Source organism: Anas platyrhynchos, chromosome 4 (genome assembly GCF_047663525.1).
Source record: "Anas platyrhynchos isolate ZD024472 breed Pekin duck chromosome 4, IASCAAS_PekinDuck_T2T, whole genome shotgun sequence".
Taxonomy (NCBI): Eukaryota; Metazoa; Chordata; class Aves; order Anseriformes; family Anatidae; genus Anas; species Anas platyrhynchos.
In genome coordinates, this window is record NC_092590.1 from 60,190,582 (window position 1) to 60,255,119 (window position 64,538).

The 64,538-nt window shown below is 36.9% G+C and overlaps 1 long non-coding RNA gene across 2 annotated transcripts; it reads right to left on the reverse strand.

Annotated features, from left to right (window-relative positions):
- Positions 1-32,558: 32,558 nt before the first annotated feature.
- Positions 32,559-45,525, reverse strand: LOC106017026 (uncharacterized). Of its 2 annotated transcripts, none has more exons than XR_011809219.1 (3): positions 45,429-45,525; positions 35,044-35,150; positions 32,559-32,860 (listed from the first exon to the last, which is right to left on the reverse strand). It is a non-coding gene; the product is annotated as an uncharacterized lncRNA (long non-coding RNA). The 2 variants fall into 2 exon arrangements; XR_003497065.3 differs by lacking the exon at positions 32,559-32,860 and adding an exon at positions 33,321-34,217.
- Positions 45,526-64,538: the final 19,013 nt, after the last annotated feature.

Genomic DNA, 64,538 nt, shown 5'->3' on the forward strand with positions numbered 1-64,538 from the left:
ACAGTTTTCCTCAGAAATTTCTGATTCAAAAACTTAATTTTATTTTTAATCATGTAGACAACATTCAAACCAGACCATTAATTCCAGAGAGCAATTTAACATGTGTGCTTCAACATCTTACCTATGGATCTTAAAAATGCTAAAGTGTGGTGCCTAAATGGTATATTTAATATGCTTTTACTAAATTGTGCTGTCACATGCAGTCAGAACAAGTATGCTGCTAACAGTGGACCAAATTCACCCCTAGCAACACTCCACAGAAGCCAATGGAGTCACACCAAGGATAAAAGTGGCCAGCAATCCTTCACATTTACTATTTTATTTCATTAATCTGCATTAAAAAAAAAAAAAAAAAAAAGGAAAAGATTAATACACACTACTTTTGCTACTACTAAAGCAAGTAAGCAAGTCAGCTAAAATTACTTTTACAACAGTTCATTTACCAGGCAGGCAGACCTAGTACTGTAGCTGGATATTCACAAAGACTTTTCCATTAAAAAAAAAGAAAAGACAAAAAAAAAAACTTTTTTTAAAATTTGATTTAAGGTAATTATCTTATTTTTTGAGGGTGCTTGCATATGTAATTAAGTTCCATTAAACCTGCAGAGATTTAAGCTGTGTTTAAAATTAAGCACATGTTTAAGTACTTCCCTGAATAAGTCCTAAAAACTGACAAACCATGTATGCCATATTAGTAAACAACCTAGGTATTTCTCTAATATAATTCTAAGACTTCATGTCTGACTCACATCGGAAAGCATCTTTTCAAATAGCATATTCATATTACTACAGAAGTAAAAAGACAAAATAAAATTATTACATTAACAGTTTATTTTCTTTGGCAGGTCTAGTTTTTGTTGTTGATGATGATGGTGATGTTGTTTATTTGTTTTATAGTGTTTTCAGGATGAATTTTACAGAATAGCAATGTCTGAAATTCATTTTTAATGTTCCATTTCTTTCTAGTCCCTTAGAAATATTTTTAATCTTGTGGCCCAAAATATTGCAGGAGTTTTTCTTGATCTTTTGTACCTCAGACCAACTGATATGCCTTCTTGGCTTTATGTTTAAACCACTTAAGAGAAACTTCATACTCAAGTTTCCTATTTGTTGACAATTATATTCCTATTTGTAGACAATTATAAAGTAGGCTATGCTTAAAATTATATTAACTTTTTTTTTGCATAAATATTCTCTGCTTAAAAAAATACATCAATACAACTTTTACCCAATTTCCAGAAATCTGCAGTTTTGACCATCAAATAAAAATACTCATGAATACGAATAAATACTTAACCCAAAGTAAGAGCTGTCAATAACATTAAAAATAACAAGAAATGACGGAAAGAGGCAGTCATGTGCTGCCTCTGCAAGTACATGCTCAATGCCCAACTGAATAGTTCTGGTGTGTTACATAAGCACACAATTTTTATTATTATTAATATTACCAATCTAATTTAAACATATGACATATATTCTCATTGAATTTGAAATAAAGCAAAGAGCAGAGCTCAGAAATGGCTCATGCAGGTTTGGCATAGAGCTGTGAATTTTAAAAAGGAAGCTTTGCCATACATGACCTCCCTGAAACTGCACAGAGATGGTTACAAGTGAACCTGAAGATCATATGTCCCAGTGTTCTTAGAAGATGAATCCATTTTCTCTTCACATCTTGGGGGGATGTCAGTCTTATCTATTCCTATTCTCCTGAAGAAGATACTAAAGGACAATACAAGGGTCTCAGATGACATCAGACTTCATTTTGAGCAACTTCTGCAAGTTACAGAGAATCTGCAGAATTCATACAGTGGTGGTTTCAAGCACCCAATATCACTGTTACAATTTGTCCTGTCCAGGTAGAGTACAACGGAGTTTGGGGAGATACACTTGAGCTTAATTCATACCATTTTCTTGACAATATGAAGCTACTATGAGAAGCAACCTTCCTGCTTATTATTTAAATGTGCATATAAGAAAGCCCAACAAAGTTGTTAAATGGCTTAACTACACCCTACAGAAATGAAAATTCCAAATTCCAAATTTCCAAATGAAAATTGAAGAAGCCCACAGTAGTAAGGCTAACTGAGCCAACTAAAATGAGATATATTCATATAAATCACAAGACCAGATTTGGAACATTATAGACCTATGTATGCATATGTGCATATGTGTGTGTACAACAATATTACAATGAGGTGAGCTCTCTGACGAGTTACATTGCATTCTGCTAATGTTGTGAGTTTGCATAGTACCTTGTGTGTGTGTGTGTTTTAATTGAATTCCTCTATTTGTACATGAACAGTATTTAAAAAAAAAAAAAAAAAAACAACTTTGAGGAATGCACTGTTTGATACTGGATCGTTTTGTTCAGTGCCACTTTATATTAATTTACCTTGAAGAAGAACTTGTTAGAAGTAGCTTGTAGTTGCTTAAGCTTTAAATGTCAAGCAGGTGTGGGGAGGGGGAGTGATGTTTAGTTAATGTAAAAGACAGTTTCCTAAGTAGAATTAAAGAGCATAATTTGTCAGATAGACTATTTAAGTAACATGGAGTGTCCTTTTCAGCTCATAGTCTATTAAGGAAAAAAAAATTCAATTACCAATTGCATTTCTGAAGAGTACGACAAGCCTCTAAATATATTTTGTAAGAGACTGAAAACTCTTATGTTCTGACCTGCATTGCACCTCCACAGAGTAAGAAAAAGAGATTTTTTTTGTTCATATTCTTCACTGAATTTGATTTTCTAAAGTTAGATGCTTGATTGCATTTTCTGAGAGTAAATAATTTGTAATTCAATGTAAAGAAGGGACATACCTGTCTGCTGTATAAAAATTCTGTCGCCCCAGTACATCTTTTTTCTTTCTTTTCTCTTAATTAGAACCGTAAAACAAACCACAAAGTTTAAATATGAAAAACAATAATGATACTGAAGACTCGTTACAGAATCATTTTTAGCCCTAGGACCTGAAAATGCTTTAGAATAAGAGGCACTTCTATCCAATCTATAGCTGGACTAAGAATAAAAGCCTGTCTCCCCAGTCTTTTTTGTGCTGCTTCTTTCCTTTTCCTTGTCATTATTTCTTCCCAATTGATGGAGGAAAAGGAATAAGTTCAGAATATTGAGTCAAAAACTAAAAGTAAAATAAATTCAGGATTTCATTTTCCATTTCAGTACCCCTTTGCAGAGTGGAAAATCAGCCTCACATACTTCTTTCCAAGATTTCATAGGTGGAAATGTGCCTAAGACATGCAGCATACATTTAACAAGTTTGATTTATCCAAAATGCATCTGAGTCACTGCACATACTCCTTTTCCATTGATCTGTCCATATAACCTCAGGCATAGATAAAGGTTGCGTGAATGACTTCAGGCTGTTCAGATATCCCAAAACAAAAGCTTACAGTTTTCAAATTCTATCCAGATAAGATTTTTAAATGGGAAAAAGGATCAAATACGGATAAATTTAGATATATGGAACTGTATGAAATGTGGCCATTTTAACTTCTAGTTCAACAATCTTCATATGCATGGCTGTAATTACTAAACCTCAGAAATCATGTCTTTATTGTGCTAATGATCTTCACTAGTATTCTCTCAGCTTCAAATGGACTCGAAGGAAGTACACACACTCCAACTTCAGCATTATAAATATGGCTTAAAAAAAAACAAAAACTAAGAGCATCTTTAATTAAATGTTAGTTAAAACTAAGATATAGACGCACAAAGGCAAGAAAACTCACTTTTTGTTTGGAGTAATACTCATAGGTCTAACACTTCCCAGAATTTACTGGGGCCATTTATAGAATCCTCCCCTTTCCATGCCTAGCCCAGGCACATTCAAACTCCATTTATATATCTCCTTCTTCAGCTTCTTTATCTCCATCTTGGATTCTCTTTATGGGAAGAAAAATAAAAATAAATAAATGTAAGGCCTGGTGGGGAAACTTCTCTTCTTGACTGTTTCATAGAAAGTCGGGCACCTTCCCTCTTTTGCATCTATTTAGAAACCTCTAGATGGATGCTCTTCTTCTAGAGGACTGAAAAGAGTATTTTTCCCTCCTGCACCATATAAAGTGTGACAGAAAACCTTCGCCTAGTTTTCAGTGGGTAGGAGAAATGACTGGAGTGTATCTCATTAATCTTGAGCTCAGATCCCCGGATGAATGCAACAAGCTGTGCCTGTGTTCTCATCTGCATGAGCTGGGAACCTTTTACTTCACTGGGTTTAACAACAACATAATTTAGGAAAAAACTGCCCACTGATTTCATTCTAAAATGCTCTCTGGAAGAAAACACATAGTTCTGTACTTGATTGCTTTGGTAAAAAGAAGCCAAAATGGCTTATTCAGAACATATTTGTTAAAGGCAGTAGGCTCAGGCAACCCTTAAAATAAGAAAAAGACCGAGACACAGTTCAGCTGTGAAGGAGGTCTTTGAAGTTAACTGTGTCAAGTTTTTGCCTGTTAAAACTACCAGTCTGTTAAGAAAACATACTAAAAATGATGTACCTAACTTTAACAAAAATTTCCAGTAAAGGTTTTTTATCAAAAGTGTGGTATGGAATATTTTAGTTACCTGAAACTTTGCAAACTCTGCAGAGCTTAATTTGGCATCGCATTTTTTTTCACATAGCTCTGCTACTAGCATAGCACTGTATACATATTCTCTTTCTAAGCTCAAGATATAAAATTTATTTTAATGGAATAGTCTTTTTTGATGACTTTCTAGAAAATGTAGCCCTTACAGCTCTGGTAATAAGGAATGCCTGCCAGCAAAATCCCTGAAACGATCATCACCAACGCATCTTAAGAGAGCACAACTACATTGGTAATTCTCTCATCAATTTTGGTAAATGTTCACTTTAGAACATAATGCATTTTGTAATTATGCAGTCAGAAGTATGGGTGTATTGATTTGTGCAAGGAACTGAATTGCAGTTCTTTGCCAATTTCTAGCTTCATCATTGCTGAAGCTGCTTCTGACTTTCTTGTATCTCTTAGTGTTTGTATATATGTCAATTTTAAACCTTCCAGACATTTTTAGAATTTTAAAAAATATTGAGTTTTGTCCAGAAAAAAAAAAAACATACTACTATCAGCTTCAGGATATATATGTGATTAATTTTTCTCTCATAGGTCAATCTTCAGCTGAAAATTTTTATCATTTCAGAGAGAAATATTCCTCACCTCAAAAAATTATTTTGTTTTTTTTTTTTTTTTGTGGTGCTTGGATTGTAGATTGGAGCCTCATTTTCTCCCAACTTGTTCCCCCCGGAAATCTGGTGAGGTTGGAGAATAAACAAAAATCAAAAAGATTGTAAAAATAATAATAATAATAATAATTTACTCCAGCTAGAAGTCAGAAACATTCCTTTAAGGAAAAGTCTTAAGAAAGCTAAGTGTAGGAACTGCTTTCTTACCATATATTAAAACAAAGATATAGCTTTATTTAAACTGTTTGTATATTAGTAAACCTAGACAATGAGTATTTGGTAGCATTTTCTCTTTATAGCCTACCTATAGCTATATACTCACACAAAAAGAAATTAAAAAATATATACATTAAAAAAAAAAAAAATTGCTACCTTTTTATCCAAAACATCTGTATTCAGAATCCTGTAATCCCATGGCTGTAAACACATTGACCACCTCAATTCCCCTTTTAAAATCTTATTTACTGCCAGTTTACTGTTTAGGAGTTAAACATTTTACAGCTTTAGTCTTCTGTGATTTTTGCTTCTACTCAGGAGTCCTCAGGATTATAGATCTGTAGTCTTTGTGGGAAAAATTGCAATATTCATAAGAAAATGAAATTAATAAAGCTCAGTTTATATATGCAGTTGAAATCTCTTCTGACATTGTAGTTAATTACTGTCCAGCTTCCTGATGTTCATGACTCTTATTCATAAATGCATTCATAAGCATGTGTATGAAATTCAGTCTTCTCACTTACAGCCAAAGTGGCAGTTGTAGGCTTTCTTTTTCTGTCTTCTGTTCAGTCACATTCAAGTGAAGTTTTACTGTGACTTTCAGACACAAGTCCAGACTTTACCACCTCTATTCTAGCTGTGCCTCATCTGCTACACACAAACATTTTATATCTTCTGTTTTTCTGCAACATGCAGACAGCTTAGGGTGATGACTAGAAGGACAATGAGGTGCTCGAGCAAGTCCAGAGGAGGGCAATGAAGCTGGTGAGAGGTCTGGAGAACAAGTCTTACAAGGAGTGGCTGAGGGAGCTGGGCTTGTTCAGCCTGGAGAAAAGGAGACTCAGGGGCAACCTTATTGCACTCTACAGGTACCTTAAAGGAGGCTGTGGCAAGGTGGAGGTTGGTCTGTTCTTCCACATGCCTGGTGACAGGACGAGGGGGAATGGGCTAAAGTTGCACCAGGGGAGTTTTAGGTTGGATATTAGGAAGAACTTCTTTACTGAGAGGGTTGTGAGGCACTGGAATGGGCTGCCCAGTTGAGTCACCATCCCTGGAGGTTTTTAAAAGATGTTAAGACATAGAGCTTAGTGATATAGTTTAGTGGGGGACTTGTTAGTGTTAGGTCAGAGGTTGGACTAGGTGATCTTGGAGGTCTCTTTCAACCTAGATGATTCTGTGATTCTGTGAGCACTGTAAGCAGGAAACATGGAAAAGTACAAGACTCCTGGGAGAGTTTTAGGTGTCATACATGGAGCATATCATCCACTCTCGGTCCATGATTCAAACAGAATCAAGCAAATTGTTATGCAATCTGAACCTCTTTCCTCTCATATAACAAATTTCTTCTCCTTTATAAGCTCCCTTACACACTCTGTTTTTCTCTATTACTCTGGAGTTAAAAGTGACTGGCTTCCCAGTAAAACCTATTAAATTCCCTGGTTCCACAATGGAAACATTATTTCCGTAAGCCCTATATCTGTGAGTGTATTTTCCGCTTCCCTCATTAAGACCTGTTTTCAGATGCATGAAGTTTAAAACTCAAATAACTAAAACAAACAAATAAGCAAATAAAAAGACAAAAATTTATTGTAGAGAGAGATTAACTCTGAGCAAACTGGAAAGGCTGCTCATTAGTGAGATTATTAGGCTGCTTTCCATTTCCTGTTCTGTCTCAGACTTCCTATGTTACTGTAAGCAATATTGTCCTCCCTTATGTGGATGGCATTCACTACAACGTCAAGTTATGAAGATAAGTGAATTTATGGTTTTTAAGATGCTCAGTTGTTATGATGATAGGAGCCACCTAAAATCAATGTTTTCAGGGAATTCATTTTAAACTGTTATTTAAATCCAAATAAATACTTGAAAAAATATTTACTCTTTATCATTTTATACTTCTAAAAGTATTAGAAAAGACAAATATTTTCCAATGCTTGCAACAGTTATCATCTTTTCCTTTCACTTCCATTTTGCTTTTAGCCCTCTTTGTCTTTTCAGTCTCCCTATCTGCTTCTTTCTGAAACTTTCAGACTGGCTTTACCACACTGCTCAACTGCCCTATTCAATAGCACCTGTTGCCCTTTGTTTACAAATTTCTACCTCCATCAGATCACTGAAAGAAGGTTCTAGGGAAAAATAAAGATTTTTTTAACTCAAACCGTTTTATTTTAAAGACCAACTTGACAATAGGTCATTGTTCCCTGGTAAGAGGTAATTCAGAAGCAAGGTCCTCTTACACTGTCTTTACTACCAGAGACTGTGCCCTTGTATTCCACCAGTTTCAGTTCATTCAGCAGCTACCCTTTGTATAACATGATGGTCATCTACCTGAATTTATTTCATTACTTCTTGTTTGTTTTCACTAATTTAGCAAATTATATAGAGGTATTTTTGTATAATTGTATTTCTGCAATGCCACTAAGTTTTATATTCATTACTATCATAAATATGAATCTTCATTGAATTTTCTCATTTTTCAGCAAGAATGAAGTCTGATTTAAACTTTTCTTCTGTATAGATCCTTACAATCTGAGCTTGTTTTTTATATTACTCTGTGTTCTCTAAGGCAATTTTTACAGTTGCTCTGTACAGGTATTTCACACTACATTCAAGGTGAGATCTAACCAAAATTTTAGATAGAAATAGTATATCCATCATTGCTTTTATCTTCCTAATGACACAAAATGAGGAACTTGTCTGTGTTCATCACTGCAAATGTACTACACTAAGTACTTTATAGATTTTTAACACAATAACTGTTTTTTTGTGGGTTTTTTTTGTTTGTTTGTTTGTTTGTTTTGTTTTGTTTGGGCCAGAATTCTGTAATATCTTTCCTTTTTGTGGAAAAGATACACATTCACAATCAACACACCCATCCAAATTCTTCAGCATTGTTTCTAATCAAGTTCCAGGCTTAATAGAGGGATTTTGTTTGCTTGTTTGCTTTTTTCTAAATGTTACTATAGAACAATAGTTCATCTCCCAATTATAAAACTTAAAAGTCTACATCATGTTCTTCCATTATATGGGAAAAGTAAACAGCACAGAGGTATGATCCAATTCTATGTTCTGGAAAGAAAAGGGTCTAACATGTATCAGAAGTTCTGTTTCTGGAAGGATAAGGATGGGATATAATTACCAGCTATCAATTTCCTGTTATAATCAGTCCACACAGAGCAGCTATATTCAGGCCAGTTTTTTCCAGATCTGCTTTGGAAACCCTTCACTTCATACTGCCTTTTCACTAAGTAATTATTTCAAAACCTACACATCTAGGAAGGTATCTACTTATGCTACACTACTCATGTTTTTCTTTGCATATTAGAATACATCAGGGAAGTGATTTATATTGGCAAGCTCTGATTTTGACCTTACTAGTTAAGGTTTAGTTCTTCAATAAGAAACACATTTTGTTTTTTCAGCCCACTTGAAATCTGCCAAGTATCTTCTCTCATATCATAATCAGACATAGTTATCCTCTGTTACACAGGCAAAGGTGTGATATTCTCTTTTCTTCCAGGGCAATCCAGGAAGGGGGAAGGCCACAGCCACAAGTCCATTCACAAAAGAGATTCAAACATTTCCAGAAGGCTGAGGTCAGTCTCTATGTAAAGCTCATTTCAGAGCAAGTGTGGGTGCCAGGATAACCTAGGTAGAGAAGAAGCTGCATAGAAAAACTGATGTTACAACAAAGAATGTAATTCAGGGGTGTTCTAATCTTATAACTATATTGATTAGACTTAGGCAATTTAAAAGCATATGCAGGCACAAAGGAAGAAGAAGCAGGTGATGCGACAGACAAAACTTCAAGATTTGAAAAATAAGGTTCAACACTGTGTGTTAGACTTGTCAGAGATCTGTACAAATTTAACAAAAAGTTTCAATGCAGGCCAAACAGAAAAAAGAATATGTAGACACAGAAGCATCAATAATAATAAATTTGATTAAAAGACTCTCTAGAAATAATACAAGGATCTAGACTCCTCTGCAACAGTTAATGAAACCTGACAAATCTTATTCAGCTGTAGAATTGCTTATTAGTAGTAGATGTTACGTAAATGTAATGAGTCCTTTAGTAATGCATGGGGTAACATGGTGCATTTGTGCTTTAGCATCTCACAGGAAGAATAGCAATTGGTTTCATCGAGAGGACTCCCTCTTCTATCTGCTTTAGTCTGCATCTATAGGGTGAAGCAAAAGCGTACCCGTAGTTAGCAATGTGTTTCCTCAATTGGCAGCCCAGGCTGGTGACTGGTGAAAATCAAAATGGTTATAAAAGCAGCTATGATTTAACCATTACAGACTGGTAGATTCTGCCATTCACTGGGCCCTGGAAATGTAGGATATTTCACCTACAAACATTTTAGCACTTGCAAAAGAGAGAGTAATTTGCTATTTATAAGAATGAGGATCACAATTACTAAGAAGCATACCCTGTACTTCCTGCTAGCTATTCTAAGATTAACTTCTCCTTGCTATCTGCAAGGGTAACCAGTATCTTTCATAAAGGGTGATTTTTGAATGAGTTATTCTTTTTCTTTATTTTTTCCATTTACCCTTTTTTGACAGAATTGCAATGAATTTATTTCAAATGTAGCATTTGTCTCAAAAATACAATGATGCAAAATAATATATTTTAAAATATCTTCATGTAAGAGAAATTCTGAAGTTAGTACTTTTCCACAAGTATGGCAAGTATACAATTCCTATTGTCTGTTTAAGCTGCATAGAGACCCATATGAATTCCCCAGCAAACTATATTTATATCTCAGAATTATAGTAGGTTATGAGAATAAAATATGTAAACACTAAGGTGCAGGAAAATAATGTGTTTCTTGATCCAGAGAAAGTATATTGTGCTTTACGAAGATGGTTATTTCAAACAGCAGTCGGCCTGTATGCACTATCTGGAGATGGATTTTATTTCAGTACATGACATTACAAATCCCAAGCCCAACCTTGTCATTATAATTTGTCATAGAATTATGTCTGGGTCCTATCTCCCTAAAGATTCCATCTTTCTTTTACTGCCTCTGGCTGTCATCTGGAAGAAAGTTCTCGATCATAATGCAAAAGACTTTCCAAACCCAGAAGTTAATGACCACAGTGATAACTGTCATTTATGCATTCTACTCCCCTAAACCTCTGAAACATCAGTGACATTTGCAAATTCAGAAAGGCATATGCCTAAGAATGTGCTAACGGTAGCTTACTGGCAGTAGCACGATAATGGATTATGAACATTAAGAATAAGTCTTTTCCAGACTTCTCAGGTGTTTTTGTGGCTGAATTTAAATAGCTTTCTTCAAAATTAATTTGGTGATTATACCTACTCTTAAAACAAGAATCTAAGTTACAGAAGACCATGGCAACTTTGTTCATAGTCTCTTCAGAAAACTTAAAGGTGGTGTAAATAGGGAGACTGACAGATACTCTCCTTCTAGGCTGGTTTTAAATAATAATTAGGGCAAGACTGTAGTGAAACCAAACTAGATGTGAAGATATGGATTGTTCTGACTGCTCCATTTTCTGACATCTCCCTTTCTGTATGATGTTCTAAGAGACAAAACGTTCCTATATGATGTGAGACCTTTCAGGTTGAATGCATAATTTATCTATGCATTTCCTATTTCAGTACCTATTGTTTTGAAGAAGCCTCTTGTTCAAATATTTTCTAAAAATCTTTCTTAAATAATCGGCTGCATTTCAGGGTTAACCCTCAAAGTACTCTGCCATTCATATTCTACACAGCGAATCAATGACTGCTGCTCATTTGCGATTCCTGCCAAATTGCTATACTGCTCAGACTGAGACTAGCTCAAGACCCTAATTTGGTGACAGCTGCTGGATATGCTATTCTGTAAACTGAATAGCCGAAAAATATTCTATCAGCTAACAGCACACAGTCTTCTGAGATCTTATTTGAATATAGGTGGTGATAGCTCATTTTCTTGTAACCCATGTGCACTTCACAATATGCTGAGTTTGTGCTACTGAAATCATTATAGGTACATACATTGCTTTAAATTAAGTTCATATAATTCCTGCAGGATCAGGCTCAAAGTTCAAAATAAAGCAGTCAAATGCAGGTGCAAGTTCTTTTGTAACCGGTTCACAACAGATCAGCTTAAACAGTAGATGTTTTTGTTCAGACTAAACAATGATAATTTAGGAAACCAAATTTGGCATACATTGGAGACAGTGAGTTAGAATGCATCATAATATAGGCAATAAAACTACATATATCACAATAGCAACAAAATCATGCTTTTCATCTATCAATCTTTGGATCAGAATTCATTAAGTTTCTTGCCTCCACTACTTTGATTGGAAGTCTCCTCCACACTTCACTACCTTACAGCATGTATCCCTTTCTCCTTAAAGCATTTTTTTTCTTTTTTATTAAAAAAAAAAAGCTAAGTAGCTTCTATAATTCTTTGTTGTTAAAAACATGGAGTATTTACAAGGAACATGCACTAGCTCTTAGCCCTTGCTCTATAGTCTAAAGAAACCTATTTTAGTCTCACACTGTAAAGAAGTAAGTATTTTCTATTGATTTTTATATCCTTCTCTTCCCTTCTCCAAATCCTTTCAGAAAACATGTGATCTATACACAATGGTGCTTGTTATACAAACCCAGTATAGGGTGCTTAATAGATCGGCCATACCGGTATTTTGTGCCCAAACCTGCACTAGTAGATGAAGTCAACTCCTTTCAGAGACTGAAATCTGGATATCTTACAAAAGTTTTGTACACGATCAGTGAGATCAATCATACCTAATGAATGAGTAACATCTGATTGTATTGTCAGGTCTGGCAGCAGTAAGGTGTGGTGGTTTTACTCAGGTGGGCAGCCGAGCTCCACCACAACCACTCTCTCACTCCCCCTCTCCTCAAAGAGGAAGGGGGAGAAAATACAACACAGAGAACTCAAGGTTTGAGATGAGAAAAGTTTAATTAAAGGGAAAGGGAATGGGGAGGAAAAAAGAAACAAAAGAAACAATCAGTCCGCGTGGAAGCACAGAGAGAGAGAAAAATTATTCTCTACTTCCTATCAATGAGCAGTGTTCGGCCACGTCCTGGGAAGCAGGGCCTCAAATGCGTAGTGGTTTTTCAGGAGGAACAGCCCCCTCCCCCACGAGAGCCCCCCCCCCCCTTTTATTGCTGAGTGTGACATCAGGTGTTATGGAATATCCCTTTGGTTGGTTTAGGTCAGCTGCCCTGGTGCTGTCCCCTCCCCATCACTTGCCCACCCCCAGCCTGCTGGCTCTTGGGGGCTTGGAAGGAGTCCTGATGCTGTGCCAGCACTACGCAACAATAGACACAACACTGGAGTGATATCAGTGCTGTTCCAGCTACGAGTGCAAAGTACAGCACTGTGTGGGCTGCTGCAGGGAAAAGGTGACTCCAGCTCAGATAGACCCAACACATAAGGGAACACTAATGTCACCGTTACACCACGAGTTAAACTTTAGAAAGTTTAGAAAACCTGCAGTATCCTGTCTCCTGAATAGAGGTGTTACTTGTAACCTTCCCATCATACTGTCCCATGTGGGCCTAAAGTGTAAACCAAGTCACAGAAATGACCCAGGCAGAGAAAAAAAAAAAAAAAAATCCAGTCCTCCGCACCCTAGAGGAATAAATAAATAAATAGATAAAGTGGGGGTGGAGAAGGGGATGACTGAAGGAAACAAATTATGATATAGGGAATAGCAACAAGTAGCCAGGAGATGGAAAGGTACACCTTTATATATATATTAAGTCAGTTATATATATTATATATATTATATATAAATTATGTCAGTTATATATATATAACTGACAATAATATTGACTATTTTTTGTTAATCCTCAATGCCTTTTGCATTGCTGCAAGTATGTTACAATTGATTTTCAGCTGGATTCTTAACAATTATCTAGGGTAAGGGGAATTAATTGTTTTCTGATTTTTTTTATACAAGGCAAGTTCTGAAACAGTAACATTAAACTTGAAGGTAAGTGTGAAGCTGAGAGCAATTTCTCTTCCTGTAATTGAATTAAGTTGACTCATGAGGGGAAGGGTTAGTACTTAAGCAGGTATATGGCACCCTGTGAAGTGGCAGGTGAGTACCAGCAAGACTGAGAATTAGATATTGTCCTACAAATGTGTTTTGCAGGAACAAAAGGAAACTTAACTGCAAAAGCCGCCTTTAAAGACTAAAGAAGTAGAGTAGTTGAAATATATTGGCTCTAGGCTACTCCTTTCATGTACATTTAAATTATCTATGGACTCAAGTAGAGTCTCTGGAGGGGGCTGGCAGGTTTCACAGCCAGTGCTCAAGCCCTGTTTCAACATTGTCAACAAGAACAAGAGCAAGTCTGTACGTAGGGTTTTCAACCATCTATAATAAACAGTGCCATTATTCCCTACAGCAGGAATCGAGCCATCCTGCCCCCACCTGACTCCCTCTCTGTAGTTAAAAGAGGGCGGCAGCAAGACATGAAGCTCACCTAAGTGCTGTGAGCTGCCATCTGGAGATGATTTTTTCTCTCCACCATCTTCACTAACCTCCTGGTTTAGGCACTTGGGACTATCCCAGAGAAAGTCCCACCCATGCCTCAAAGAATAGTACTTTGAGAACTTTCCCCGTGTTCAAGTTCAATTTTGTGCCAAGATTATTAATGAAAATTTTACAGGAGATCAGCTGCAAGACTGATCCAGGAGGAATTTCATTAATAATATTCCCCCTTTAACAAAATCCATTATCACCTCTGATTTAGCTGGTTCCTCGTTTCCTCATAATACTTGTGCAAATCTCTGTCTTCACTAGTTTAACTACTAATTGTCTGAGTAATATTGTAGTATAGACTTCCTTCTTGAAATGTGCCTATTATCCAAACAAAGAAAACAGGTTAACCAGACACACTGCACTTTTGAGAAAACACATATTTCACTGTATCCTGTTTCCTAAGTGGGATATTTCCTTGTCTTACACTGTCTCCAAGTGCTTTCAGGTGTTCTTTTACCCTGGATACTTTACAAAGCCTTGCAGATTACTGAGCACAAACTAACAATTCTGTAGTGATGTGATGCTTTTCTGTCTTTTGTTTCCATTGAAATTTGCTCACATTCAGATTTTGACATCTTGGTTCAGTGTAATACAGTAAAGGAAGCAACAGAGAGGATTATCCACCTTTTTGAGCACATAGGGTACATCTACATGTACAGTGTTAACTAGAGGGTTAACCTTAAGGTTACCCTGCGCTTTCTCTATCAGTTAGGGTCAAGAACCCCAGTCTTCTCTGGTCTGTGGTCAGAAATACTGAGCAAGAAACAGCCTACAAGTATCGTTAATTCACCTTGAAAGCTGTCATAGGTTTGGCTGGGACAGAGTTAATTCTTTTTCATAGAAGCTCACACAATGGCATGGTTTGTATTTTTGATGAAAATAATGATGATAACACCCCGATGTTTTCAGCTGTTGCAGAGCAGTGCTTACACAGAGCCGAGGACTTTTTCTGCTTCTTGTGCTGCCCTGCCTGGCTGCACCAGGAGCCAGGAGGGGGCACAGCCAGGACAGCTGACCCAAAGGGGCCCAAGGGATGTTCCTTACCATATGGCATCATGCTCAGAAATAACAGCTGGGGAAAGGGAGGAAGGGGGGACTTTCGGAGCGATGGCATTTATCTTCCCAAGAAACGTTATGCGTGATGAGCCTTGCTTTGCTGGAAGTGACTGAACACCTGGCTGCCGATGGGAAGTAGCAAATGAATTCCTGGTTTTGCCTTGGTTGTGCACACAGCTTTTGCTTTACCTAGTAAACTGTCTTTATCTCAACCCATGAGGTCTTGCACTTTTACCTTTCTGATTTTCTCCCTCATCCCACGTGGGGAGAGTGAGGAGCAGCTGTGTGGTGCTCAGCTTCCTGCTGGGTTAAATCACAACAGCTCAGTTAAAAGTTGGTAATTACCTGCTCATGTGCCTTTGTTCAACACTAGATTATTACTCTTGAGTTTATAACAGCGTGATACAACAACTTAAAAGGGCATGAACTGAATATTTTGCTTTTAGAGAAAATATTAAGTGGAGAAGAACTATATATTTCCGACAGACTGCAGCATAACAAGAACACTAGAAAGTAAAGTTATAGGCAGAATGGCAGCCTAGCAGTAAAACATATTGCCTACCCATCATAATTTGGAGATCCATAGAACCCAAAGCTCCAGCCTAGTGACCATCCAGTCTGGCCAGACCTGCAGTCCTGCCACACGTGCAGAAATTAAAACACTCAAATTTCTCCCACACCCCCAACCCTGCTCCTTTCTGCTGGCATGTCTCTGCGCTCTGTAGGGCACAATGAGGCAGTCAGCACCATTCCCACCACACACACAAACCCTAAACTGCACCTCTTCCTCACGTCACCTTCACCACTACATGAAAGCAGCTTGAAAAGACCCTGCATCATAGAAAGGTTTCATTTTGCTTAGAGATTATACAATATGGACAGAACAAGCATGAGCAATTGGTACGAAACAAATGAAGGATGAGGGTCAGATAGCTGGGAAGAGACTGCACCTGTGCAGACAGACCTGCAGCTGTAGCTTGCTCAGGGAGAGGAAGACCTGATACAGTCATGAATGTGACCCCTGCACATGCTTCTGTTTTACAAACAGACTGCCAACACATCAGGAATAATTTTATTGAAATACAGACTTTTAAACAGTGTGGAAGTGTAGCCTCAGAGAAAAGGAAATGAAAGGAAAGAAAAAAAGAAAAAAAAAAAGAAAAAAAAAAAAAAAAGAGAAAATATGGCAAAATAAAGTTAGAAAAACAGAATTTGTACAAGTTATCAAAAGGAAAATTGAATATAAACTGCTGTATAGAGACACAATTAGATTCAAATGGGAACCTAAACTTCTGAGTACTTGACTTTGCAACCTTAATCCTGCAAGTTTTGAATGGGTAATTTGCTTGTTTTCTTTTAAGAACACCACAGCCACAGCAAATATATTACACAGAAGGAACCACCAGCAGCAGCAAAAGTTGGGATATCACTTAATTTTACATTTTCACAGAAACTGCCTTCTTTTTGTTAAAGTGCTTGATTGTGTTCAAAAGCTGAAAAATACCTCAAACAACTGAATTCAGCAATAGCCTCCACATTTTATTTACAATTTTTCTAGGAGGAATGGCTGTGAAGGGCCTTTTTCTGACTACTTGAAAATAGCATTTACATAGAGATTAATACACTTGAGACATTCCATGGGACACAAATCTGTTTAATTGGTTTCTCTTGACTGTAATCATTCTACCCGAGTTATTTTTTTCAGCACTTGAAAAATTACAGACAAGAAATCCAGTTTGTAATCATCTTGCTGAACCATGCAGCAGCCTTCTATTAATTTTCTATTGATACATTCTCTGCTCATTGGCTGAAAGTGTAGCCCTCTCTGTGAAGTTATAATATGAGCAAAAAAAGTAAGAATAATTTGTACAAAGCAATGGATTATACAAACGGCTGGCGAGGCACTGTGCAAACTTCCATGCTGGTAACTACCACCAGCTGGCTCAGAAACAGTTGAAAGCTTCTAATCTGCTTCACTTTTACCTCATTTGCTGCTGCATTTTTGCTTGATGGTGAAATCTTGACAAGGTATTGCTGTGGCTTTGTTTCAATTTAGTTTATACACTGATCTAGCTATACCACAGCTTTTTCAGCTACTAAAATATACTTCATACCCCTATATCCCCAGTGATTTTACAGTCTTCATAATGTTCAGATCTTATCAGCCACTGAATTTCATCTTCCCAGATAAGTGAAACTTTCTATTCCTTCCTGTTCTTTACCAGCAAACACTCCTTTTTATCATGATTTTCAAGCCTTCATCTTTAGAGAATTTATACTGAGGTCAGGGAATTTGTCATCTTTCCTTCTACAGAGATGCTCCTGTGCATCCTAAAGAGACTACCAAACAGTTCTCAGAGGACACAACACACTAAACCCCAGCTAGGTGGATTTCTTTGCAAAACTGTTATTTTATGAAGCTTCTTGCATGACATTTATTCAATCAAATTATTATTGACTTCTCTTACTCCATCTCCATCAAGACTAAATATTAAAGCTGTGCAATAAAGTGAAAAATATGAGTTAGAGTATAAGGATCTCGCTTTTCAAAACAAAATAGTTAATCCATCAATAAAATCAATAAATGTTTACGGGTCTTCCTGTCTATGAAAAATATAAATATTTTATTGTAGATATAAAAACGGAAGTTGTAAATTTTGCTCATCTCCACAAAGGCACAATGTATATAATATGTTAACCTTTCTGCTCATAAGCTATGTACTTCCTGACAACAGCAAATATAGCATTGATGTCAAGAAAAGAAATAATTTGCTGCTGAATGCGTGATGATGAGGCCAGTCAAGGAGAAATCAAGTTATAAGCACTTTTGTCTTAGCATGTATCTTAATTAAAGTCAATTTTTTTAAATTTATAACTGAAATATTCATGACTAATAATAGCGTAACTAGAAAGCACTCACTGAAGATGCTTTTTAGCATATAGTACAATGTTTGTACAGCTGCTTAATCCTGTAATTGCCATCAGGTCTTCTTGTTGAATTTTTGCAAAAAGCTCAGGTAAGACACATTTTTTTCAGACTTCTTTCAAGACACAAAACTGAAGGAAAGTATATTCAAGAGGGATGTTTGAAGTAGCATGCAGGAGCCAAATCCTGTTAACAAATAATGAAATGTGTGTTTAAATCCCATAAACCTCACTCCATTTCTTTTAATGTTTATAAACAGTTTACTGAAATAATAGTGCTTTTCTTAGCAATCAATGAAACAGTGAAATATTTCTTTTTTTTTTTAAGGGAAAATACAAAAGGTAATGTTTTTTTCCTAATAAGATTTGTACTTTGTAATGACATAGCACTGCAGATATTGGAGGTTTAAAGCTGAGTAACAATAAGATTTTATTAATGTTTAGTGACAGACAGTATGCATAGCAGAGAGGATGGAAGTGATGGATAGTCATGCTTTTCTACACTGCTTGTTCTGTGACTCCATTATCTCTGCAGAGCACAGAATAAGGCTGTCTGTTAGGCACAGGTAATAAGTCCAAGTGTACCACTAGTCAAAGGGTTGCTATGCTAATTTCATCCTGTACATTCAGTCATGAGAGTAATCAGTGGGTTGTTGCTTTTTTTTTTTTTTTTTTGGGGGGGGGGGCGCTGGTTTTTATTTTTGTTTGTTTGTTTTAAAATTAGATTAGTTCCCTAATTCCCAAATCATCTCACAGATGAACACAGACTTGTGCTGACACAGCACAAAGATGCAGGGTGAGGAGGGGAGGTGCTGCAAGGAGGGAAGAACAGGAGGGGAAATAAAGTCAACCAGCATCAGGACCTAACACTTTGTACCATGAAACTGCAGTTTAAATCAGGAGCAGCTTAATTTCTCTAGAGTGGAAAATAAGCAGCAGCTGTAATTACTGCCTGCAAGTGCAAACACTCGCTCATTCCCCCTGCTTCTGAGAGGCTGAGCTGCTGCTGGCCATTTAAGACAATTCACAGTTCCCTCGCCAGCATAAACACTTATATCCAATAACACCTCTTATTTCTCCTGCCTGTTTAAGAGGGGTGTCTTTTTTAACCTACATTATTACAGTGATCTGGTTTACGTTGCAGAGACAGAACTGAACAAGCTGCAAACCGCAAAGCAGGCATAAAAAATCTTCCTGTTAAACTACAGTCCACCAGCTACTCTAGCTCCCAGTCCAATGCTGGACCAAGCATCCCCAGCATGCTCTACCAGAAAGGGTTCCCTGACAAGCCTATGTATTTTTCCAGCACTTTTTTTTTTTTTTTTTTTTTTTGTGTGTGTGGTCAGAAAATCTTTCCTAATTGTGATTTCAATATTTCTGTTTTCAGAATTAAACAGATTTGGTGTCCTTGTCCATCACACAGTACCTGGTCCATGAGACCAGATCAGCCCCCATTTAGGGGCTGATCTGGCTTCACTCTGAGGGGAGAGGGAAAATCTGCCAGGCAGTCATGAATGAGTCACAAGGACACATCCTTTATCACCTGGTTTTGGTCGTAGGCCTCCTATAACCTACTTCTGTGCACACAAGCAAATTTAGCTCATGTTCTCATCTCTTTTTAGATGGTTTTACTTTTCTGTCCAAGTATCAGCAACACTGATTAAAGCATAGTAAAAATGTGACCCTAAACTATGCAAACTTCACCTATTTTTCTTACAAACACTTCTGAAACTTGTACCAACAATCTACTTGCTATTAAAGTTTTGCATTGGCCAAGTGGAAATTTCCATTCATTCCATATATTTGCTAAAGCACATGATGGGTTTTTAGGTCTGAACAAATACTTTCCATGCTCTAGGACTAGAATGAGGCAGATTTGCTCCATTTGAATTTGAAAGGCTAATTCATTAGCACATTACGCCTACATCAAAACATTCATCCTCAGAGGTGCTAAAGAGTCATCTGTCAGTTTTCTAGAATTTTTAGTTCCATATCATTTTTACCCATATTGCATGAAAATTTTCTTTCACACCAAAAATGATATCTATGTTTTGCTGTATTTGTATAAACCCAGTAAAGCTTTCTCTCTACATCTTAACTGTGTCTTTTCCTAAGTGGCCAAATTGGACCACTCCATCAGCAGATGACTGTGCTGATGCAGAGTAGTTACACTGCCTTTGTACTCTTGTGCAAGTCTCTTTTGACTGACTGGTCAACACAACAGGAACACGAGCATAGGTCACTCAGAACAAGAAGGCACAGATGCAGCAGGGCACAGAGGCAGGTCCCCACCTGCTGCTGGTACTGCAGCATCCTCAGACAAACCTGTTTTCTCTCTGGCAGGCAGCTACATTCTTAGTTCTCCCCTACATTTCCCTCTCCTTTTTCTGCTCTTTATCCTCAGGCTCCTAAGGGAGCAAGAAATATTCCTGAGAATATTTCTGTTCTCATTTAGCCAATTAATTCCCAGGTGAATGTGTCATATGCAGAGGTACACACACATTCACTCAACAGTACATCGGTAGCAGTATTAAAGACTTTTTCAACATCTGAGCATACTCGGAGTCCTAATAAAAATGTTTTTCTGTACTTGTTTGTTTGTTTACTTTACCATCATTATAAGCCCGAATGCGGGCTTATAAACACACTTTGCGAGCCTGAAGGACAAGTGAGCAAGCAGGAAGGAGATGAAAGGTACTTTTTGAACAAGTTACTTCTGGAAGCATCACAAAGTTTGATCTGAGAGGATAGTCAGAGGTGGAGAAGATAAGAGCTGTCCCAGGCAGGTCCTAGGACAGCTTCCTGCAGCTGCTGTGCAGGAGGTGGGTGACCAGCAGGAATGACCAGAAACTCTCCTGGCACCCCTGAGATGCAACTACAGGAAGGGAAGAAGGAGAAAGCAATGGAGAAAAGGAAAGCTACAGTTATATTCAAAGTTATGTTGGAGCTTGAAACTGGTAACTAGAGGTTTTATTTAATGCAATACTAGAGAGACAGCCACTGGAGGGATTTGCAGAAAAGGAATTATGTCTCTGTGTCAATAGAAAGGAAGATTACTTTGGTAGCTTCATTTTATAAGACCTGAAAGGGGAATGAATTGGGTGCCTATTTGTGGTAATAGATTCAGAACTCACATCTAAGACATTAAGTTTAATAAACAAAAAAAATACCTTGCCATACATTCATCATAATTGTAATACATTTAGCTATTGAAAGTATTTGTTGATCCTTCTTCTCCCTCTCACTTGCCCTTATGTCCACAGTTGACAAAAATCTTTTTTTTCCACTTCTTTCTTAAGTGAGAAAATGTAATTGCTATTGAAGGTGCCACCACCAGTACTGCTGTTCTTTAATCATAGACAGACATTCAGCTGAACCCTTACCAATTGAATTTCAGAGTGTTTACATAAAACTTGATGTGGATACAATTCATTTCTGTGTGTTGTAAAGACAATGGTTTTTATTCTGCAAAATGCAGCGCATTTCCACATTTATCACTGTAAGCATAAAATTGCCTAAAGGCAGCGCATCTTTAATTAATTTTTACTGCAGTATGAAAAGAATCCTAAATCATTAATCATTTTCCTTTCACTATATACTGAAAGAAATTTTTCCTTTCCTATCCTATATACATGCATGCATATACACATAAAGAATCTTGTTGAACTTGACTTTTAACACCCTGTTTAAAAACTGAATTCCTTTCTACCTCTTGAGCAAGCTGCTCTACCCTCTGGAGATTAGTCTTCCGGTAAGATTAGGGTCACAAGAGTTGCTAGTGACAGCCCAACAACTTCTCCCAAAGCCTACACCAGTTTCTACAGGCACGGATGCTGGATTGAATGTAACTTATAATGAATATTTTTTAGCTGATTGATTTTAGCTTCCATTAGACTTCCAGAACTGTCTGACAATTGTTTCCTCAGCACTAGCATCCTTCTGTCTTCTATTATTATTTTTTTTTACATGAGGTGAATAAATAGGTTTCCATCAGAATAGGCAGCTCTATTTCTTCCATATATGTTTCTATCCCTACATAAATGTCAGCATATAAAATATTACACTTAGTAATCTCCAGACGAGCAGCTTAAATGAATGTACCTGATCATTCCATCTGCTGCCTAAACAAAGCCTAGCAAATCTATTTATTATACATTCCAAACATTGTATGAATATTAACCAATCTTTCCAATAATCCTCTGCCACTGTCAGTCATTCCTGACCAATCTGAAGGATGAAATAATGAAGAAATAAAGAGAATTAATGATGCCTCCAAATTACTTCCATGACTCAAGATTCTGAAGTCTTTCTTCTGAAAATGGCTAACCTTGCAGGGTTAGGCAAGTAATTACTTGGTGGCCCATACGAGAATCTCAGGATCATATGCAGACAGAACTAGATGCATACCCTGAAATTTCAAAGTGCCCCAAATTTTAGCAGCTGTGCTTCTAAATGAATAAATAAATCAATTAATAACCTGGTCTAGATAAGAATGAGAAATTAAGTAAATTTTCCACACCTAAGCACAATCAGAATCCAGAAATGAGGCATCCCTCTGCTCAGGTTATACAAGAGGTCACATTGAGGGAAGCAAGTTTATGTCAATGCTTTCTGCTGCATTTTAGGGTGAGCAGATTTTATTCAGTGAAGACTTACAGGCAGACCAGCTGAGAAGGCTGGCCCACACAGTGAGCCACTTGATCCACAACTCCTATGAGACAACACGAAGAGATTCAGTTTCACATCAAAGACTGCTGAATATATTGTTCCGATGATTTTTGACAAGTGAAAATAAATCTCCTTAACAGTGGAATATAAATAGTCTTCATTTGTGGGTTGCAGCTAAATGCATAGATGTATTTTAACATTTTTTAATCACTGTTTTTCTGAATTCAGCATTTTCCTTACATTTCAGCCATACGCATGACAAAAAAATTAGTGTGAAGAGATTTTTAATATCCCACTGAATAAGAATTTCTATTTTTGAGTAGCATTAGCACTATTGCTTTAAAATGATCTTCTGAACCGTGAAGACAGATTTTGAAAACCATCTTTTGAATACGCTCACAAGCTTGTCTAACATGTTACCCTCAAGGTTAACATTTCAGAGCCAAGTACCAGAGGAATCCTTTCAGTGGTGACACACAAATTGAGACTACACAACTTTCTGCTGGCATACAGACTGTGGTAGATATTAGCTTTTCTCTCCCTTTGCTGTTAACATTTGCTGTGTGTCAAATCAACAGATTCAGTCAGATAGTTTCTGAAAGTTATTGCTAAGATGAAATGCTACTCTTCTTACTTTCTTAAAAAGACTGTCAATAGTGGATGTGCAATAAACAGATGCACAAAGATAAAAATTCTCTACAAGAGGTTTATATATGTATCATACGTTATTTTTAAGTCATTTTGGACTAAATATACTACATCACATTATCTCCTGCCTACATATAACTTTCTGTGAAGAATACTCTTTGAAAGGTGATGGGAAGGAAGCTCTTAAAGGGGGCATCTGGATGGTCTTGGCTTCTGAAATGGATTTAAAAAAAACAAACACACATTTAAAGCAGATGTTGGCATTTACAATGTCTGTTCTTCAAACAAGCATGTTCCTGTTTTTGTTTGAAAGTTGACAAATGTCTAAAATATTTTATATATATATATATATATAAATTTCTTCATGATGGTAGTATTCTTCCTTATATACATAGTATTTATAGGCTCTATCTATAGTATACATATTCTATATAGGCTCTGATAACAAATAGATAATGTATTGTGTGTTCAGAGTACATTTTTTGGATATTCAAACTATATACAAGAAAATTACTATAAAATAACTGCTTCATAACAAGAAATTACTTGTGTGTGATTAGAATTAGAAAACATGTATGTGATTAGAATTAGGAAAAAGTCATCTTTATTTGGTTGTTAGAGGGCAGATTGTTGTTTGAAATCAAAATAAGAATAACATCACATGGCACCTTGGATCAGATCAGCTCTATGTCAGTTAATACAATCCTTTATGTCCAAACTCCAGATCTTAAAACCTGTACATCACTTAATTAAGTAAAGCATGGAAGGTCTTGAAGATGAAAGTTGCTGGTGCTGTCTGAAATTATAGAACACAGCTTTGAAGTGTAATAGAACAAATAAGAGATCACAAACAGGAAAAAAAAAATTCGTTTAAATTGTGTCATAGAATGGGTCAGCTCAGCAGGAAGTATCATTTGTCTGTGAGACAGTTTAAAGCCTCCTTGCATTACTTATGTTCAAGCTCTGATGATTTAAAAGATTCTTCTCTGCCTTAGATTTCCACAGCACTTTCTTACAAAACTGCCTCACCAACCAAGGAGAAGTATTTTAAAAATGCTAAGCGTGCTTTCATGGTGGAAGCTTAAGAATAACCCAGTTAGGTCTGTTGTAGCAAATGCTACTGGTACAGCAACAGTCTGAGTGCTATTCTCAGCCCAGATATTTTGTTAATATTTTTGCCTCTTACTCAAGAAATTTTGAAAGCATTTTCAGGAGCTCCTGAAATCCCTAACATGGCATGTAGTAGCACTTATTATTTAACATTCAGATTTTGAAATAAACTGTTTTTTAAAGGTGTACAAATAATAAAAAATAATGTAATTATTTCTCTCCGCTCTTGTTTTTTGTTGTTGCTGTTGTTTTGAGAAAACTTTCTGGCCTTTTCATAAGAGAAATACCTGAAGCTTTCATATGAGTTATTATTTACATTACAACAATGTGCAGGCATGAACCCTCCCTTTTCCACACAGAAAACAGAATAAGCATAAACCACGAGACACAGGTTGAATTCAATAAATACCAGAAGAGGCAAACAATATTTTTTGCTCAGTAGATAAAGATTCACTTGATGAAATGTAATTAAATAAGTCTGAAAATTGCTATATTGAATATTGCAATACAGGTAGTTTACTTGCTACTCACAATGTTATTTTCATGATGAGACAGAAATTTAAAGGACTGAAAAGTATTACTTATTACAACTTTGGTGAAAATCATAAGAAAAACAGTCTGACCAAAAATTAAAAAAAAATAAAAAAAATAAAAAAATAAAGCAAGCAAAGATATCTCTTTTGATATCTACAAAGGAATAGGTAGCAAAGGATAAAAGATAAAAGATGGAAATTCCTACTACACTGCTGAATTCTTTCAGAAGGTTGTCATTATTTTTACTGACCTAGGTAAAAAGGGGTTCTCTTTAGAAGCGTCATCTTAAAATATAAAAATAAAATTATGATACAAAAGAGTTAGTTATTTACTTTTAATATGACAGAGAATATACACTTTTAATCTTGGAGATTTTTGCAGGCCGGTTGGATTGTCTCATCACTAACAAAATCTCTTGCATCTTCTGACCCTGCTTCAGCAGTGGTTTTGGATCAGATGGTCTCAAGAGGTCCCTTCCAGCCCCAGCCAGTCTGTGATTCTGTGGCAGCCACTTTATATATCACAAATTCATCTTCTCAATACTGGGTTAGGGTCATTATCTTGAGGGGCTTTATCCACATTTTACAGGTGGGAGATTAAATTTACGATAATCACAGATTTCAACCACTGACATGGAGAGGAAAGAATGCACATCTTTTCTTCCACATAATGTCATATTAAGTCACCTGATGTCCATGTTCTACCAGTAATAAAGAACAGACGTGTTAGTGGGGCTGCTCCAGAAAGGGTCTCACTGGAGATTTTTACCCTGCAGACCAGGCATACCGAAGGGACATCAAGCCTTCTCTACTGACAGGAGGCCTTAGCATGTGTAGTGCCATGGAGAGGGAGTATATAGAATATCATTGAATTTAACCCCTTTACCTTATCTCCCTCGTCTCCTCTGATTTAAACAGGAGCTTAAATGATACAAAAAAAAAAAAAAAAAAAAAAAATATGGAGATATAGTGGAGATACAGGGGAAGGGACTACTGACCTCATTTCAAGGAGAATTACTTTTTCTTCCCAACAGCAATGCTATCTTACTCTGGAATGCTATGTCACCAGGTTACATCTTTCTTGGAGGTAGTACTTCCCAAGTGAAAAAATAGGAAGTCTTGGGAGCCTGCCAGTCTTGCAAATAGACCGAATGACCTGTTTCACTGAAGTAAAATCTCACATTCTCTTTGACTCAAGGCACATCGGATGATTTTGAAATGATCACATAAGAGCAAGATAAGGCTGTTCTGGCAATTATATTGCAGGAAATAAGGAAAGGTACCTGGGCTAATAACAGCAATTTACAAAGTTCAGGAAGGAGGTGCCTGAGGTTTAAAAAGTCCACAGTTCAATTAAATGCTAGAACAAGTGCTGCAAAGAATAGGATTATCAAAGTTGGAAATGATTCTTAGGCCTCAACAGGAAAGAAAAGTATAACCTACAAACTTTATTTCTTGCTTAAACTAGCAACCTATATAATTACTCTATAGATTGACACAAAACAATTGGCTTTCTAAAATCTGCTGTGAGTATACAGCAACCTCAGGCTCAACTTAAAAATAGATGTAAGGAGCCAGCCATGAGGTCAGCAAGTTTTGACTGCCTTTTGCCCCTGCATCCATATCTCTGAAAACAGAAGATGTGCCACTTTAGAAAACACTGCATGCAGCTCTTTGACACTAGGAGCTGCTTTAGTGTTTCCAGTCCAATAGCATCTTTGGGAATAAAGCTTGAGAGGGGCTGTGAGAAAAGATGTTCAAGGCTGTAAGGGTAAATGCAAATGAGACAAACTTGAATTTTTATTTATTTATATATATATATATATATTTGTCTTTATGCGGAGAGGAGATCTTGAGTGACAAAAGTCATATTTATAGTCTGAATACTTTCTTTTTTTTTAATCTGGAATTAGCAATACTGAATATTTAGAGCTTAATAAATTATTCTGAATGCATGCTTATATTTCATTCGCATCACAGCCTCGTGCAAAGTCTGAAGGGCTGCACTAGCTACAAATACAATAAAAGGAATTGCTTAGTGCTGATTATTTATGTCCATATTTTGCTGGATTGGGACCTTGGAAAACAGTCATTTCTCCCTCTTAATTTCTCATGACTTACTACAAGTGATGCTGTACCCCTCTCATGCTTCTACTCATGCAGTCAGAAGTATTTCTTCAGTAAGGAACATTGCCTTGAAGAGCTAGGTTACAATTCTGAATAGGAGGAAATTATCAGTTCACACTCTTTTTAAAACTATTCTGCACCATTAAAAATTGTTTCTGTCTGTTCTTATTTTTCAGCAAGAAGCAGTCCACTACAACGTAGCTTAAACACATGCGGTACAATTGCCTTCAACAAGATACCTTCCCAGTACAGTCACTTCTCTGACAATTCTTTTATCAATCTATAACTGAATTGTATGAGATTAAGAAATATAAAATAGAGTGCATGCCTGCTCCCAGTTTCTGTGAAATGCATATTTTTTCTGATAGACCAATTGAGAGGAATTAAAAGCAGATTTAACATTTCATAAATATGTCATCCAATCTGTCAGAATAAAATCCTAATACTTAAACCATTCTATATGAAAGTCAGCATTAATTACTTACCAAAATGTCAATATCAATTACTTAATGAAATATTCAAAATGGCATCTCACTAAAGATAACATGATCTTTAAGATCTAATTCAGCCAAGTTCTACTTCAAGCCGCATACTGTCACTGATGGGCTACAAAATTTATGCTCTGTTACACATTTTTTCTCCCTCATTGTCACTCTCTCCCTCTTCTCTGATCTTGGTTCCCTTCTTTTTCTCATGAGGTGTCACTTTCTTTTCTGTCCAATGGTGTTTGTATCATTTTTTGCACAGTCTAATACACAACATTTAAATCTTACAGCATTCTAATTCTACCTTAGCCATAACAAGAAAAATTACCTCCTAAGGGAATAACTGGGCTTCCTGTTATACACTCATAGGTGTTTTACTTCAACTACAAGTTGTCAGTGTCATTGTAGAAATATCTAAGCCAAATTGTAAATAATTTTGTCAATGTCCATAAAGATCCCCTAAACAAAGTTTTACCTGGGAGCATGAAATGACACCTCCAGATAACTGAACATATTTTTTAAAATGTCTTGTAACAAGAAATCCATAATCCAGTGATACACTTTTTTTTTTTTATACTGATTTTTTTTTGCCTAAATTAAGGCAAAATATCTTTGTGTGCTTCCCATTATAAGCCACTATAATTATTTACTCATGCCAACTGGCAGAAGAATAACAGTCTTGTTATCAGGAAACATAACATATGGAAGGGAACAGAACCACGTGAGGCATCAAATTTACTCCAGTCCATTATCAAAAAAGCAAACCTGAGCAAGAAGAACCAATGGAAAATTCTGTAAAATAAGAAATGCTATTAGACAGATGGTTTTATGCTAAACCGCATGCGGACCAGTGGTTACTCAAGGGTAGAACGTCATAAAATGAGGCTCGGTGAGTTCCAGACTTGGTCACTGGCTTCTGGGCAGCTACATGCAGACCACAGCTTTCCATTAGACCTCAGCTTCTCCATCTAGGAAATGAGGGTGAAGCTAGCTCTTCTGTAAGATGATTTGGAAGCTATCAAAGAAGGTTCAATATATATTACCTCTGCTTTTATTAAGACAGAAATTGTTCAATTCATCAATTTTTTTTTTTTATGTGATTCATCCTTCATTTAGTTATATGGTATCGTAACATTTATTTGATATACAGAAGCTGATGATTTTCTTGAAATATTACACCCCTGCACAACAAAATGCTTAAATGTCCTTAAATCTAAGCACACATGTGGTCCCTTTAAAGTGAAAGGAACTAGTCTCATGCTAAGATTATGCATCTGCTTAAGTACATTGAGGCATGGTGATAATATAGTTGAATCAAATGTCTTTCATTATTTGTTTAGATATTCTAAAATAAATGAACATAAAAGAATATTAAACAATCACAAGTGGTTTTTTTAAGATAACTGTACGAGTCTGTGATAGCTGAACACTTAACTCTATTACGATGCTTCGTGAATCCCAAACTTTTTCACTAATCCTCAAAACTGCAGTAAGACTTTATTTTACAAGTTGTGTTAAACATGATAAATAACAGGTTTTATAAAAGTCTGATGACTGGAAGTGCTTCTGGTAAATTCTCCAGAAGGGTTTAACTTTAAGGGTTTAACTTTATGGGAGCATGTGCAGTTCACAAGTTGTAATGCTTGTGTGGAGTTCTGAAGCTGTTATAACCATACCCACATACAATTGCATCACAAGTGCAGCTGGACCAGTGCTGCCCCCACTTCAGCTGGATTGTGGTTGTAAAAGTTACAGTTAATCAGTTGCCCTGCTCTGCAACTGAGTTGTAATTGCAGCAGTCATTTTACTCATACAGCAAGCCCTGGGCCAGGACTGGATCCAGCTGGGCTACAGACAGAGGAGGGGAGCCTTGGAGCCTACTGTGCGTTGGTTGTGCTCAGCAGTGCTAATGGGGAAGGAAAGACATCAGTCAGCTGAAGAGAATGTGAGCTTTTCTCCTTGATAATCAACGCCTAAAGCATATGTTCTAGGTGGATGTTGAAGTTAAAGGAAAATCTTTGCATCTTTTTCAGGCAGATCTCAGCATGCCAAAGAAAGCAGCCCTTGAGGGGGTTGAATCCACACATCACAGCATAAGACAGGTGCAGTCAATACACAGAAAAAGGTCACCTTCCTTCAATAGCTTCCACCCCTCTCACAGCAAGTGAGAATCAGCGATGGCCTCTGTCCACTAAATCCTGCATGGTGTTGGAGCGTTAAATCTACAGGCTACCCTTTACTTGCAATGTAATCTAATTCCTTATGATTTGTTGGTGGGACGTAATATAAATACGTTTGCTTATTAGTATGTCACATTTACAGAGCTAGACTGTGCTAGCCATTACTCTTGCAAAGCTTGGAAAACTTTCTGTGGTCACTGACTTGGAAAAACTAAAAAACAATTATGTAAACCATAATAAGTGTAAGGAACAATCTTGAATAGATGGGTATTATTATTTTTAATGAGAACTAGCCATAATCAGTGTTTCTAGATGTATTGACAGATAACAGCTTTTAAATAAGAAAAGCAGAATACACATTATTTAAAATCGTGTATGGAAAAAAAGCATTGTCCACCTATTAGCCAACAGCTTTAAATCTAATTTTGAACAAACTGCAGAGAATGATTAAATGACAAAGTACTTTATTAATGTGTTTTTCTTTTCCATAATGCTACTTTTGTTTGCTGAGCTTGCTGTCTGTAAACAACTTATAATGCTCACTTTTGATTTAAACAGTGCTAACATTTCTGCATTTACTGCAATAATACAGTGTGAGCCATAACACCGTAAAGTAAGACATAAAAGCAATTTGTTCTCTATATGATATTGATTTTTAAATAAATGAGTAGGGTTTGTGCTTATTCCATGCAGAAAGCAAAAACAAAACTAGAATTAATAAAATTACACATACAGCTTTTCCAGACTTTTCTAAAGCTGAGCACTAGTTGTGGAAAAGGTTTGTGGATACATTTTTCAAACCCACAGAATACTATCACATCTTCACTGAAGTGCTCCAGGAAAGAATAATTCACATTCTTCCTAAAACAGTAACATCTGTTCCTCTAAATAAATACTAACATGACAATTTATGGACAAGGCAAAGTTTAAAAAAATGAATGGTTTATTGCATATAGTTTGCCAATATATGAAGCTTCATCATGAAATTCTATTTTCCTTTCAGTGTTATATTTCCAGACTAACTGTAGCAAAAGTCCTAGAAATCACAGCATCTTTATTTTTTCCTCTGAGCTCACAGGCCCAAAGTACCAAGCATTTTGAGTCAAGAAGCAGCTGTTTCCTGATTATCCAAGCCACAGTTATCTCAGAAAGAATATTGGAGAATTGGTGATCCAATTATTTTTTTTTTCTGACTAGCTCTTCCCTGACTCCCATGTCTGATATTAAGGACAGGCAGAGAGATATTTTTATGGCAGTAATTGTCTTCTCATCTATCACTGATAGAGATATAACTGTAAAATGCCTGGAATATTTCTGCCAGGAAGTTCCAGTTAAAAAAAAAAAAAATCCTCAAAATAGGTTTTAAGATTACAGCTAGGTGATAAACAGCTTCCTGGGTTTGGCAAAGGAAAACAAAGAAAACCATATGGATAACTTAATTCACAAAGGGAAAGGGGGAGAAAATACAGTGAAAAGGTCTCAAGGGCTGAGGTAAGGACAGGGAGATCACTCACCAGTCACTATCATGGGCAAAGCAAACTCAGCACAGGGAGATTAGAGAAATTTATTACCTATTACTAACTAGGTAGAGGAGTGAGAAAAAAACAAAATAACTGAAAACACCTTCCCCCTCCTCCCTCCCTCTATCCACCCTTTTCCACCTCCTCTCCCCAAGCAGCACAAGGGAATGGGGGCTGCAATCAGTCCCTGGCACTTCATCTCTGTCACTGCTTCACGGTCACTCTCTACCCCTTCTCCACATACAGTCCCTCCCACGGGATGCCATCCTTCCCAAACTGAGCCTGTGTGGGTTTCCCATGGGCAGTAGCTCTTCAAGAACTGCTCCCACAGGGTCCATACCACAGGGTCCATCCCCCAGGAGCAAACTGCTCCAGCACAGGTCCCCCATGGGTGGGCAGCAGCTCCCCCCAGACCTCCTGCTCCTGCATGGGCTCCTCTCCAGGGGCTGCAGCGTGGAGATCTGCTCCATGTGTGACCCATGGGTTGCAGGGGGACAGCCTGCTCCACCAGGGGCCTCTCCACAGGCCACAGGGGAACTGCTGCTGCATGCCTGGAGCACCTGCTGCCCTCCTTCTGCACTGACCTTGGGGGCTGCAGGGCTGGTTCTCACTCCTCTCTCCCAGCTGCTGTTGCACAGCAGTATTTTCCCTTTCTTAAATCTGCTCTCACAGAGGCACAAACAACATTGCTCACTGGCTTGGCTCTGGGTAGTGGCAGGTTCCTTTGCAACCAGATGAAACTATCCCTTATCTAACATGGGGTAGCTTCTAGGTTTTTCTTGCAGAGGCTACCCCATGCAGCCTCCCACCACCAAAACCTTGCCACATAAACCCACTACAGGTGTTTTCTTTTCTTCTATTTGTAACAATAGCAAATGAGAAAAGATTGTGTTCACCAAACTGAGGAAGATCATGTCCCACTTTTTCCCAGAAGCCTATTGATTTGATGTTGTGGGTGACCTGTGTTCATTCCAGCTTCTCAATAACCAGAATTTACTACATTTTTGATTGATGTTACCAACAGAGTGCACAGAGATCTATGCTGGGGTTGCACATTGCTGTCGCTGAAAGAATTATGAACTTCACTCAGAAAAGAGAAGCAGCAATATATTTATTGATGAAAACAGTGATTTAGCAAAGCTTAATCATGAATAAGATGATGATTTAACAAAGCTCTAATGGTAAACGTGACATTAACAAGATCCGTTATGTCAAGGTCACTTGATTATATACTGCATAGGGGACAGGGTCAGACTAAAAGCATCAGAGAGACCCTCACATTGAGTTACAAGGTTCAAAATGAAGTCTCTTGTCATCCAAACTCCAAAGAGTCAAGATACAACTGGATCCTATCCCAATCCCAGATTTAACGATTTATGCCTAAAGGATTATATGCACAATCAATCCTTTCTATCACTCAGCTAAGACTACAAAGCTTCAGCATGCTTAGCAAATCACTTGCAAAGTTTCAACAAGCTAGCTATTAGTCACTTACCCAGTATCTGTCAGAGGTAAGGAATCTCTCAACCTCAAGGAGTAACCTTGAGTCATCTCTCTCTTCAAGAAGATCCTGGCACACTGGCACACAGCCTGCAGTACAGGAGAGCTCAATAGGCTGTGGGATGTTCCCTGTTTATGGGGTAAGATGATTGACTATTAGTCATATTTACATACCAGTCATATATATATATATATATATGGTTGGTACATGCTTCTATAGCCCTTGGATCTATCTCCCCCAAATCCACTTGGAGCCTGGTTCAATTATCATGACCAGACGTATTCTTCATGTTTGCCTGATGGTTATCATCCATGCAGGGCTATGGGTGAAGGGTTACATCAGGGGTGGCCCAGGGGAGTACACCACCACAGCTGTTCAATATGGATATGAATATGAAATAAACAGTATGGGAAAAAAAAAAAAAAAGGATGAGTAATAAGGTAACATAGATGTTAGACATAAAATTACTCATTACAGTTAAATTTAAAACTGCAAAGAATCAGATCTGAAGATTTTGAATGAATAGACAGATCATGGCAAATCAAATGACTTGACGATAAGTGAAAAGAATTGTTCATGGGGAGAAAATCCTAAGTGTGCCTGTAACAGAATGGTCTCTGAATAAGCTACAACTCAAGAAAGATATCCTGGAGTCACTGTGGATGGCTTTCTGAACTACGGTTTGTAACCACTATAGTTAGCAGTAGTCAAAAAAAAAAAAAAAAAAGTAAACAAAGAAAACAAAACTATAGCACCATGTAAATACAGAGTCTGTTCATTCCTTGAATGATATATAAGGTTTTAGTTATCCCATAGCAGAAACGAATGGCAAAAAAACTTCCAGGGGATTGGAGGCTTTCTATATGAGAAAAGACTAAGCAAACTAAGATTTGTCAGCTTGGAAAAAGATTTTCTGAAGAAAGGAAGACTTATGATGCCTTGGAAAACTGTTTTATAAGGAAGAAATAGTTACAACAGCAATACATATTACTCCAGTCTTTGAGTCATTAATCGTACACAGAGGGCGAATAGGAAATTATTATGACAGTTTATAGGATATTAAATATAACACTTAGTAATAACAATTAACAATGTATATAATTATAACAATGTAACAATACACTATAACAATTAATTATAGGCACTTTCTACAATTATTACAGCATTATTAAACTGTGGGACAGCACCACACAATGCTGTGAAAGCTGAAAGTTAGTGATTTCCAGAAAGGACTGGAGAAATTCCAGGGCCATCAACAGCTAGTAAACATAATGCTTTTGGTCCAGTATGGGCTGCAGAAGTTCTATTTGTTTGACAGACAATGAGAGAAAACCTAGGAAAGACATTTTATCCTTTGGCTTTTTAAACTCTAAGTATCCAATAATGGTCACTGTCAATGAAAGACCACTCGTCTAATCAGTGAAAGACACTGATCTTCAGTTTGACCCAATATGGCAGTTTTTATATTCTGTTGCCTATAAAGTCCTGTAGGAAATGAAAGTAGACATGTATTATTAAAGTAGAGATGTATATAAAGAAGAGCAATCTGAAAAAAAAAAAAAAAGAAATAAGTATAAAGTATCGGTGTTAGAATCAAAAATGTTTTATCAAATTATGTCCTGTAAGTTCAAAGGTTTTACACAACAGGGATGTTTTCATGAAAATCCATCCCATAAATTAACTGCACAGCCAATGTTAGAGTCCCAACCTCTTGTAAAAGACAAAACATGATTTTTAGTGCCTCTGAAAGCATGTAATTTCATTTATGATCTCCTAAAAAGTTGTTCTAGTAGGAAGAAAAAGCTCTAAATTACATTATCTATTTTCTAGCAGGTTATACAGCTGGATCATTTGTTTTTGAAAAACAATGAGTTACATTAATCAATAGATTTTGACTCAGTGTTCCTCCACTCTTTTATTACAGTTGATTGCAGACCATCACTCTTTCCAGAGACAACTCTAAGGCTTGGAGAACATCAGGTGATTTTCCTCTCAGTAAGGATTTTAACTACTCAGGAATAACCTTCAGAATTTTAACTCTATCATAAATCAGGACATACTCTGAACTGTGGTCCAGGTGGTGCCATCTGTTCCACACAGTCCCCTTTACTTCTGAGGAGTGCGAGAGAGCGACAAAGTCTAGGCTATATGGGAATGCTGAAATTAAACAGTGCCACTGGCTATACTACATCTATGTCAGACAAAATAGCAGTTTGGGCTTGTAATAATAGAATAAAAACCATTCAGTCAAATGTCAGTATTAAATGGTTTTAATTTTTGAAATCTTGATGTTGATCAGGATGATACTTACAATATTTTGGACCCTTTGAAGCCATCAATTACTTTGTCACTAGTGTCAGTGGGGCCAGGGTTTCACCTCCAATCTCCAGGAAATAAATATTTCTGAAAGGAATTATCCTGAAAGAAAGGAGAGAAAATATTTTGACACAGAGAGGAGATATAATGACTAACTTGGCAATGTTTGCTTATGCATTCTGCTATATGAGAAGTATCTCAGATGTAATCACTTCAAATTATTATTTTGAAGTCATATTTACTGCTGATCTCCTTTCTCAGAATCCTTGACAGTTCTTGTCAATAATACAGAAACCTAATATTTACACAGGATTTATTACAGTCGATGTAGGAACAGAAACAAATCTTAATTGGTTATATAACACTGATTTTCTGTGAAACTTAGACAAGGCAAGTTCTGAGGAACTTGCTCAAAATGACCATCTTTCTCAAGCTTATTTTATTTCTGTATGTTGGAATGATCACTTTGCTTTCTGTTATGTTGTCTCTATTATTTTCTTACTCTCCTAGCTATGTTGTGACCTTCCCCGCAGAGAATATCTGCATTTCCTTGACTAGTGAAGCCCTAGTTCCTGTACCTAACTCTGTCTACCATGAAGTGATTGAAAACCTGGCCTCGTTGCTTCCTGCTGCCAGCCGCACAGCAGGCACTGGTAGGCAGGGCTCCTACACTTGGGGCTTCCTTCTTGTGTTTCATGCAAGCAGCTGTATATTTCCACAGGCATGTTCTTTGCTGTTTGGGAATCTCAAATAAGACTGCTGTTTCTTGAGCCTTACTCTTCCTCTGAGTTATCAAAGTACCTTCAAGTTAATAAAAAGCTGTATTCCAACATTTAAAATAAAAAGGAATGGAGGTCTCTGTTTTAATGTAGAATGCTCAGATTTAGTTGTTTGTGATCTCATGGACATTGCTACAAATTTCAGGCATATTTTTAAAAGAATACTGTAATTCTGAAAATAAATTTTGCATGTAAAATTGGTACTTATTGGTATAATCTGCCTCTCTCTCTTCGGTATTATGTCTGAAGTAAAAATAAAGAAAAACAGCTTTGGTCTGGGTCTCAGATGCCTATATTCATAAGATTTAAATGAAATTGCACTTCTTCTCTCCTTTTCCCTTTGAGGGCACTAGCCCAGTCAGCCCTACTGAAAAGGAAAGGGCTACAAGAAACAGAAAGAGAGGGAAAACAAAAAAGTCTGGGGGGTATCAATGGAACATATGACAGAATTTGGAGGTTACAAAACTGAAAATGAGTTAAAAGGGTGCAGACGGGGACCTGAGGCAGAGCGATCCTGACAACACCCATTGCCCCTGAGGGTGTCTGCAGAGGTATGTCTGTCCGTACGTACAGAGCATGTGTGACTGGGATCTTCCTCTCACTGCAGAAAGGGCATGCACCAGGGGACCCCACAAACCACACCATTAGCACACCTGCACCCACTTCTCTGAGGAGGATCTTCCCAACCAACATCCCCAGTCAGCTCCAGCATGAGATCCAGGAATCCAACCTGCTTCACCAGGATTGCCTACTTCTCAAGGGGGAAAGATGGCTTCTTGTCTTGTGTTACTTTACATAGTGTCTAAATACCTTGGCAGAGGGTCTGCCCCTTAGTGCCTTTTCCATTGCTGGTGAATTCATGTCATTTAGATCAATAGGAGTTTTAGATCAATGGAATCTGGATCTTTGTGTATGCTATCTCTGTATAGTTAGCAGTGCAGTTGCTGATAGACTTCAGAGCCACCCAGATACTCACAGGTTTCTTCAAAAGTACTTGCCTCTAGATAAACAGAAACACAAAGATTTTCACTGCGCTTTCACACTGTTTCTGACCACCAGATCCCTTCATGTCCGTCTATGAAAATGCCCAGCTGAAACTCCTTATGGTTTTTGTCTTATGCAGTGCAAAACAGCACAGTCCTCCCAGTTTTAAACCAAGACATTGGGTATTGTATTGCCTATGTCAGCCATGCTTACTCCAGCTGGTTTGATGCAATTTGTTACCTGCAATTTCAAATTTCCTTTCTGGAACATGTAATCAGAGAGAAACATTGGCCAGATGTCATCTTAAAATTGGACTATTCTAGTCTATTAATTGCTGGGTAAAAGGTAAAATACATGAAAACAAAGGTTTAAAACTCCAGAAAGGAGTACAGCATTCCTTTTTTACCTAAAGCTGTAAAGAACTTTCTCAGTGCTGACAGACAGAAAAGCAATCATTAAGCTCAGTCAGTTGGTTATATAGTATTATACCTTGTTTTAAAGCAAGTTGTATGGGTTTTGTCCACAATTTGTCACTTCCCAGCTTGATATTTCACAGATTACACTAACTTTGTCAGAACATATTCTAATTCAGAAAATGACAAGTATAAAAACCTGTGCCCTTGCTGAAAAATTGCATCCAGGCTTAAATCTAGATAATTATACCCCTGAGCGGTAACTGGCATTAGTATTTCTACCTGCAGCTGGTCAGGTTTTGGACTGTGAACACACACGAAGGACTAATTGCAGCAGTTCTAAATACTGCTACTGTTGTTAGGACATTAGATTGGCATGAGAGAGCTAACCTGTACACTGAGAGCAAAACCAGGTACAGAGATCAGACAGCAAGTCATCCTACTATACTTGATTTCATTGCTTCATATGTACACCAGTCATTTCTTACTGTAAACTCCCACTCAACCCATCCTTCTCAAAACTGTCATTGCAAACTGAGGGACATTTTCAATGAATATCGTAGAATATCCCGAGATGAAAGGGACCTATAAGGATCACCAAGTCCAACTCCCGGCTCTACACAGGACCACCCAAAAAGCAGAGGTCTGAGAGCATTGTCCTAATGCTTCTTAAACTCCATCAGGCTTGGTGCTGTGACCACTGCTCTGGTGAGCCTGTTCCAATGTCTGATGACACCCCCAGTGAAGAACCTTACTTCTATGTATATTGTACTTAAATCAGAGAATAACCTAATGAGGCTTCTGACTTGCTTTCAGTAAATTACTTCAGACTGATTAAATGTCTTTGTTATAGTTATAAATAGTATTCATAGGACCCTTATTCTCTTCTAATCCTAAACTATGAACAATAGAGATTATCCTCTAGATTAACTGTCCTATATCTGAACCAGAAACAATGCTCACTCAGAATTTAATTCTGGAAAAATGCAGATTCTTATGATTTCATTATGTTAGTTACCATTTGTTCAAATAATAAACGTACACTCTCTGACTTCATGAATAATTTACCTTTTAGAGAAAATAAACATGGCCTGCAATTAGGGAGGGGGACATCACAAGGTCTGATTCATATGCTAATCCAAACTTATACTTGCATAACTCTGTTGAACTCCATGGAGTTACAGTGACTCAGAAATGGAATAACATAATGACAAATTAGGCCCAGCAGAGTTTAAAACGGCCTTCATCTTATTTGAAATTGCATGACTGAAACTCAGTTGAGCTAGATCCCACAAAAAGGCCATAAAGGAGAATCGCAGTGCCACACCCCGAGAACTGTAGGAAAAGAATTTGGGTGAAATTAAGTAATGCAAAAACTCAATGTTATACCTGTAGGAACTATAATGAATTTACAATATTCTTAATATTTGAGATGGAACTGGGAGAGGGAAGGTAAATCTGTAATGACTAATAGTCAACAGTACAGTGTGCCCATGTGGAAAGGCAAAGTTATCTTTCAAAGGTATTATGTGAAATATTGTTGGTAGATAAGAAAGTATTCATGGCATCTATATAAGACACTTCCAAAATTTTCTTTGAGACAGTCTATCACAATTCTGGTCACTCATGTTCAAGAGCAATCACATTCTAGCTGGAATAAGTACAGGGGGTAGCAACCAGTACAATCAGAAGTTTAAGCACCCTGTGTTACAGGGAACACTAAAAGAATTCTTGGCTTTTTGAATCTCTTAGAAAAAAGGCCAAGAGGGGATATGTTTGCTCTGTGTAAACACATCATAGAGTTAAACATTAGAGACAGAAGAGCTGTTTAAGCTAAAGGAAAAAAGTGTGCAGAAGAGTAAAACAGGTGGTCATGGAAGCAACTCGGATCAAGAATTATTAAAAGTTCTTACCTGTCAGAGGAGAGCATTTCTGAAACAGTTTTACAATAGAGGCCTTGGAGCTCTTCTGCATGGCAGTGGGCTGCAGGACAGGATGTCCCCTTGGGCAGGGACACCTCTCAAGGTCATGCCTGATACAGAGACCCCTTACTCCTTGTGAGAGATTCCTTGCTGTAACAGATCCTTGGTAAGTACTTACTAAATTCTGTAAGCTTCATTAGGATCGTATCTTAGTTTGATTGTGCATGTATAATCCTTGAACATAAACCGTTGATCAAGTCTGGGACTAGGAGTGGATGTAGCCATACCTAGGCTCCTTACCTCTTCAGTTCAAGGAGTTTAGGAAGCAAGAGGATGTACTCTGAACCTCGTGGTTTGACCAGAGGGTCCCCCTGACACGTCTGACTTACCCTGTCCCCTGTGCAGTGAATAAGCATACCTTGCCATCTCCAAACTTAAGTCAATGTCTTATTTACGATTAAGCTTTGTTAGATCATTACATTATATCTGCTGCTTTCTCTCTTACAAGTGAAGTATGCAATTTCATCCACAAAAAGTTCTCACAAGGTTTAAAATAACCAAGCTGTAGAAGCTACTGTGGGTCACTGTTTCTTCCATTGGCAGAACATTAGACACATTAGACCTGGAAGATTCAAGTTTGTGTTACCTCATTCCCTTAGCTGGGAGATGGAGAGTAACTGTGCCTCATGAGATACAAACAGTTCGTTCCCACCTGCCAGTTCTTAGTGCTCTCTAGTGCTCAGGCCCTGTGTGGCAATGGGACAGCAGGGCAAAGGGATGCTCTTTTGGTCTTTCATTTGGAAGCTCTTCTATCTTGCACAAAATGACTCCATAGTTATGGAGCCCTGCAGTTCTCCTTGGAGAAGCAAACCATGCCCCAGTAATGTGAATAATTGCTACAAAGAGCAAGAATCTCTTGACAATTTTTGCTGCTCAGTGCTTCTAATTAAGACAGAGTAAGATGTTGCTGGCCAGAAAGCTTTCCTAGTGGGTATTTTAATACTGGCATGACCAGCTAGAGTTGACTATAAGATTGGGGTAGCTACCTTTGAATTTAATTTTTAAAAGTGACACTATGCAGAAAAAACAAGAGTACCTCTGCCCATTTATGAATTTGCCTTTTAGATGGAATGCATTTTAGCTAACTAAATTTGATTCTAAAAGGCAGAGTGCTGGAATTTAAGCCAATTTAAATAAGATTTGCTTCAGTGATTCTAAGGAATCACGTTTTATACAGAAAGGTTTTCAGCATGATAGATGGAATTTTGCACACATTTTAGTAAGCTGCTCAGATTATTGCCTTATATGTTATCAAGATACAGCAGTATATTGTGTTAGCATGCTGTCAAGTTAAATAGAAAATATTCTGGTATTTCTCTTTAACAAACTCTTTCCATGTACATACTTCACTTAGGGAAAGGGGTTAATTGGTTTATGTTCACTGAAATATTTTACAGAAAACAATTCAACTTTATTGCAAAATGAAAACATCTTTTTGGGGAACTTCATGCTAGTGCTATAAGGATTGTCATTATGTTGAGCATTCAGTGGTAAATGTGTCTCACTGGAAGTGAGAAAGAAAGTCTATAAAGTCAATATACTGTCATGCCAAATATCTTCCCAAAGCAAGATGGGCTGCCAATTCCTCCTAAAGAAATCTCAAAGGGAATTAAATTATATTCTTTACTACCTAAAAGTCCCTAAACACAGGTTAGAGCAGGTTTTACAAGATGCAGTGCTTGCAATTCTATGCAAGTACATCTAAAAGAGCACCTTGCAATGCTTGCAACTGCCTCACTCTCATCTAAACCACCTAGTGAGCAGTGACAAGTGACCAAGGTGAAAGAGTTCACAACAATAAACTATTAAGTAGCCTTATACAACACCCATTAAAATCAACAGAATTCTTTCCAGGGACTTCAGTAAGAACTGAATTGCATCTTTTAGGAATAATGATAAGAAATAAGGAAACAGGATCTTGTAAGATATAAAGAGGACTGGGGGTGCTGGGGTCTTGTTCTCCTCCCTCCTCCACCCCTCTTCCGCCCCCCGCCCCCCCCAACAGGGCATTTTAGCTTCTGTTTACAATGGCAATTATAGTGGAGAGCATAAAGGAAAACATAAATTTCAAACATGCAAAAGGATAATTTAATTCCTCATCAAGACTAAAGAAATTAAAGGAAATTTTTGGAAGTATGAAAGCAGACGTTATGTTAGAACTTATTCTAGTCATTTAAACATTAGGCTATTTTGTTTATTTGTAAGGGAGCAGGTGAAGCTCCATGACTGCTACTCAGTGATGGAACCACAGACTTCAAGCTCAGGAGGCCAAAATCATTTTGTTATTCACTTTGTTGCTTCAAAGCAAAGTAAGCTATTGTGTATTATTCCTTTGGTGTGAAGTAATTTTTTTATATTTTTTTTTGCTGTTACAAGACCATGAGCCAAAGCTGGTAGGAATCCTTTTTAAATTGAACAAGTCACACCAACCTGAACACTCACTGAAGATGTCTATAATCACTAAATACCTTATCAGACCTTCCTTTGTCTTTTTTTCTCCCACTATTTTTCCCAACCAACAACCACTAAGTTTCCCTGTGAAACAAAAATAAAATAATAATTAATTTTTTAAAATTGAATATATATTTGTTTTGAGAAAACACATAAAAAATCTCTCCACATAAAACAGAGTATCATTGACCATTAATCTAAATACTAAGGTGAATATCCAGGAGCCATTTTCCCTTTTCATCATCACTGCCACATCTCCAAGTATATTAGTCGTGTAGTCTCACATTTTTGGACTATTTGCAGTATAAGAAGAAATATTTGCCTAACTCTACCTAGTGGCTTCAACTCAAGAGGACAGAAATGTTGGGTATAAATCGCCTCTGTCCATGGCTGGTGGAAGCCAAAGGAAAAGCCCATTTTACTGTCTCCACTGTTCAACCAATAGTACTTCTATTTGGTGTATTGCTCAGGAAACCTCCCATTGCCTCTCTTCTTCCTAGGAGATTTTGAAGACTGTGACAGTCCATAGTCACCCTGGGGTCAGGACAAGAATTTCTCAAAGGGCTGAACAAGAGAGCTATAGAGTGAACATGAAGCACAGGAGGCCTTTACCCCTTCGCTGTTTCTTGCTTTGAGAGGAATGAGCTTGTCTATATAGCTAGTATGCTTACTCCTGATTGCAATGAGATCATTAACAGCCTGGTGGCAAATTCAACTTACATATTTTGGAATTATGTCAGTTGTACTGCTTAAGTGATGCTAAAAATAGACAGAAGTTATTATTCATATTAAAGGTGAGCAGACATTGATCACAAGAAAATTTTATCAGCTTAGGAACAGTTAACTGCTGAATGACTGTTTTCAGACATCCGCCTATATGAGTCTAAGTTTTCTAAGAAAGCATGCAGTTAAATGCACATCTGTCCTCTCTTGCATTAATGTTCTTCATACAGTGACTATTGGTTGTTTTAAAGCATGCATTATATGAGCAGTTCTACTTTTACAACAAGAGATTAGAAATCTGATCTTTTTTTGAGTCAATTTTTGCAAGAGAAGCATTTTACACTCTGAAGAGTTCTATCTAAATCACTAGAAATATCACAAGCTTCTGTACAACACAAAGATGTTAGAGTGTAATGTAAAATAATTACAATTTGGATAAGGATCAGTGAAGCCAAAATAAGTCAAGTTACTTAGAGGCAATCTTTAGATTGTCTTCAGTACAATGCTTTTATATAATATATTTCAAATTTTACAATGTTTGTAGATAGCTTGTAGATGAAATTGTTCAATATTTTTCAGTAAAACATTTTTCATTTGTATATACGTACCTGCAGAGTAAATGATTTGGTGATCCCAATTAATTGCTAAACGAAATTAACGCTGTTCAGGCAACTGCAGTTCTACATTTCTTATGTCTCAGTTGCATTCTGAATTTCTTGTAAAGCACTTCTTTTGAAAATACAATACACACACTGCGAGTTCTTCCCTTCTGAGATATCCGTATTCCAATGTAGGCACACGTGATACACAGGAAAAAATTTAGAACTGCATATCACTAGTAAGGGAATCAATGATGAAAGCCTTTCTGAAAGCAAATACATTTCAAGCAGCATTGAAAGGACCCATTTTTGACCTAAGTGGTTAGCCCAAGGGCTATTTCAGGTAGGAGGTGAAGCTGATAATAGTGTCAGATACTTCTTCTGTGTCATCCTGTTTATTTACAAAGAATGCACAAGGTCTGGTTTCCCTGAATGCAGCAGAAATCAAACAGCAGGAGATACAGTTTCTTTGCCCATGGGGTCAAGACTCTTTCTAGCTAGCACTTAGCCCAAAAGATCTTTCTCTAAGCTTTTCACAAAACTACATTCATGATGTTTGTTCTCACTGTGTCCTCAAATGCTTTTCTCTCAACTTCTCTACCTTTTCTCTTGTTACTCTCAGAGACAGATCCATTCACTTTTACCAAGCAGTGTCACCACAGCGTGCCCATCTAAGAAAAACCCTCTGAAATCATAGGACTTCCCAGTGCAAAGATGACATCTGGGCATCTCTATTTCATTTATCCAGTTCTATGTATTCTTTACCTTACACACACACATATTTATTAGTCATGACTATCAGATTGACTAGATTTCACACAACTCATAAGCACACAAATCTCTACACATGAAAAGATGGTTTGTTTCAATCATGCAACATACTTGGAAGTATAAAAAATAAAAAATTATTTTTTAAAAAAGACCGGATTTTATTGCTCTTAGGCAAGTTTGCTGGCATTTAATTACATAGTCTTATTGGGTAAATCCTAAAAGGCTCAACATACAGCTGGCAGGCTTGGAGCAGAGAAAGACGTATTTTTAAATCTTTCCAATATTAAGCTTTTTGAAGGAATGATTTCTGACATAATGTAGACAGACAGACAGTACTGCCTAAAACTGCAGAGAGGCCTCCCAGTGCCTTAGAACTAACTCTGCAGCTCCCATGCTGTTACCATGCTCTCAGTAGATTTTCTTTCCCAAATCCCTGTACCTGGTTAAGGCAGCCAGCGCTTTCAGGTACAGTGAGTATAGCTGCTTTTCTTGAACAAAGCTTTCCACTTCCAAAACTGCCACTAAAGTAAACAATATATTTTCAGCAACCATTTACATATAAAATGTAAACTGTATTGATTCTATCTTGACTAATTTGTCTGAAACATATTGCTGTAGGTCCACAGACACTAGAAGAGAATTCAATTAATTGCTTCACCTCTTTCATGTATAAAAGCATAATAGAAAGTAAGTGTATAGGTGTTAATAAAAATGCCTTTTCTGTTTCTGTATGTGTCTGACTTCTTGACTGTTGCACAGCATAGCTGCAATGGACCAGCCAGAGATACAATGTGGAGGACAACTACACAGCATGTGATTTTTATGCTGTCATCCCCAGCTGTCTATTTGCAGTTTTCATTTGCACTGATGCTCACTGCTAAACCAGACACTTATGCTTGAAACAGCATTTTTATGGGCTTTATCTATAGCACCCTCTGAACCAGAAATCATGTGGAGTTTTTATGCAAAGGGTAATTCTTAGCCTATAGCTAGGAACGATCATACTAAAATGCACACTCCTAAATATTAGTTTGTCAATGGTAAGTGACAAAAACATTAAATGAACTGTTTTGTATTAGTTTGGCCATAATGATTAATTTCTTGCTTGACAAAATATTGTGGTTATAGGGCCAAATGTAGAAGATATTGATTTTTTTATTATTTTTTTTAGCTTTTCTTCAGGCCACATGAGTTATATTCACCAGGTTTACTTACCACCATGAGGCTTTCTCTACAAAGCAGTATTGATGATCTCACACCCGGTGAACGACAGCGAGGACCATTAGACAACCAAGCAAAGTTAATTGTCTTTTAGTATGAGCAAAGACTTCAGCATTTACTCTGTAATCTAAAGTCCATTAAAATAGAGCAAATCAAAACACAAATACTATTTTCCTTCCATTTTACCTGTGTGGAATGCTAAAATTATTATGCTCAAATTAATACCACCTTAGCTTCTCTTGCAGAGGTGGTTCTGGGTACAAGCAGCTTAGTAGGAAAGCCAGTTTAAGGACATTTTGTCCCTTTTCTCAGTCACAACCACTCTTTTCCTCCCTTGCCCCATGGTGCACCAGGTACTCCTGGAATGTTGTTTCCCAATTTTATTTTTGCCAGAATAACTATTCTGGAGATGTACAGTAAACTGAATCAGTATCTGACCTGGCATGAAATAACCCACCTTTCTGCTGTTCTAACCAGAAGACTAGCCCTAATGCTGCCAGGTAGATGATTTTGGAGCAATGTAGGGGTAGGTACCAAAGACTCTTTAAGACTCCTCTTAAAACACCTGTACCAAGGCTTAATTGTCTCCTCTTTAGAGCAGCCTTCAGAAATTAAAGGAAATCATTCTGCTGACAGCCAGGAACCTGGTCTGCAAATAGGTATGGCTTCAGTAAATTGGTAAATACATATCTTTTCTTTCTGATAAAAACACTTTCATCAGAGTAAAGATTTAATCATTTGCATTTCTTACGTTGCTCTGTAGACTGTTACTCTCTATCCATAAATATAGGTTGTGTCTTTGTACTTTTGTTTTGCTTTTTCTGTTTTCCTAAAGGAAAGGGATATTGCAAATGCAATATATGTGATATATCACATTTAACTCTGTCTAGTTATCTGCCTATTCTTCCCCTATCCTTCATAATATTTGAACCCTTCTCTCTGTATTCAGCTACGTATTAAAGAGAAGTATCAATGATAATTATGTTCCTTCAAGTATTGTGAAAATCAGAAGTTAGAGATAAGAGTAGGGTTTAAACTGCTGTCCTGCTGAGAGAAAGGCAAACAGATTTCTGCCAGTATACACTCCATTTGGCTGCCGCTTTCCAGCCAGTCAGCAAGTGCAGCCTGGCTGGCTGATCAGTGCGCAGATAGTTCCAGACTAGGCACAGCATTGCTGTCTCTTGCTTGTAAGGGATATCATAGATGACATGAAAGAGAACTCAGCTGGAAAAGGTTAGAGACAGATGACACAAATTATAAGAGAAAACACTTCATGAGTTCAGCTGTTTGTGGAGCAGCCAATAATCTTGGACCATATGAATTACTTCATGCAAGTATGTTTCATAAAATAATCTATTTTCTGGATATTAATTATTGGGCGAGGTGAAGTTCACATGGTAGAAGAGAAATGTTAACATTATGAAGACTGAAACTTTTCAGCCATAGCAAAGTTACATTGTAGAATATGATTAAGTTGGACATTTTGTCCTGTTTCTCCTGCTTTTTTGCCTTTTTTCCTGACTTGGAAAGTTCTACTCTTTGCTCAGCTGCTGCTGCATTTTTATTCTCTCAGACATTTTGTAGGTCACAAGGGTATCATTCTGACTGAGATGTGGTCAGAGAGAATAAGAAAAAAATCGATTTTGGAAAACCTCTGTTAGCACTCTTTCATGAACATTTTTGTTATATCCATTGTGAGCTTTTAAAAGACTGAACCTGTGAATTTGCTATTGCCATGTCTTTGTATGATTTTTGTAGGCTTATAAGCTGAAAAAGAGCAGCACAGCTCAGAAAACACCCCGGTCTTCATGTGCACCGGGACAGATTCCCTTTTGTATTAGATTGTAGTTTAATATTCTGTGCACAGGCATGCAGAACTTCTTGCTGGGCACTGAATTATGCGGAGAACTGTAGATCTGCAAACAGGAAGCTAAGCTTAGAAAGGATAATATATTAAAAGTGCCAGTGAAAAGCTGCTCTGCTTTCTATGTTCTTTAACTCCCCCTAAAAGTCCTCTGACTCTTTCTAGATCTACAGGAAGATATGTGGTACAAATGCACTGAAAGGTAAAGTTTTTTCAAAGACATGAAAACTACTGGTCCTATCTATCTGCCAAGCTTTTATATGGTTCCCTTCACCATAACACCTTGGAATTTCCACTGATTAGGTATGAAAAATCAATGCAAGAGATGAATTAAGTACATCTGAGTGTTTGTGCAAGACCAAAAAGCCTTTCAATTCACAATCTCTGCACTGTTTTTAAGTTTCATTCCACAGCAGCAGAGTGGAGGAAAAAAGTAAGGACTTGTGATTAGATAAACCCCTTTTAATTTTTCCATCCTCTCTTAGCCAGATGGAAACACATGGACAATTGGTTTACAGAGATCTTTATCCTCTCTCCTTCATTAGCACCACAGGGAAGTTTCTATAGTGGGTAATGCACTTACTGACATGGTTTCAACAATTTAATCACCCAGAAGCCTCTCTGTAAGGTCAATGTTCTCTACATTTGTTCCAACTCATTTACTGAGTAGAAAGGTGAACTTTTTCATTCCAGGTATGTCATTATGGAAATCATGTTAATGAATCAAGACACTGGAGGGCATATGTATCTCTGTTAGTGCAAGATTAATGGAGACTTTATCAAGGAGGATTCAGTCTTAGAGTCTTCTGGTAAATCCATGTCTGAAGTTTAACTGTACATTAGTAATCAGGACTTTGAACTGGCTTATCAGCTTCAATCTCAGGGCAACTCAAAACATTTTACAAACATCAATACTGTACACACAAGGAACAGTTACTTCTATTACTGAAACACAACCTGAGGGCACAAAGAAGCTGTCGCACATAGTACCACATAGTAAACTGGGATGGAGGTCAGGACACACACATTAAGAATCCTATTCCTGCCAGAAAGATCTTTTGGTTAACAGCTGTTTAAAATATATATTTTTATGTGTGTGTCTGTGTATGTACATATATGCATATATATACATATATGTACATACACAGACAAAAATAATAAATAAAATATAAGACAATTACATTTATATATGTATGTGTGTATGTAATATATTTGTTTTGAAGTTCCCTGGCATAGAATCTCTTTATTGTTTTATGACTGCAGAGTCAATCAAACAATAAAGTCAGCATGTTGTCAAAATGCAAATGTTCACATGGTATTCTCTAAAAATATGCTGTAGAAATTATTCTGATTCCAGAAAAAGTAATGAAAATTATTTCATGATTTAATCAGCTTTTCTCGTCATGAAAGCTTCCAGACACCAAACAGAATCATAAGAAAATGGACTGAAAAGTGTAATAAATTGTAATCTGGAATTAGTGGGAAGTGACAGTTCTAGTTCTTTCCATGCTAAGTATCATTACTTCTTGTTCTTTCATGATTCAAAAGTCTAAAGGAGAGAAAAGAAAGCACAGGTGCACTGAATATAGAAATTCTTTATGGCTGAAAAAGATGGATAATTTCCTTACTTCTAAGATAGCTTCAGGTCATAATGTGATTTTAGGCTCTACTTCCATCTCTGTTTTAGAGAACAATTTGAATACATTTGCAATTAACAGGAAGCTATATTCTAAAAAGACATGGTTCGTCTAATACAACCTAATCTTACTTTTTATTAATAGAATTCAACATAGTGCTATTTGGAATTAACCTTGGTTCTTCCCTTTCCTTTACCACTGTATTAACAAAAATTGGTAAAATCAGACTGACACCCGTTAAGAGTTCAAGAGCTTAGGAAAAAAATACACTCTGCTGACCTTTTCATTTTAAATCTTTTCACAACAAAAGAAATATAATCAGTTTTAAAAGCTTTCCATATCCAGAAATTCTGCTCCTTTCAGTGTTTTTTCCTTTTTTTTTTTTTCCTTTGAAAGCTTTGGAGACAAAAAAGATTTAAAGTTTGATATTTGCTGTAGTCTCAAATAATGAAAATAATCAGGGAGATCAATATAAAAATGTAGGTGATGTCCAAAGACCACCTGCATGTCACATTCTGCTTAGATGTATTTGTGTATGACTGTAACTGTCTTTGGACAAAAGAAAGAGAAAACATTTTGATCTTTTCTGTAGTACAGCATTAGATCATATGTAGTGGATCTAATGAAAGAAATAGGAGGCCTCTCCTAATAATTACTGCTGTATCAATTTTGTTTCTAAATGTTTAAAAATACAACTATTATAATAAAAGTTTACCAGAAAGTGACTCAAATTCTCTAATCCCGACAGAAACCTGAATCTATGATAGCTGTGCATGAAAAAATAGAAAACAAAGGCAAGGTATGCACCTGTTCTGCCATATAAATGTACCTCTGTTCTCTGGGGTTGGTGACAGCTGCTGCTAATATACGTATTCTAGCCAGGGCTATCCTAAAACACAAATGCCAGGAGGACCATTTACCATTTTAGGATGTTCAGTATTTCCCAAAGAACTGTCTGCCCTTGTTCCTCTTTCAGGAATTCCAACTGTTTCTCCCCATAGTAATAATGTACTGAATGGTGAAGGATATATATATTTTTATCAGATTGCCAGAACTCAGGATGTAACATAAGTACAGGTTCCTCTGCATCTTAGCAATCACAGATCCTTTGTTCCTCTGCTAAATTATGTGAATCATGCACATACAGAAGCAGAATGATCTATTTTTGCCTGGAGGACTCAAGTAATCTAGTTAGTTGCACATAGAGTGGTACAATGAAAAGAAGGAATCCTAGGGTGAATGTCAATGAAAGGTTAAATCTGACAAGTCTGGCATGCTTTGCACAAGGTAAGTGAAATAGTTTCCTTGAAGTACAGCAAGCTCGTGTTCAATGGCTTTGTCTTCATCTATCTACTGCTGTGAAGAAACAGCTGCCAGGGACCACTCACATCTGTGTGTGATCACAAAATCACGGAATGGCTGAGGTTGGAATGGACCCTCTGGAGTTCGGCTGGTCCAAACCCCTACTTAAGCAGGACCACCCACAGCAGACTGCCCAGGACTGACACTGACAGTGTCAAGTGCAGCCCCTGATATCAATAGCCTTCTTTTCTGCAAGGGTACGCTGCTGGCTCATGCACTGTAGGTTCCAAATTTGACACAGCAACAAGCTTTCTTTAAAAACAATGGAGGGAAAATACATATTCTTCACTTTTTTTTTTTTTTTTTCCAGTCTTAATCTTTACAGTGGTCAGGTGGCCTGTAAGAAATTCTTAGAGATGGCACAGTTGGAACCAGAAACGCTATGTTACATCATATAGTTTGATATATGGAAGTCTAAACCAATACAAACCAAAGCCTCATTGCTACTAAAATTCCTTCCACAGTAATGCCTCAGGTGCTGGGAACTATGTTAATAGACTTTGTCCTTCATAAATCGGATGAAGTCAGTCCCCACTGAGCTGGGGAAGCATTGCAGGTACAGTTTTCTCACTCACCGCTGCAAATTCCCTAGAACCATCTCTGTGGGTCTAAAGGACACCTTGGTCCAAGTACATCTTTGTTAAGAGAAGAAGCAAAAATAACTGCAGAATTTTCCTTCTTTGCCTTTCTGCTGCTTCTTGTGGCAATTCTTATATAAAAGCACATGTACCACATACATCCAAGGATCCATCTAGCCCAGTCTCCTGTCTTTTACAGTAAGCAAATGTACATGGCTAGTGGAAAATACAAGAACAGAGCTAGCAAATATTATAATTCTCAAAAATTCTATTTCAAACATTCAACCTTCTGTGGCTCATCTTGTGCTAAATATTTTCTATGCATTTAGTACCCTCTGCCACAAATCTCTGTTCCGTGAATTCCTTCGGTCTCACCTAGTCTCAAGTAAATATTTAGTAGCTACAGTATACTATGGCAAAAAGTTCTACAGCTTAATCAGTCTATTTTTACAGCAAGAGAAATTGCATTTTACAATTAAGGTGGCCTTTTGTTCCCATTCTGCCTTATATCTTAGAGTTATCCAGATTCTGAATCCTGAGGAGGCAATGATGAGGAGTGCAAGGATAGAGAGAGCATGTCTTCCTTCAGCATTTTTCAGAACTTAAGGAAATAAAAGGCAATTTTATATGCAAATGCAGAAAAGTGGCTAGGGGACCTCTTTTAAACTGTCATTAATCTGTTATTTAGGGTTTTTGTTTAAATTGTTGAAAAAATCTGTAATGCTTAGGAACTCATCTCTTCTGTTTAAATATAAAATGAATCTGAAATTATCATTTTCTATTCTGCTGTATGTTTTGCATTTGTGAGAGTCTTGCTTATTCCTTTCTACTGGTCTTCTGTTCCCATTTTCTTCACTGCAAGATAAAGTAACTCTCAGTTGTGCTTTGCTGCGATAATTGAAGTAGATTGTGAGTGATTTGATAGATATGACAGAGGTAACCTTCAAATCACTCTCTTTTATGATAGATACAACAAAACCACTGCACACACTGCCTTAGCTAGGGGGTTATAAAAGGCATTCTCCCCTTGCCAATGCAGAGTTCACAGAGCAATGTCTTATCAATGCCTACCTCACTGCCTAGTGTTATGGATTATCATAAAGTGCAGAGCTGCAGTGGCTTCTCAAAAGAGCCCATAGCCCTCTAATGGGTCAGAGACAGGGACTTCCATGGACAGTGCATGCAAATAAAAACTGAAAAAGGGAAATCTGGGTCAGCAGAAGACTGCTGTATCAATGTTTTACATAAAGCAGCAGTCTACAGATTAGCACCTTTCAGATGTAGGTGTTTAACAAGCTCAAAGACCCCTGCAGAACAGAAGAGACTCTGACTGACATCCAGGGATCCAGTATCTGCTTCTGTACAGAATGAGTGAGGATACTGTAAAAGACTCAATACAAAAATGCTTTGTTTTGCATAAGTTACTCAGTTTCAGCTGTGATGTACAAGCAAGAATTCTGGGCATATTAGTCAAAAAGAAATCCAATTTCAGGTTAGAATTAGAATTCTATATATGAGAGAGCAAATGGGGCAAGGAGGAGGAAGGCAGAGAATAGAGGAGGCAGGTGTGATGCCTTATCATCCATGAATAAAGAACTAACTTCAATTCACTTCTATTCATGGAACATGGAATAAACCAAACAATAGGTTGAGAATGATATAGGGGTCGTTTCAACGGCTTTGTGGCAGAATAGAGCCACAAACTGAGATTTTTTTTTTTTTCCTTTGTATTAAATCAGTGTATTTCTTGCTTTGAATGCTTTTTTGAAAGAAATATACAGGCTTACTTCAACAGTATTTGTTTTACAGCTACTGTTACAGATTTACAACAACATATGATTGAGTACAACATCACAAAAAGAATCAAGTTGAGCCAGTACTAACAGAAAGTGAACTCACACTTTTTCTTTCTTTTTCCCTTCCAGAAGAAACATTCCTAATATATTATCAATTTATCAATTTGATAAGTAAATTGATTTTCTCATTGGTTTTAATTCAAAACAACTGCCTGAAAACTTACATATAGAGTCGTATACTTAACAGGATTAATTGCTTTTGAAAAAATTGGTTTTTTTCTGAAACTAAATGCTGCTGGTTTTATTATGTGTATTTGAATACACCGAAGTTTAAATCAAGCATTTGGTGAATCTCAGACTCATGGAGAAGTTTCAAAGTAATCATGGGAGTTACTGAGTAAACCATTCATAACAGATATGAGATATCATCTTATACTTAGAAAAACAAAAGTTTTAGGTATTTTACTGTTTTATAATTATTTTCATGTGTTTATGAAAAATACCTACTGTTGCAATTCCCGATAGTATAAGGCCTCTTCAGAGTGCACTATTTTCCTCTTGACAGTGGTAGAAAAATCTTTTCAGAATGAAAAAAAAAAAGGGGGGGGGGGAGGGGGAGGAGTCAGCAATATGCTCCAGTAGCCTTCAGAAATCTCTGACTACCTGGGAATACATCACAATAATCTCTTGCAGTCTCAAAACTCCAGAAAAGTAAAATTCCCTTTCATACATCTTTGCTAAGATATATTTTAATTTCCCCAAGTAATTAGTGTTGATTTGAAAAGGGAGATAAAGACAAACTAGAATATCAAAAAAATCTCTAACACGCACAAAAAAATACAAAAATACAAAAATAATATCAATAATAATTAAAAAAAAAAAAAAAAAGTAGCAGATTGTAATTCAATGTCTTTTGAGTAAAAAAAATGGACCTGAATGGGGAGGGTAAAAGTAAAAGCAAAGTTCCCAGTCAATCTTTTCTTAATAAACCTGTTCAAAATGGATTCCGTTTGCCAACAACATTGCTCATTCTTTTCCTTCACCATATTCTGTCCTCTGAACAGGTTCTGCCCTGATTTTTCTCTTGCAGCTCTTCAGTTCTGCTCATCTGCATCTTAGCTCCATATTGTTTCAGTCTGGTGCCATTTGAGATGGCATTTAAGTTTTTTGTTCACCATCACTCTCTGGCCTCTCAAATGGTATTCATTACCACTTCTTTACAGGAATCTTCATCCGTAAAACTCATCACATTTACAGGACAGATCTAGCTACACCTCAGACAAGTAGAACTTTGAAGGGTGAAGCTGCAGACTCCAAAATCCCTGGTGCTATCTAGAAGGAAAGTGAGAGACTGAAAGAATGATTTAGTATTCTAACATAAACACAAGCAATACAAAGGCATACCTACTCATCACAGAAAAATTATCTCCCACAGTAGACTTGCTTAGTGCAAGCTCTTTGGCACAGGGATTGATTTTTCTTCTTTGCTTATGCAAGAGTACAATGGGGAGCCAAACTTCATTGGGGACGTGGGGCACCAACATGACACAAAAAAAATCTGCATCTGAAGGAAAGAACAACCCTTGTGACAACCTGTGGGAGAATGATTGCCTCAAAATTTAGTTTCAGTCATCAAATCAGTCACCTGCTCCTACTTGTCGATATGTTTTGGACTGAAAAAAGCACTTTTGTTTCCAAACGATGGTGGATTAAGAAAAGCAGGTGTCTGAGACACTGCAGGTTCCCTTTTTCCATACTTCTGGCTGTTCACCTCATTTTCAATTCTGATAATTAACAGAACTAACCTCCAGTCAGTACTTTTTTTTTCCATTTTATTGTTATAATTGGCAGACTACTCAAGTTTTTAGTGTTGATCACATAGAATTGCTTTGCTTCATCTCTGCCTTGTGCCTTTCTCATTGAAATGATATAGGCTTTAGTACATTTCCATTGGCCCAGGCTTCTCTCACTGCTGGCTGCCATCTCTCTTCACAGCTTTCTCTACTTTGTTGTGTTGCCTCCAGAGGTATGAGCTCTTTCCAAAACAACTCAATGAGTTTAGCTGTATTGAGGCGAAAACGACAGCAATTGGAAGCAAAGGGTAGATGGACTGACAGAGGCTTTTAAATATTATGGTGTTAGAGAGCATGCAGGAATTATAGACAGAAAGAAAGAAAAATACAGTACAGGAGAAAGCGAAACATAAAAGACAATGAAGTGGTCAAGTGACAACTTCAGCGTATTGGGAACAGTCTATTGTATTAGTCACCAGAAACCTGGTTTACATGTAGACAGACAATACTGTCTTGAGAATGATAGGACACTTGTTTCCCTTGTTCTGCTTCCTTTGTCCTCTCTTCATTCTATTCTCCTCTCACATTTATTTTTTCTTTCTTGTTCCTTGAATTGCTTCTTTACACTATAGATTTTTTCAGCTCTCCAGTTTATCGCTCCTAGCTTTTGTTCCTATGTTTGAAGCAAAGATGAGGAAGAGGAGGGGAGCTATACAAGCTTTCAGTGCTGAGGAAAAAAGTTGGGACTTTGAAGCAGCAATGGAGAAGGAATCAGTAGAGAGAAGAAACCATTTGTCTATTTGTTTAGCTCTGGCATTACATTCTGTTCCAGTATCTTTTTTTTTTTTTTAACATAGAATGTATACCTTTCACATGTACTTTGCTCATTTACAATATTACACATATACATGAATGACCCTAGAAACATCGGGTCACTACTGTACATAAGTGTTATTACCAGGTCTCACAATTTTATCGCCATTCTTGTAATATTTAATGCTTTTCTTGAAGCCTGATCTCTCATCATTATGTGACAATCTCAAGTTACACGCCTTGAAAAATAAATGAAGGGTGGGATTCATCTCACCTAATTTAATATGTGCAGAATGTAGATATCTACATCTCAGCTAACCCCCTAGGCTGCCTTTATAGTCAATGAAGAGAATTAGGCAATTTTAAAGCATGACTCTTCTGATCTATTTTATAAGTCTATTTTAGGATGAGATATGATGCACCCAAGAAGTGCCTGTTTCACTCCACCAATACAGGCGAGAGGAAAAAAAAAAAAAAAAAAAAAAAAAAAACAGGTGAAGAGCTGAGATGTAGATGATTACATTTGGTCAGATGAATTCTTTGAACCTCTAGGATTTGCAGAGGAAAAAAACAGAATATGGATGACCTTCTAATTACTATAACTTTAGTATGCAAAGAAGAATAGCCCCAAATATTTTATTTAAAAACATACATGAACTAAAAGAATTTCAGTCTCTTTGATCTATTTGATGACCAGAAACTTTTTTGTTTTATTATTGTTGTTGTTTATTATTTTTGAATACCTGGGACTGGTATTAAATACTGCTTTATGAATACCCTTCTCTCTAAATCTTTCTTCACTGACTTCTTTGGGCTTTTTGTATTTTCTGAAATTCACTGTACTGACTTCTGCAAGGGTATGTGGAAGGCAGGTTTACTGATGTTATAAGGTTATCTGATCAAGAACCTTTTCAATGCAAAAGGCGATAATAAGGGGAAGCGATAACTCACAATGACACAATGTGGTAGGCAAAGGATAATACAGAGATAACAGCAAAGACCAGGAGTCGCCAGCTACTAAGTGATGGGCCATCAAGAAACTCTGGGCTCAGCAGTGGAGATGGTCAGCCTGTACCTTGTTACTGAGGGGAAGTGGGAAACAAAAGGAATATAAGGACTCAGGATGTTTCTGTGGGACTTGACAAAATTCAGCAAGGAATGTTTAGGAGAAGGAAATAAAGAAGAAATAGAAACAGGCATAAAAGGGTCCAGTGCATGTAAACCACAGCAGGTTGGTATGCTTGTCCAACCCAGCCCCATGCCTGGTGCTGCTGCCACTTGGGGGCAAGTGCCTGTGTCCCTCCAGACCTGGTGGGTGTATGAATTCCCTTGGCAAACCTCAAGCTAGTCAAACTACCAGCAAGTAGGAGGCCATGAGTCCAGGCAAGGAGAGGATCTGGGCTGGTATCTGGGGGACGTGCAGGTGCTTGTGAACCTGCAGTGGTGCATGCGAGCTTTCAAGCTTTCACTAGCGACCTTTAGAAAACTTTAGAAGACAGCTGAGATTGTTATAACTGGCTTAAAACAAATCTATCAATAAATAAAAAGCACCCTTCCCTCTCCTTTCTTTACACAGTTGGAGCAGGATTTTTCTCTTGTTTATGCACTACATCCGGCTGCATTTGACACACCTTGTAATATGTATCCCAAATAGAGCTGTGTGCAGCTTGGCAGTTGCACTTCCCAGGGGCTCATGCAATTACAGTCTGTCAAATATATATCACTTAGCTAAGCAACAGCTAAGGAGAGCAATAATAACCTACAAATTTTTCATGGGAAAGCATTAGAGAAGGAGAGGCACTATTCCAAGTGACAGAAAGGGTTATAGCTCCAGGAAGAATAATGAGATAAAATTAAGAAGGACGTTTGTTTTGATTATTTTGCTAAATATCGGGGGGAAATCATCATGAATGAGGAATTATTCACCTTGTTACTCCTCTAAGAGAAATATTAGAAAATCTGTCATTTGGAAAATGCATTGGCAAGTGGACAAAGGGGAAAATAAATAATACAAGGGATAAAAAGCCAATAAGTTTTTTGTTCTTTGGTGGTTTTTTGTTTGTTTTTTCTTTTGGACGGGGGGAGGTGGATTCTTTTTTCAGGCTTTTTTAAACTCTTTCAGCCTGTGCAGCATATTTTGTGCATGTGTGGGCAGCTTCTCACAAGTTATTGAACTTATAATTTTTTTTTTTTAACAGAAACCTAGGGGGAAAAATATTCAAAAATGTTGATTGCAAGTTATTTGAATTTTTTGATTGTTTAGTTTTGATTGCATGAGTTTTAGTTTTGATTGCGGATGGAAAGGTATGGGAAGGGAAAAGGAGGTGGGATATTAATACCATACCATGTAATTATTATTCGTGATGTTTTAATGGTGAAGGCTGAACAATGATATGAGTAAGGGGGGGAGCAGCACTGTCTCGAGGTGAGCTGTGGGAAGGAGACTGTCCTCACAGTGGACAAAAGTTAAATCTTTATCACCACCTTTCAGACTTAGGAACAAAAGGATTCTTAGAATCTAAGCACCGTTGTTGCAGTGCCTGATGGGCAGGGTTATGGATGAAGCCCCTGTGTTTTCTTATATGACACCAGCCAAATCCTGGCTTTTTTTTTTTTTTTGACAGAAAAGACTATGAAACTATGTTCTTTGTTGTCTCTTGGTATTCACTCATTGTCTGCCAAATTCTCACCAGATTAAACAGCCCTGGATTGATGCTGCTAGTACAGCTTCACTCTAATTTTTAGTTTCTGAGAAAACAAAACATGTAGCTGTTTTCTTTTCCATTTCTCAGTATTATTCTCGATTATTCTCTCTAAGCAAATCACTGACTATGAAGAAAAGAGTATGAAGCTATTGTAGTTTCATCTCAAAATGAAAATAATAAATAGTCTGCAAAGGGCAAAGGTTGACTGTTTCTTGCAGAACCTAATTTGAAAAGCTTTGCAAATTAGACCAAGAAAACTGAATATGTGTGAGGCTTTTACCTCATTTTGTACTCTCCTATTCCATAAATGGTTGCAGGATAAAACTATTCAATTAAGATAAGGTACTGTATATTGTTCAGAAAATATATTATGCCCTTTTGAAGGTAAGTTTCTGTTTTGTCATCTCTTTTTTGAAGTTTTCTTTCTTTTAGAAGAAGTCTCTGCTTTCTGGGTTCTTGCCTAACTGGAAGTACTTTTTGTAATCTGGAATTTTAAAAAATCTGCATTAAAAACATTGTAGCATGTTAAAATATTATGTATTAGTTTACTGACCCCTGGCTTCAACAGTGATGTTTGTATTGATAGTGATAAATCTGTGACATCTTATTTGATAACTTAATACAGAAGCATATCTTACAAAACATAATTGTAAATGAACATATCTGTATACCTATAATTATATAATGTATTATATTATTATTATATCTTATTATACAAGTATTAGGTGAAACTCAAATCCAAAAAAGAACACATGATACTTAATACAACACAGCATATCTGTTGTATATCAAAAACGACATGGGTTCTTAAGTGAAGACGAAACTATGACTTGAACAATTCATGTTTTAAGCTTTGTAAATCCTTCTGTCAGGAATTCATAAATGTATATCAGAAGATGTTTGTAAAATATCTTCCATGGAAACAACTGTACAATGAAGAAGATATGTCATGTCATAGATAAATGAATGCACAAGTCCAATCATTAGCATCTACAGCTGAGTGGATGAAAAGGACAATAATTTCATCCTACACATTTTTATTTCTTCACATTACTCCAGAAATTTTGCAATCTTCTTATATTCATGGGGTTCACTTACCCTACCATCATAATACTGGAGCATGCACCTGCATACATTAATGTGTTCTCACCTCTTGGAAGTAAATATGATCAGATGTAACAGGTAAATAAGAAATTATACATCCCAAAGTTTCATAGGAATGAAGTAAATTTGTCTCACACTGCAGTAGCAATTCATTAAAAATAATAATAATAATAATCTATATTAAGAAAATAACATTGTCCTGGAAAGACTGAGCATCCCAGAGTTTGATTTTCAGATGTTCAGTACTGCAGGTAAAATTTCAACTCCCAGCCTTGACATCACAGTGTCTTAGAAACTGAAGTGCTTGAAATGGCACCCACTTGCAAATTTGTTAAAGGATTATAAACACTGGAGGGAGGAAAAAAAGTAGGATTTTACATGCAAAATCCTACTTCTGCTATGGTCATGAACACCTGTGTCCACAGTTACACATGTGTGGTACCTCTATCTGAGACTAGAGCTTACATTCCTAAATGTTTTCTGTGCTAGCACTGTGAATTCTTAAACAAAACTTAACCTCTGGCTATGAAGAATTAGTAATGTTATCAGTGTTTTCCATTACGCTGTTCTTTAAGATGCCTAAGCAGCAGCTAAGGCGATTTACCTCACTCTTGTTTGTTTCTTTCTTTCTCCCTCTTTTGCTCTCTTTACTTTTTCACTTTTCTCTCTTTTGTTCTCTCTCTTTTTCACATCTATTCTGTTCCTTCTCTCTTGCTCTTTCTTCCATTCTCATTTTTTCCTCTTTTCCTCTCACTTTTTCTTTTACTCTTGTTCTTTTTTCCTTCTCTCTCTCACTTTATTTTCTCATTCATTCTTTTCCTTTTCTCTCTTTCTCTTGCTTTCTCTTCTCTTTTTCCCTTTTTCTCTTTTTCTCTTTCATTCTCTCTTTTTTGTCTGCTCACTTCTTTGCTTTCTCTCACCCACCTTCTCTTTTTCATTTGTTCTCTACTGTTCTCTTTTCATCTTCTTTTTCCTCACTGTTTCCTTCTTTCTCTTTTTTAGGTCTCTTTTATTTGTCTTTCTCAACCTCTATTTCACTTTCTTTTCTTATATCTTTCTTTTTTTCTTTCTCTTTATCTTTCCCCTTCCCTCCTTCCTTTCTCTTTCCCACTGTCTGTCCCCCAGCTCCCCTCTTCCTTTCTCTCTCTCTTTCTCTCTTAGCTTCCTTCTCTCCTTCTGTCTCTCTCTTTTTTTAATGTAAACCATGAGAAAAATATGTTGCAAACTGCTTTTGGATTCTGGTTCCTATTTTCAGAGCTGCCTATGTACATGTATTCTGCACTGTAAAAAACAGTGATTAAGTATTAAAAAAAAAAAAAAAAAAAAGCTAAATGCATATTTTCTGATATTTTCTGCCTCCTGGATGAGAATTGATAAAGCTTGGCCACGGAGCTGTGAAATGGTTAAGGCTGGAAGGGAGCTCTGGTTCATGCACCCTTGCTCAAGCAAGGAGTCCATGCTGGAACCTACAAGCATCTTTCAGGCTAAAAATCTGTAGGTTCAGTGACTGCTGGTTAAAATAGCTACAATACACACCAAGCCAAATTAGTACTAATGTTCTGAGTGGTAAAACTGGTGCAATAAGAAAAGTTATTCTGCTCTTGCGGTTAAAACCTTCCATTCTGGGGGAGAAAGGGAAGGCAAAGGTTGCTGTCCTAATCAGGCATCCCAGAAGCAATGTATTCGCTGTTACTAGAGGTTAAGATTAACTTGAAATCTGACAGCAGGAAGCCCCAAGCTCTCAGTCACAAAAGAGATACAGAATCATCCTCCACAAAATAAACCCTTACACACACACACACACACACACACACAAAATAAATAAATAAATAAATAAAAAGCAAGCCTATCCTAAAACTATCATTTAACTCAGGAAGGTGATGAACATTTCCTACTCCCAGTGATTTTAAGAGGCAGATGTGACCTGAAGACCTTGTACTTAGATGCACAACCATTAATTACTTTCAGCCACACAGCATAATGTCATCAGTGTTTTTCAGCTTATGTTTACCTCAGAATGCTGGGTTTATGGGCTAGCTTGTGGTGTGGAAAAGCTTGGGGAGGACACTGAAGAGAGACAGAAATCACCTGTTTTGGTTCTCTCCATTCTTGAATCCACTCCAATTCACAGGATCAGACTTTCTCACTACTAGTGGATTAACCCAATAAAAACATTCAAAGCACATTATAGTAACGTTATTGCATATCAAGTACTCTGCTAACTAATGGTGAAATACAGGCAATATATTTTATGGTCTAAAAAGTCCTGTGATCCCTGTAATTTAGTCCTGTGGGATTTTTATTAGGCAAAATTCAGCTTGCCCTGACAGAAATGAACATGTATTAGGTGTTTATCTTAAGCAAGCAAGAGCAAAACTGAAGGTACACGGGCAGAAAATTAAGTCAGACGCACAAGATCTGCATTTCTTTCCTCTTCCTAAGGCACCAGGACACATCAAAATGCCTGAAGTGCTAGGTCTGTGCCAGCCCACCAGAAGCAAAGTCTGTGCACATAAATATCATCACTGCCACAAGAAACAATTGTTGTAGGTAATTTGGCTTACCAATTAGTGCAGACACCCCACAGAAGTACAGTTTATAATAAGTAATTTAAGCAATCTGCATGTAAAAATTAATGAATAGAAACACATGGAATTGCGATAATTTTTAAGCAAGTGAAGTAAGCTATTTTTCATGTTGCACAAACATAATAAGGTCATTTAAGAAACAATTACAAGGCGCCATGGGGTGAATAAAGTATAAAACTAGAATGACTGATGGCCAATATAACCTTTCTTAGTTCCCATAATTGCTTATGTGTTCTACAAAGTTAAGTAAAGGGACACATGCAATTTAGTTCCTCCAGTGTGATTAGCTGTTACCGACGAAATAGGACAATTCCAGAGCAAGAGTTTGGCTCAAGGAATATAAAATTAAGCGACAGTTTCTTCATACTGCTGAGAGCATTCTGTTTTTTGTTTTTAAATGCACAATTTTTATAATTTTTACTTTGAAAAAATGTTCTTGCTCACTCTAAAATGTCCATCAGCCTTTCATCCATCATGGAGTGCTAACACAGCAACTGTCATTCAGAACGTAATTCTTGACAATTTTCTACTAGATAATTCAACCTACCATATTATCTTCTCCAAGGGAGTGAGATAGCAACACAACAGGAGCTTAAATGGTGGTTTTATCCAGGGGATTATTTTGCTAGTGAAGCAGATGATTTTGAAAGGTTAGAAGTCCTACAGATGCTTTACGTTGTAAACAACACAACATACTGATAAAAGTAAAGTTAAAGCAGCTTCTCCAATTATCATCAAATAGTACAGGATATACTCTAAGGCTCCAAAGTCTGCTAATTTCACCATGCTTCTCTGACTCTCACATACTTATGACTACATAATTTCGCTTCTTATAAAGAGAAATAGATTATACCTTATCAGTTCAGAATAAAAACCTTGATTTTACGGTATATAAAAGTCTGACATAAGAAAGACTTAACCGTTTTCATATATCACTACTGATAGAATATTTATCCTATTTTAAGCTTGTTAACATAACATTTAATTAGGGCTCTTACTTAATGAATGATAGGTATTTCTCTATTCCTTTACAGTTACCAGATTTCATGCAATCAAACCAGAAAGCTTTGTGAAGTAGGAAAAAAAAATGTACAGATAATGTAAACAGACACTTAGAACTATTATGTCCTTGAGATTCAAATGCACATTTTTTTTAAATAAAAATGTTATTACATGTAAAAATCCAACAGCAGTATTGGAATGAAGCTGTCTTTTGCTACGTTAAACCTGGATGACTTAGTTTAAATTAATCAAAAATGTAGAACTCAGCAAGAGAATGCTTATTAAAATCCCCCTTACGTGGATATTTCTCATTAACTTGAAAAGCTGCTTATAGCAAACACTTCTCTAAGCTGAACACCTTTCCATTTTGTTTGAGTATTGCACTTTGTGGTTTCTTTTACAGAATCGGCAAAAAACTTTAACATTTTTTTTCTATTACATTGAAGGAAGGGACTGTCATAAGTAGCATTTATAACCAAATTCATAACTTGTTTTCCAAGTAACTGTGGAGTCCTCCTCATAACTGACTCATAAGATTAATACCATTTTTTGGTCACGATATTTTTGTAAGGAATTATTATGTTTCCAGTTGAAGAACTGGGGAAACAGAAAATAAATGATTTATCAAGAATCCCACTGAAAATCAAAGGCAAGATATCCATGCAAAATTCCCTAGGTTCTAGTCAAGATAAAGTCAATAATCCAAAGTATTTTGACAAGTATGAGAAGAAAGCTGAGAGCCTCTTAGACAGCTTACTATTTTCCCCAACCAGTTCCAGTTTAAGGTATTGTCATAGATACCTCAAGTTACGTTTATTTAATTTCCTTTTTTTTTTTCTACCATAAAAATCATCTGCAGTCCCAGAGATAAGGTTCTTCTGTGTCTGATGATGGAAAAGGAGAGATCTGAGACAGTCTGGGAGTTTGGGGTTGTAATCTGAAGCCCATGGAAAAACCTGCTATGTGTTCAATTTTTCTTCTTGCAATTTCAATCATAGAGAATTTTTGAAAAGCAAATTAGAATCTAAATAGACAGTACTGATTTGGGTGAATTTTGTCACAAGAATTTTGAAAGATAGTAGACAAGATAGTGGAAAGTTAGCGGTAGAGATCTCTTCCCAAATATCTGTATCTCCCAGCCAGAATGAGTCTGCCAGTTTGCCAAGCAACAATACCCAATAATGGCCTCAGGAGAATTTACCTGCCACCCCCTGATCTTGCCTTCCACATACAAGGTCACATCTATTCTTTTAGAAAAGAAGATTTGCCTCATATTAAACTACCTTTTCCAAAGGCTTCAGATGAAAATAAGAATGGAATTTTCCCTTCTTGTTCAGTTTTACAATTTAAGTTTGAAAACATTTAAACCCTTATTCTCCTGAATACCTACAGTCATCTGCTGTCTCTGTTCTAATTTGCTCATTGGGGCAGGAATTACATAAGAAATGTCCTCAAAACCAGACAGTCAGCCCAAATGGAGAGCACACCTGTAATCACAGCCTGCTTGTGCTGTCCAAATCATGGCAGTGTGCCAGACTGGTTTGTATGCCAGTAGGCACGCGGTTTGCACTCAGTCTGCGTTCCAGGTATGTGGATGACAGCAAGACACAGAGCACACTGCTTGCAAAACCTCTTCAGGGGTGACTCTGTGAACAGCACAGACGTGTCCAGTGGGTCTCATTCCACAGAGAGCCTAAGCCTATGGAGAGATGGTAAAACATTTATTTTTAATACATGGAAAGAAGGTTATCCAGTTCCACACCATATACCTGTTTCCTTCACACAAATGTTATAATAATTGCTGAGCTGTTCAAGAGAAAGAGTACTGGATACAACAATAAATGATAGAGCTTTATTTGGTGATGTTAACTAAATGTATAGAAGCTAAAAATGTTAGCTTCTAAATGTTAGCAAAGATAGAGCCCTCTGGCATTTTATAAAATAAATCTAAGGTAATATATTTGCACATAAAATAGTGTTGTCGAGATTTTTTAAGTGTATACAGGAGGACTTTGACCTCCACTCTTGCAGTCTTTAAGTTACAGGAGGAAAAAAGCCTACTGTTACATGAAAATAATTACAATGAACACATTCAACTTTTTTTTTTTTTTTTAACCTCTTAGAAAGTATTTTCTAGCTCAAGTATAAAAGTCCTTTAGAAAAAAACGCCTTTGTTGCTATTGTCTGCAATGTCTAGTACAATAGGACTGAGACCTTTGGCTGTAACTACAAATAATAATAATGAAGATGAGATGAATTTCAAGTCTGCAAACATGTTCTGACTCTAAATAATGCACTCTACAGTACCAAGTATCCAGACTTTCA